Below are 72089 nucleotides of genomic sequence, written 5' to 3' on the forward strand. Positions count from 1 at the left end.
AGTGATGCTCTTGCAGCAATATTGCGTCTCAGGGACCTTGTAAATATTCCCCTTAGTTTCAAAAAGCTGATGGACATCCACCACAAACTAGGGGCAAAAAGGATGCAGGAAGATGCGTTTGATCAAGGTTCTGATTAGCTCGCCCTTCTCTGGACAAGCCAAACATCGGATGGGTCTGGCTGCATTCATGTAAGAGTGCACTCCCATGGTAAGCAGAAGGGCTGCCAAGAGCTGTGAACAGTATCAAAGAGCAGCGCTGACAAGATGAAGCCTGTGGGACACCCCGGCTCAGAAGACAAGCTGATGAGACAAAAAAGAGAAAGCACATTTGAAATCAGCTGCTCTAAGAAGAACTAAGGCCCATTTTTATATTTTTATGGCGCCGCATTTGCGTCGTTTTTTTGACGCAAAATCAGCACAAACTTAGAAAATACAGGGGCATATTTATACTCCGTTTGCGCCGGAATTGAGTCGGTTTTTTTGACGCAATTTTGACGCAAAACTAACTCCATATTTATACTTTAGCGTTAGACGCGTCTAGCGCCAAAGTCCATGGAGTTAGCGTCGTTTTTTAGCGTGGACACCTACTTTGCGTTAATTATATGCAAGGTAGGCGTTCCCGTCTAAAAAAACGACTCCGAGCCATGTGCGTCGGATTAATACTACCGGGCAAAATTCACGCCCGGGAGTGGGCGGGTCAAAAAAAAAATTACGTACGGCCGCTTTTGCGCCGTTTTTTAGCGCCTGCAAAAGGCAGGCGTTAAGGGACCTTTGGGATCTGAAGGAGCCCAGAGGTGCCCTCCCATGCCCCCAGGGACACCCCCTGTCACCCTTGCCCACCCCAGGAGGACACCGAAGGCTGGAGGGACCCATCCCAGGGACATTAAGGTAAGTTCAGGTAAGTATATATATATTTTTTTTTTGGTGGCATAGGGGGGCCTGATTTGTGCCCCCCTACATGCCACTATGCCCAATGACCATGCCCAGGGGACAGAAGTCCCCTGGGCATGGCCATTGGGCAAGGGGGCATGACTCCTGTCTTTGCTAAGACAGGAGTCATTTCTATGGGGGTTGGGAGTGAAAAAAAATGGCGCAAATCGGGTTGAGGCGAAAAAATTGCCTCAACCTGACTTGCCCCATTTCTTGACGCCCAAGCCCCATATCCCCCTACGCCGGCGCTGCCTGGTGTACGTCGTTTTTTTTAACGCACACCAGACGGCGCCGGCGGCTAACGCCGGCTAACGTCATTCAATTAATACGGCGCCCGCATGGCGCTTCAGAATGGCGTTAGCCGGCGCTAATTTTTTTGACGTTAAACTGCGTTATCGCAGTTTAGCATCAAAAAGTATAAATATGGGCCACAATTGTATTTTGTACGTTTGCGCTGCTTTTCCGTCAAAAAACGTTGCAAATGCGGCGCTAAAAAAGTATAAATATGGGCCTAAATCTCCAGTAGGGGGTGGTGGACCACGGTGATGAAGCCAGCTGACAGGTCCATCAAGATCAGTGCCTAATACCACAGCCCCCCCTCCCCCCCATTGCGTGATGTCCAAGGTGCAGAGAAACTCAAGATGAATGCGCCTCGTCTGAAACTGCCACCCTGGCATCCAAAGGTTATAAGGATTAGGCTTCTGCCAGGGTGCAGGCTTCCCAAAGAAAAAATGTTACCGAGGCCTCCCTAGAACCAAGGCACTTTTGCCCATGTCACACCTTATGCAAACATGTACAACTTGCAGGTTTTAAATTCGAACACCTTGCAGCTGGGGCTTACTTTTAAAAGGCAAAATGACCTCCGGCTTACCGAATGTTAAATTTACTATCTAAACTTCCAAAATTGAAATTTAACACCCAGGCCTGGCCTGTAGTGCTACGACTGCTTCTCAGCCCATGTGCTATGTTTCTGCCCCATATGGGGGTGGTGAAAGCCGTGCTGTGGTCCACGTGGAATATTAAACTTTTGCACTGTGAGCATAGTTTGTGGGGGCTAATGAGCGATTTACTGAAAAGCTCTGTCAATCCACTGCAGCCAAAGGGTTGCCTTAGTAGGAGGAAAGCCACATGCAGTGACACGTCATCTAGCAGCCACTCACTGACCGGATCCAGTAGAATCATGTAAGAACTATGGGACTCCATTAAAGGGGGCTTCCTATAGTGCTAACATCCAAGTCATCCCTTACACCAGTCACATGATGGTACAGTATGGTTATGTCTCCAGCAGTGCTCAGTCAGGGCTCCAACACTCCAGCACTTTCTGATTCCTCTCATAAATGCAATGTCAATGCATTTTTTACATAAAGTTTGCAAACTTCAAGAACTCCAAATCTACCTAAGTTTGAAAAACAGAGGGGCAGCTTCAGTGGGCCTTTGTGAGATCAGGAGACCGTTCCTGCCGCTGTGATGTGTACTGAGGTGCAGCGCCTGGATACCCTCACGGGTGACAAGCAGCGCTCTACAAATCCACCTTACATTATACTACATTACATTACTAGGGACAAAGCATTGGCCGCTGCCACTGAGTCCCAACCCCTGGCAAGTACCCGTCCGCACCTCCTTCCCTCGTTTTGTCCCGACAGTTACCCACCTCACCTAATCCTGCTGAGGACCGTGGCCCAGCCTCACGCATCCACACATCACCCTGGAGCTACTGACACTCCACATACGAGCTCTATGGCCCGCCCACGCCGCTGTCCCATCCACCACCTAGTGCTCCCCTAAGCTTTGGTGGTTCTTGCTGTTTTCTAGTCAGAGGGTGCCTGTCTTTTATGGGTGCCTCTTGGAAAAGGATAAGCACCTTTTTTGGGGAAGGCAGCTTCAGCCATGGATTGAAGCTTAGCAACGCCATCCAGCGTTGGTGGTGCAAAGATTTCCTGAACGTACCAGGCTTTGTGGGAAAAGGTAAAACTATTGGCTCTCTCTAGGGTTAGTCTCCCCTCAGAGTGCTCTGTAGGTCCAGTAGACCTGTAGCAGTGTCAGACATCTTGTAACAGTGCCATGGTTGTGCTACAGGACTCTGTGGTTTTGATCCTCACAGTTTAGGACAATCTAAGGGGCATATTTATGACACCCCTAGTTCCTCCCTGCGCCACATTTGCGTAATTTTTTTAATGCAAATGCAGCGTTAAGGTGGCATTTCCCAAGCAGCATATTTACAAAGTGGCACAATGCAAGCATTGCAGAGCTATGTAAACCCTTGCGCCACATTATTCCTGCCCCAGGCATAACGTATGCAAGGGGGCGTTCCCTCGTAGGGAGGAACAGAAAAATGGCGAAGTGAAATGTACTAGATTTCACTGCGCCTTCTTTAGCATCATTATTAATGCCTGCCTACGGCAGGCGTTAAGATGACACTCCCACTGAAAACAATGGGCCTCCCCGTGCTTTGCTGCATTAGCGCCATCATTTTTTGCACTAATCCAGCAAAGCACCACATTAGCACCATAAATTATGATGCTAATATGGGCACGACCGCCACGGTGCACTGTATTATAAATACAGCTCACACATGGTGTCATCAGGGGGCCGCAATGGAGCGCCAGAAGAGTGGTGCATTATGAATGATGCGTCACTTTTCCAGAAATATGCCCCTTAGTCTTCCTTCTTCACTGTTTGACACACAAATTACTATTTTGATTCTTTATCCCTCTGGTTTGCAAGGACTTGCTTTCTTCTGCCCTCCATTCTTCTTGTGGGTAGATAAGCACACATAGACAAGGTTAGGATAACATATTTTGAGATATATATTTGCAAGTCCTAGTTATCTGTTTTTTCCCAAGGGCATGAGCTAATAATCTCTCTTTGTCTCTCAGCACCCCACTTCCTTTCACTCCTTGGGGCTCACCTCAGCTGACCATGGCCAAGGCTTGACACAGCAGAGGTGGCTGTTTGGCACATTGGGGTGGGCCCATCCCAAATTCCACAGCATACCTATGGCTTTGTGATAAGGACCTTAGGACCCCCAGCACATAATCCTCTCATGTCTACAGTGGGGACACTATGGGCCACCCTTTTCGTACAAAGATGAGGACAGAAAATACATGGGAGGAAAAAGGGTAAGCTAGAGGAGAGCACCATATCAACAGCCTACCCAGAAGGAGATGTACAAAGACTAACTAGAATAGTTCTATCTTAACATTATAGAACAGATGTACAGTGACTCTTATCCCATCCCTTGTTTTCTATGTGGGGGTTCAGATGGATGCAACATCTGGTGAGAAGGATGGGGGAAATCACATGTCAATTTATGCTCCGATACACTTCTATACAAGCCTATGCCAATAAAGCCAGGGTTTTCTATGCAGAAAGATATTGAGAGGAAATGGAGGTAGGAGTGCTGTGTCATTAATGTTTCCTCTTAACATTTTGTATGCCATATAGCCTCCTTTCTTTGACTTACAAATTCTTTTGAATAGGTCGTATGGTCTTTTCCACACGCTTTGTCCAAATTGTAGTATTTTCAATGTAGAGGCAAGCGTTTAGCATCCTCTGTAGCTGTTTGAATTTGATAAGTTTCTTACTTGGCGATTCACAGAGATACGTTTGGTAGCACTAATCCATAACTCAGTGGGAACAAGCCTCTCATTGGCTATAGCTTTATTTATGGTCTTCAGCTGTGTGGACTTTGATACTGACATTGGAGAGTGATCATTTACCTCAGTGCTTTATTTTTTTAATACCCTTTAATGAGGTTTCAGATGTAGGTGATTTTTTACTGTGTTAGAATTCTCATGGTATTGCTTGGATTCTCTTTCAAATGTGCTGGAATTGAAAACAAACTTGGAGGAGATGCATCTCTTCTGGTAAGATCCTGCAGCAGCGACACTCTATGCCTGAGGGGAAGAACGTCAGCCTTTTCCATCTGAAATTACAGAGACCAGAGTACAATTGAGATAAGACAGCTGACCCATAACCAAATAAGTCAAGTAACACGCATGCACATGAACCCTGAAAGAACTTACAGTCAATATCACTTGTGGACCACTTCAGATCTAGTCTAGACATCCCAAAACCCTTAAGAACTGGAGCGATTACTGCACACCCAAAACAGACCATTGGAGTAACAGAGACCCAACATATTTAAAACTTTAATCAGATGAAAAAATTGAAGAACCAAAGGATCATTGTTTCTATGTGTACAACTATATGTCAAAATTAAAAAAAGAGGAAATGTTCAAAATAGTTAAATATCTCTCCTCTCCATCGGTCTTGGTCAGGATGATTGCCTTCACCACTGAGCTTTGTGAGAAATTCGAGAATTCTTTGACTATCAAGTATCAAATGCAGTCATCTGACGAGGTATTTGATGACCTGAAAGAGCCCCAGGCATGAAGGAATTGGTGTCTTTTCATATCATATCATTGGACCAACCAGAAGGACTTACATACTCTAGTAAGTGGGGTCACATTTGAAATCCTTTACTATGAAAAGATCCCCCACTACTGGGGACTGTCACCTCTTTTCCAGATTTGGAATAGTGTCAGAAAGCACAAAAAATGTAGTTGTTGCTCCTCGTTTCAGCAAATGGACCCAAAAGTCCGATGGACGGGGAGTTATCAGATGTCTCACAGGCACCTGCCACATGATCTTGAATATTATAACATCTGACCTAAAAGTGTTTGGAACTTTTGGACTGCCTTGACCCTTTTCCGGGTACTCACATCAGTCCTGGATGGCTTGAGAAGGGAGATGGCAGAGAGTGGGGCCTCATCTCTGATACATTTTGATCTATTATGAGCCTTTGAGACTGTCCTCCATGATGTCTTGCTTGCTGTACTTATGGGGTCAGCATCAAAGATGCAGCATTGCTTTCTATTCACTCATCCACAAAACTGCCTTGCTCAGACGATGTTTACACATAATACTGGAATCCAAATATCAAGGGACAAAGTATTTTGTCAAGAATATCAAGGACAAAACTATCATGAAAGTAAGTATCTATAGGTAAGTAAAGTCTTACTATACATAACTCCACATCTATGTTATATATATGTATATATATATATATATATATATATATATATATATATATATATATATATATATATATCTCTTCAAGGTACATAGATAGAGTTAAGAATAAGAAATCTATGCTATTTTGGTTCTCAATATTTTTGGCACAATATTCTATCGGTTACGATATTCTGTCAGTGACCCGCTCATACACATCTTGTCGATCTCATTTGGTGTCCTGCTGGTCCTTTCACCAGTCTCAATGTTTTGCAATCATAGCTGGAAGCATGGAGGATGCAGGATGTCTGAATGTCAGACAGGGTGGCTTGTTTCTTGTCCGTGTGCAGGACCAGCGCAAGGAACCTTGGTTTCGCCTAGTTCATCTCAGCACATATACCTACTGCTACATCAGAGCAACTACATTGCCCTAGCACTGTGTTGACTGGGAAAACGTGCGATGTATTTAGTCACTGAAACAACACTAAACCTATTCCAAATGCTTAATCTGTGCGTGTTGTTTCCGGTGCTGAGCACCGGCACTTATTTTTGAGGGCTTATTCTTCTGCCTCAAGCATTTGCTGTGAGCAAAAGACACATATGGGAAAGACGGAGGGGAAAATTGAAAAAGCGTCACAATGGGAGAAAGAAGAAAGCTGCAAGAGTGAGCTGAAGGGGAAGGGAGTGGCTGTAAATGGATTAAAGAGGCCCGAGATGGCTTCAGGATTACGCCGCCTCAGTATTCCATGTTCACACATTTATTTGCAGCAGCCGCGTGTTTAAGAGGGGGGCTTTGGGCACCGGCAACTTTTTATTTACAAATTAAGCACTGCCTATTCCTTAACCAAACTACAAGCCTAACCTCAACCCTACCTTACCCCCAATTCCAAGAATAAGAATGATCCTAACCATAATTCTAGCCCTAGCTATAAACACACTCTTAATCCACCCTCTGTTTGGGAATCGTTCACCCACACGTGTCGGTCTCTCTAAGACCTGATTTATTATTTATTATGTCTCACTCTCAGTTCCATCGCTCCTCTCAGCTATCACAATTCCCCACCTCTCTCAGGCCCTCTCACATCCCCTTTGCACACATACAGCCCGGCAGTAACAGCTTGGAAACAGCGTGAGCCATTGAGTCAGGCCCCCTAAAGACTGACTGTTCACTGAAGTCTGGTGTATAAAAACATAGACAAATTATTAGGAAATCCTATCGGGCGCCTCCCTAGGCCTGTCTCCTCACTGCCAGAAGTGTTTGGAACCACTCTAAAGTGCAAAGGTCTTGGGCAGTTCATACCGGAGAGAAAACTGTGTCTGCCCTTCAGAGAACTGACACTGACGCTGACACTGACGCCAGCAGAGAGCTAACACTGGTCCTGCTGGGAGCTACATTGTGACATGAAGGGGGTAAATATTCAGGCCTGCATAGGGCTAGTACTGGAGCCCAATTGGAGCTAACAGCTGGACCTGAATGGAGATCTCGGCAGGACCCAACACGAAGACCTGCCTGGAGCTAACAATGGGCTTGGACGGAGTGTACAGTCGGGTCTGCAGATAGCTAACAGTGAGGCTTCAACAGAACTAACACCAGACCCTTCATAAAGCTAACAATGGGACCCGAAGAGACCTAAGAGCTGGACCTGCAGAGAGATACATTGGAACCGGCAGAATGCTAACACTGGTGCCTGCAGAGTTTTATCTGTATGACCTGAATGGAGCTAACACTGGGGCCTACAGAGAGCTAAAAGTGGAACCTGAAGAGAGTTAGCAAAGAGACAAGAAGAGAGCTACATTGGGGGTCTGCAGAGAGCTAATACGGGTGCCCGGAGAGTGCTAACACTAGGTTCCTCAGCGATCATACAGTGAGACCCGCAAAGCGCTCACTCTGTGGCCTGTTAAAAGCTAACAATGGGACCTGAAAGTAGCTGACATTACGGCTTGAAGGTGAAATTTTCATGAAAATTACACATATTGTATGTTGTTTACATAAAGAGATTTGGATCCCGAGTGAAAAGCCATGCAAGACAAGGCTTGATCTGCCTTTGCACCTTGCTGCAACCTTAAATTGGGTTTCATTCCACACAAGCACAGCATAGTTTACGTCTGTGGGCTCGATTACACCATTGGTGCACAATACATCACCGACACGGGGGCGCACAAAGGGGCATATTTATAGTCTGTTTGCGCCGAATGTGCGTCAAAATTTTTGACGCACATTCGGCGCAAACACTGCCCCATATTTATACTTTGACGTCCGACCCCGCGGGCGTCAAAGTTCCACCATTTGCGTCATTGTTTAGAAGGGTGAACCAGCCTTGCGTTAATTATATGCAAGGTAGGCGTTCCCTTCCAAAAAATGACTTTAAGGCCTGTGCCCCATATTTATACAGTGACGTCATTTTGACGCACAGGAGGGGGCAGGCCTTAAAAAATGGCGCCCAGCCTGATGGGCGCTGTTTTTTAACGCCTGGGTCAGGGCAGGTGTTAAGGGACCTGTGGGCTCAGAAGGAGCACAGAGGTGCCCTCCCATGCCCCCAGGGACACCCCTGCCACCCTTGCCCACCCCAGGAGGACACCAAAGGATGGAGGGACCCATCCCAGGGAAGTTACGGTAAGTTCAGGTAAGTATATTTTTTCGATTTTTTTTTGTGGCATAGGAGGGCCTGATTTGTGCCCCCTACATGCCACTATGCCCAATGACCATGCCCAGGGGACATATGTCCCCTGGGCATGGCCATTGGGCAAGGGGGCATGACTCCTGTCTTTGCTAAGACAGGAGTCATTTCAATGGGGGTTGGGCGTCAAAAAAAATTGCGCAAATCGGGTTGAGGCCAAAATTTTGCCTCAGACCTGACTTGCCCCATTTTTTGACGCCCAAGCTCCATTTTCCCCTACGCCGGCGCTGCCTGGTGTGAGTCATTTTTTTTGACGCACACCAGTCCGCAGCGCCGGCTAACGTCATCCAATAAATAAGGCGCCCGCATGGCGCTTTGGAATGGCGTTAGCCGGCGTTAACATTTTTGACGCACAACTGCGTTGGCGCAATTGTGTGCCAAAAAGTATAAATATGGGCCAAAGTTTGGTTGTGTGCGCAATGAAGCACCGAAAATTTTCATGGAGCAAAACTTGATATATCTTCCCCTTGCGGTTTCATCGCCTTCACAATAATCCCTGATAGATCTTTACTTTCAGCCCCTTGGCCTTCCCTGGGTACAAATCTGTGAGAACAAGAGGTATTTCTCCTAGAGACGGGTGCTAACCTGTGGACATCTCTTCTCTTGCACGATTCATTCATAACCACGTCTGAGGAACTTCCGAAAGGAACTGAAGACCTCGCTTCACATAAATAGTCCAGAGAAATCTACACATTTCAGCTGTTGTGAAGTTGGACAAAGTTTCCATATGTCAGCCGATTCAGAGGGGGGGTTTATTAAAACTACGGACCGTCTTCCCCCGACAATCCTGAATTCCATTATATCCTATGGGATTTAGATTTTGGAGGACGGGATATCCGTCACCATTGTGTTGAGTAACTAGTCTGCCAACATCTAAATCAGACCCTCTGTGTTTTGCACCTCGGAATGGGGGCATACATGATACTAGTGACTTATTGCCGATTGCTCAGCATGGTGATATAACACCCTAAGCAGTAAATATGGCACCGCAAGGGGGCGGTAACTCCCTTGCAGAGTATGAGGAGCAATGGACTGAGGCTTTTGTGTGGACATAGCAATGAGCCATTTTTGGAGACCTGACCCCATTTGCAGATCCCCATGTCCAGCAAAGAAGCATTGAGTTTCAGCTCTGCTGTGTACTGACACCGTGCACACGCGTGGCACATTCACCAGGATCTCCCTTTCACTGGCCCTGGGAGTGATTATAATTAAGACTCTCAGCTTACCATTTTTACTGATTTCTACAAATAAATACAGACAGAAAACAATGTGTTTCATGACTGCATTTATTTATTTTTTAAATGTAAAAATGCAGAAAATTAAGCTTCCTTTGAGTGACTAGTATAATGCTGATATTACCTGTGGCTATATTGTTGGGTTATATTTGACTCCCTAAATTGCTAAAACCCAACAGGCATCAAAGTGGGAGTACATGTTTATTAGTTAAATAAATGTGGAAATACACGATTTTACTCATGTATGTAATTACAGAACACAACATAAATATGGATAAATACTGATAAGATGGCCAAAAAATAAATATGAATAAAACAAATTGAAATGTTAAAAAAATATTTACCATAAAACTGGGAGTCCTAATTATCATCCATGTTCTATGGATGACGCATGGAACGTCTGTGAACTCTACACCAAACTCATTGGTTTTCTGTTCATAATCACTGTTTTTAACATGGTCAAGGATTGAGTCATTTCTCACAAGACGTGGATGGGAAAGGGGAGGACGGTTGCAGAAGACTTCAGAGGCGAATTGGATGGGTGGAGGGATGCATGGATGTATAGATGTGCACAAATAGTAGATAGACATATAGGTAGGTAGGTAGGTAGGTAGGTAGGTAGGTAGGTAGATAGATAGATAGATAGATAGATAGATAGATAGATAGATAGATAGATAGATAGATAGATAGATAGATAGATAGATAGCTGGATGGATAGATAGATAGATAGATAGATAGATAGATAGATAGATAGATAGATAGATAGATAGATAGATAGATAGATAGATAGATAGATAGATAGATAGATAGATAGATAGATAGATAGATAGATAGATAGATAGATAGATTTATTTCTGCTTTTGGTTCCAATAAATAGCAGAGAGTGTTTTCATGTTCCTGCATCTGACTGAGAGTCCACAAGAGACAGGCAAAGGGTGATTTGGAAAGATACAAAAGCATCTACAGTGAAAGCCATGTGTTTATTTAGGCAAACATTCCATAATCCCAGTATTTTACCTGAAACCACTTTGTTGAGCCCTGTGAAGAGAGGGAAAAAACAAACAAGCAGAGCAACAAAACGTGTCTTTTTGGTTTCGGTTGCATTGCTTTCGTGGGCTGCAATTAAACAGGTACAGGCTCATCCAGTGTGACTCAGGGCTGTCCTGAAGCTGCAGGGTTGGCAGCGGCAATCATTCCTTATTCCTGAGATGTGCCTTCACAGCACTCTTCTCTTTTAACTTCATTGCTCTCCCTGGGGCCATAGTACATACAGTTCTGAAAAGTGGCAAACAATGGAGCAGGCACCCTTTGCACCATACATGATGATTATGGATGGAATAGAGTGAACAGGTTTCGTCTCAAACTAATATTAGAAGGCCTGCACCAGGTGAAAATGTTGCAAACCTTTCTTGTGCTAGATGAACTGTTTCTGATTCCATAACTACAAATAAACCAAATGTTGTGTGCAAAGGTATTAATATATTTACTGGGGTAATAAGGATGACACAGTTTTTCCAGACACCAAAGTTTTGGAAAGCCCAGTGAACCCACAACCAAACTAAGGGGCAGATTTATGGAAAGTGGCGCTGCACTGAGTGCCGTGCCACATTCCCTGCACTCCTTAGCGCCCCCTTACCACCACCTTATGACGCTATTGATGTACTCTGCAGGAGTAGCACCAAAATATTGGCGCTACTCCTGCAGAGTACATAGGGCCCCATTCTAAAGAATGGAAGCCCCCTTTTAACGCCAGCTCGGAGCAGGTGTTAAAAGTGCTGTAAAAAATGGCGCTATGAGATTTCCTTACGACATTTTTCCGGCTCCTTAACGGGGGAATGCCTTCTTTGCATACATTATGCCTGGCGCGGGCATAATGTAGCGCAAAGGGTTACAGAGTGGCGCAATGCTGACATTGCGCCACTCTGTAAATATGGGGCAGGGATTTCGGCCTCGTTGGGCCACATTAATTAAAAAAATTATTACGTTAATGTGGCGCAAGGAAGCACTATGGATTATAAATATGCCCCCAAATCTAAAACAAACCAACTCAATCCAGTTTGATAGATTGTACACCCACCTATGATATGGCTTCTACCTAGCTCTAGTCGTAATGACATTATGGGATCTCACATATGTTTTCTGTAGGTCCTCAAGCACCTGAAAAATAATACAGCAATACTCTTTTTATAAGAGGGATGATACTATCTGAAGTGTGTGTACCTCTTTTCTATCCTAAATTAATATTCCTAGTGTTTGTTTTGTGTAAAGCAGTCAGGTAATTGTTAGAGAGCTTTCCAGGCCCAGGATATCCTCTAACATCAACCTACTAAGTTCTGTATGTGGATGAACCATACAGATACCAATCAAAGGGAAAGGGTGCTTATTACTGTGCCCTCTAAATAGCAATCAGGCCCATCTTCTGATGTAAAGCAGAGGACAGGTAGAATTGGGTTAGGCTCAAGGTTGCCACAAAATCTGTTTCCTTCTATTTGGAGTGGATGCAAGTTGGCATAGCTCCAAACTCCCACCCAAAATATTTATAGCAATGTGCTTTCTTGCATAAATACTCAGCTTAGAGGGAATATGACCATACTCCTTGTTTCTGGGGAAACTAATGAGGACACCTTTAATTCATTTTAGCTAATTTTTAAAACTTATTAGACAAGTGAGGCACCCAATTCATATTTGAGTCAACGGTGATACCAAAATAAAAAAGAAGTGACCCTTTCTAGCACCAAATCACCAATCTTAATGAGTGATTTCATATGGCCGATAGCCAGGATCTTAGATTTAGCTACATATGTTTTGAGGCCCCGACCGGTTCATAAAATCAACATACTTATTTATCAAGTATTCAAGCCCAATCTACATTCTGGAAATTAGGACAGCATCCTTAGCGTATTATTGGATCAGAAGGCTTGCTTTAATACTTTTGGGGCTGTCTGATACAACATCACGTAAAGCAGATTCCAAAAACAAAGGGAGCCATCACATATTCTAGCAGCACCCCTTTTTCAGAGCTGAAAGGTGCTGTACACCCCACTTTCTCAATTGCATAATTTTGCTTTTACAGAAAAATGCATTGTGTGTAACAAGGCTGTGAACCCCACCTCAACTACCATGTCTAACAAAACCTGCCACAATAGAGACCTTCCAAACAAATAAAATGTCATTTATAGGTCCATGGAAGCTAGATGTACGGCTCCTCCTGTCATCTTAACATACTTACAATCAGTCACTTCAAGTTCTGATACATCTGTTATGTTCCCAGGTCCTCCCAGAAGCCTAAATGGACTTTAGAGACATCTCAGTAGCCCTATTCTGCAACCTCCCGAAAACAATCCTACCCAGGATCAGTGCTTAATTTGTGCCTGTTGTTTCCGGTGCTGAGCACCGGCACTTATTTTTGAGGGCCGGTGCTTATTCTTCTGCCTCAAACATTTGCTGCGAGCAAAAGAAACACATGGGAAAGACAGAGGAAGGAAAAAACGAAACAGGGTCACAAAGGGAGAAATGAGAAAGCTGCAAGAGTGAGCTGAAGGGGCAGGGAGTGGCTTTATATGGATTGAAGAGGCCCTAGATGGCTTCAGGATTTCGCCGCCTCAGCATTCCGTGTTCACACATTTAATTGCAGCAGTGTTTAAGAGGAGGACTTTGGGCGCCAGCACCTTTTTATTTACAAATTAAGCACTGCCCAGGATCTTAATGAAAGATTCAATATGTGCAATCTGTCTGTATCTTTATAGAGTTGCTTTTTCACCCTTTTCACATTAGGGATTATCATGGACAGTCCCCATGATTTTGGGAGTTTACCAGTACTATAAATATCAATCAACACCTTAGATAAGGTGGGGTGGGGTGGAAGTTGTGCTTGTGCCAGTCTACTGGAACCAGATCCGTCACAGAGATTTGATTTGCAGGACTGTCTGTAATCAATTTGGTGACTTCCCATAAATAGGTCTAGATAGAATTAGATCCACCAATAGTTAATAATTTAAATGTGACATTCCCTCACAATAACCAGAGTTTTCTAAAATTCTCAAACCATGTGTAATCTGCTATAACCATGTGTAATGCCTGATTACGTCCACAGGCAGCCACAAATGCCACCAGTCTTTACCTCCATAGGCCATTTCTAAATCTTTCCAGGCCTCTCATTTAGAATCCGGCGTGGCCTCCCAAGCCACCCAATGAAACCTAACTTGCTTTCATTTCCCATCTTCACCATCTCTTGCACATGACATGAGGGTATGCTATAGACGTTGCCTCCCTTTCCTGCAGTTAGCCTTATCCCAACCACCTCCCAGAAGCAGATTTTCCACTCTCAAGGTAACTATAAGGAAATTAGCTGCCATCCTGTAAAATCTTTGAACTGTATTGATTATATCTAAACAGTCGAAGTATTCATCTAGGCAGGTCATTAATGCTGGAAGAGGTTTTTCTGCTATCCATCTGGTCTACCTGGTCAAGCTCATCCCAAAATAATCTCCTTTGATCATTCGTTAGGGTATCTACCATGTGGCATATTTAGATACTTTGAGACAGCCCTTATTTGCCATGTCTGAAATGTACTCAAGGTCCAGTTTATCGCTCTTTTACTTGCAAGTCGAATGTATCACAGACCCTCATTTGCATACTCATCTACCAACCACCTAAAAGTACACTGCTGCCACTGTAATGACTTCCTTGACTTTACACAACACATGCTTTCAATCCCTAAACAGGGTGTACTTTTGAGTGACCTGAACATCTAGGCAGATGATAACTCCAAAACATATTGCCAAGGAGTTATGAAGTACATGGATACCCCAGATCTAATATAAATTAGTATGAACCCATTGCATTCCAGAGGTCACGGCCTTGATGTGCCATTCTCACTGATCTCTGTACATGAAATCACAAACTCTGTGCCTGTCTTCTTCTCAGACCATGTCTTTGCAAAGTTCGACATCACAAAAAGGCCTGCACCAATCCTAGATGGACACAAACCAGGGCTCCAGCCCTCTCCTACAAGATTTGAATAGCACCAGCAAAGATATGCTCATACAAACCCTCAAAGCTATAAAGGACCTACCTATATGAACCATGTCAGAAAATGTAGCTAATCTACAACAGAATGTTTCCTTGACATTCAACCAGCTTGCTCCCTTCAATATTTGTAGTACCACACCCAAACGTAGGAAGGTATCATGGTAGAACCCTCAAGAGACAGTCGATCAAATCTCAGTCTCCCCCTGAGTGTGCCGGTACATTTACTGTTCTGGAGCAAGAATTCAAAAAACACATTTTCAATCCTGCAAAGAATGTTTCAAAATCTATAATACACTAATCTCTACTTTGTGCTTCCTAGACAAGTCCCTTCCACCTCATGCTATAGCCTAATGCCCTACTTTTGCAATAAGATAGCAGGCATTGGAGACAGCATTGCAGTATCTCACAACCCCTCAGATAGCTCAATATGGCCAAGCATCTTTTCTACTCTCTCTTCCGCGAAAGTAACTTCCTCCAAGAACTACATGTCACAAATTCTCTCACCCCTCAAGATTCATTGCCACCTGCTGATATATGCGATGCTAACCTCATCAGCTGGACAACTTTGATCATGCTATGCCAGATAGTTATCACCCCACCACATTGCTGCCAGTCCTTAGCAAAGTACTTGAGAAGATCACGTGTAAAGAAGTGTCTTCTTTTGTTCAAAAGGAAGTCTTGCTGGACCCTTGACAGGGAGGCTTTCACCTGGGAAGAGGAACCAAAATGACCTTGGATTTTTTTAGAGGACAGCCTTCGTGCTCACCTTGATGAAGGTGTATTTCACCATTCACTATTGTTAGAGTTATTTTCCTAGACCTCTCTCTCATATTTAATATGGTTGACCACTTGGTTGTTCTAAGAGGCTCACAGAAGTGGGTATGTCCAGCAGTGTTTAATGTTATCTGACCTCTTTCCTCAAAGACCTTCATATCTCTTTGTCTGCCACACTGCAGTATAACCACTTCAGTCTGGGGTTTGGAGTCCGACATTACTTTGCCTTATCCCCCTTGCTTTCAATATATAACTCAGACCTCTTGCTTGTCTCAGCTGCTCCTTTGGCTACAAAGCTATCTGCCACACTGATGACATTCAATTGTCTGGCTCAATCAATGGGTTTCAATACTCACACCTTCCCAGCCCAAGTGTCTGCTGGGTATCTAAGACTTGATAAGCTTGAAATTTGTTAAACTAAACCCCCAAAAAACAGAACTCATGATTGTTGCTAACCAACCTAATTCTTAGAGGGATTCTGTGGGGGTTGTGGTATTACACCTGCCCTCCATACCTCCAACGGTTTCAACTCCATAGACACATATATTTCATCTCTGCTTGTTTCTTTGTGATACAAATTCTATGCAAAGTGCCCTGATATCAGCCACTCATCATACGCACTTGGTCTTTCCAAACATTTTGTCATGATTACGCTATTGTAACATTCTTTACACTGGTTGCCTGTTGCTGAACCATACAAGTTGCAAAATAATGTTGGAGAGGAAATGAAATGTGAAGAAATTGTGCTACATCAGACACTAGTAGAAAACAATATAAAATAATATGTGGTGAAAGAGCAGTGTAGGCCTAAACTGTGTGCTGACCCAGAGAGCTGAAGAGTTCACTTGAAAACAGAATGCATGACCAGCAAGGTCGTGGTTAAAGGAAAACCCGTGTCTGTGAGCATGAAGAAATCATGGTAGAACCCTCAAGAGACAGTGGATCAAATCTCAGTCCCCCCCTGAGTGTGCTGGTACATTTACTGCTCTGGAGCAAGAATTCAAAAAACACATTTTCAAGCCTGAAAAGAATGTTTCAAAATCTATAATACACTAATCTCTACTTTGTGCTTCCTAGACAAGTCCCTTCCACCTCATGCTATAGCCTAATGCCCTACTTTTGCAATAAGATAGCAGGCATTGGAGACAGCATTGCAGTATCTCACAACCCCTCAGATAGCTCAATATGGCCAAGCATCTTTTCTACTCTCTCTTCCGCGAAAGTAACTTCCTTCAAGAACTACATGTCACAAATTCTCTCACCCCTCAAGATTCATTGCCACCTGCTGATATCTGCGATGTTAACCTCATCAGCTGGACAACTTTGATCATGCTATGCCAGATAGTTATCACCCCACCACATTGCTGCCAGTCCTTAGCAAAGTACTTGAGAAGATCACGTGTAAAGAATTGTCTTCTTTTGTTCAAAAGGAAGTCTTGCTGGACCCTTGACAGGGAGGCTTTCACCTGGGAAGAGGAACCAAAATGACCTTGGATTTTTTTAGAGGACAGCCTTCATGCTCACCTTGATGAAGGTGTATTTCACTATTCACTATTGTTAGAGTTATTTTCCTAGACCTCTCTCTCATATTTAATATGGTTGACCACTTGGTTGTTCTAAGAGGCTCACAGAAGTGGGTATGTCCAGCAGTGTTTAATGTTATCTGACCTCTTTCCTCAAAGACCTTCATATCTCTTTGTCTGCCACACTGCAGTATAACCACTTCAGTCTGGGGTTTGGAGTATGACATTACTTTGCCTTATCCCCCTTGCTTTTCAATATATAACTCAGACCTCTTGCTTGTCTCAGCTGCTCCTTTGGCTACAAAGCTATCTGCCACACTGATGACACTCAATTGTCTGGCTCAATCAATGGGTTTCAATACTCACACCTTCCCAGCCCAAGTGTCTGCTGGGTATCTAAGACTTGATAAGCTTGAAATTTGTTAAACTAAACCCCCAAAAAACAGAACTCATGATTGTTGCTAACCAACCTAATTCTTAGAGGGATTCTGTGGGGGTTGTGGTATTACACCTGCCCTCCATACCTCCAACGGTTTCAACTCCATAGACACATATATTTCATCTCTGCTTGTTTCTTTGTGATACAAATTCTATGCAAAGTGCCCTGATATCAGCCACTCATCATACGCACTTGGTCTTTCCAAACATTTTGTCATGATTACGCTATTGTAACATTCTTTACACTGGTTGCCTGTTGCTGAACCATACAAGTTGCAAAAAAATGTTGGAGAGGAAATGAAATGTGAAGAGATTGTGCTACATCAGACACTAGTAGAAAACAATATAAAATAATATGTGGTGAAGGAGCAGTGTAGGCCTAAACTTTGTGCTGACCCAGAGAGCTGAAGAGTTCACTTGAAAACAGAATGCATGACCAGCAAGGTCGTGGTTAAAGGAAAACCCGTGTCTGTGAGCATGAAGAAATTTATGATCTTAAGCACACAGGCACGTATTCTGTTGTCTCAGTAAATTACAAACGTGATTAAAGAATGGGAGCAGGAGATTAAATTAGTTTAGGGTACGCAAAAAAGATAAGAAATTTCGGGAGCAGAGCGATAAGGCACACACACAAATCCACATGCATTCAAGAGTAATAAGTTAGTTTGTTAAGCATTGTTAGAATTGCAATAAGGAATGTGTAAGAAATAGGTTAAAAGTTTAAAAGGTCACTGGTGATGTGATTTTGCAACAAGAATGTAATTGCTAAACTTGATGATTAACATTTTGAAATGTTGGTGCTGGTATATAAGTGGCTGCCTGTGAAGCAGCAGATTGAGACCAGCTGTTTTTCTGTGTGGGGATAGGTACTGTCCCTGCAACAACAGTAAAAAGATGTTTTTACCTTGCCAAGCGTAGTCATGTCTTTTTTATCTTAAGTTTCCCCACAACATTTGGCGAGTTTGGCCGGGAGTCCCTTTTTGCCCTCAAACCGGCTGCTGTCACTGGAATGCAGCCTACCCCGCTGCATAGATCTTTGCCCATCTCTGATGGGGTAAGCAGACAATGTGTTCTCTCTAAAGCTCTGCCTACTCACAGGGCCAGGTAAGGAACCAGTGATTGCCATTTTTAAGGTGAGGACAGAGGTGGACTTTGTTCCATGTTTTTACATATTGTATGACTTGTCTCTCTGCCAATAGTAAACAGAGATGTAACATGGATATAAGGAAATAAGGGCATTGCACGCAAATTCATGTACACGTATTACGCAATATCAAGTTAAGGTGCTCCGTAGTCGGTAGAGTGTTTATCCCAATTTAATTAAGTGGAAGTGGTCCATGCGGGTGATTCAAAGTTGGGTTTCCAGTATGCGTTCCAATATTTGACAAATAGGGATGGCTGAAAAGCTGATGTCGCTAAACCTTACCACCAGATATAATCTGAACACTCGAATTACCGTCTTGGAACTAATGTCCAGAAGTCACTCTGTGGTCTATAAGATGCATGGTTTGAGGGTTTTCCTCTCTTGGAGCGTGGAGGGAAGTGACCAGTTGCTACTGACCGTATTTACAGTTTAGAGTTAGAACAATTGTGATTCACATTTAGCAGTAACTGAAGTGTTCATATTTTCAAAATGTTGATGATGAGTGTGTGTCTATGCGTGTAAATAGAAATATAGCCACAGAGTGATTTTGTTAATATTGCATTGTGTTATTATGATGTATAATGTTTAACATTTGACTAAGAAGACAAATTGAATACTTTATTTGTTTGTAAGTACTAGTGTAAAATTTTAAAAGGAAACATATTGAGTAGACAAATAACAGCACAACCCCCAATATTCTGTTACTCCCATAGATCAGATGCCCATTATACGTAAGCGACATGGGGCACCTCATTATGTTCCTTGGCCACATACGGACAAGGGGAATCTTAAAAAGTTGTTACCGTGACTTACAGTGGGAGTAGAGAAATGGATTAGGTCTTTTGAGAAGCAAACTGCAGGCATTACCCTGGCAGTAGGTGAGATAAAGAGTTTAGTTAGGTCTCTTATAGGAGATGAGACAGATACTGTTTTTCAGAAAGCTGGAGACAGAAATGTTACCCTCACTGCAACTAGGTGTGATGGTTCCCCTTTAATTTAGTTCGGACAGTTGTTTGGGATCAGCTGAGGAAAATGTATCCTGACAGGCCAGACATTGGATCCATTATGACTCAATCAATGCAGCCAAATGAGGATCCTGCACAGTAGGGTGAAAAGAAAAGTGGATTCAAGAAGTAGGTCAGGGTTGGGAAGTAACAGGGGGAAATGCTGCGTTTTTCTACAATGTAGTGAAAAGGGTTTACCTTCTGATGCACAAGACAATTATTATACTATAGTGTCACTGGAAACCAAGCCCTGGGCAGAGATACAGGCACATATCTTCCATTTCGGTAAAAAGAAGCAAGAGAAAGAGAGAACCAAGTAGGGGGTGACTGAGAAAGCAACAGCTAAGTTAGTGCATCAAAAGTTGGCAAAGAAAGGAGCAGTGGAAGGAGCTGTAATATCAGCCACCGCTCAGGTGACTCCATGTCTGTGGGCTCAGTCCCAGGAACTACCTAACAACAGTACCCACAATAGCAGACTAATGCAAGGGCACAAGGAAATAGCAGAGGATGAATAGGAAGAGGCAGGATAGGTCTCAAAGAATGGATCAATCAGGCCATTACTGTCACAGATATGGGTGTTTCATTAAGTATCGCAGTATCAAGAGATGGTATTAACAAAATGGAGGGGCAGGTGTTTGCAATCAGCCAGGAAATAGAGTACTGCAGCCATAGGCAAACCCACAAATAATATATGTATCTCATAAACCAACCTATAATGTGCAGCAGCCAGCAATGCCTCAGGTGCAACAAATATCACCACAGCAAAGTTACTGAGCATCCCCAATGGAAACTCCACCTCAAAGTGGACAGGGAGGTGTAATTGTGAGAGGAGGAAACCCTTTCCAGACACATTATGTGGGCGGATACAGGCAATGAAGGTGCTGTGATGGTAGCTACCAATGACAAGAGGTATGCGTTCCTTATAGACACAGGAGCAACCCGATCTTGTACAGAGAGGGCGACCTTCCAATTTTTAATAGATCAACGGACACACAAGGATTCTCTGGGGCAGTAATGAGGGTTATGCTAGATGGCAACGTATGGGTCAAACACTAAATCAACGTAGGCAAAATACATATCACCCCAGGAAGTCTTAATGTCAAGCAGAATGTTGCCCTGCCAAAGAACACCACAGTATATGAACCTGCTAGAAGGGTTGTAAGGAAAGAGAAAATTATACAGAAGGATCTGAACATTCGGCTCCAGGAGTTGGAGGATTAATTAATGTAGTAAAAAATATCGATGCAATACCCGGAGTAATTTCTCTATTCAAATTTAAGGGTTCCTGAAAAAACTTAAACAGTGACCATTATATTAGTTAAATTAGAAACAAAAATTGCAAGACACCAAATTGATTGTGCCAAAATAAAACACTTCTGATGACACTAAACAAAATATTTTTTGGATGTGTTTAATTTTAGGTAGAAGAGACCAGAGCAAATTCTTCCACAGAGAGACATCAGATGCACTAACCATCAGGATCGGATATAGCATTCTATCTAAAGAGAAAACCCTCATCTACAGTGGCATCACTATTAGACACCAACATAACAGAAACATCAACTTGGGTATCAGAATCCCTTAAGGACTGATGAGGAACTTTTGAAAAGATCTCTGTGATATCTTCAGATCTGGTGAAAGTACCATTGTTTTGATTTAGACAAAGTAACTGTAAAGATTGACTGAGCTAGGCAAATGTCAGCAAGTGATCAATCCCTGAATTAATTATCCATCTTTATAATTGTCAGATTGTTGCCCTCTCCAATGGCACTGACCCCAGCAGAGCACCAATACCAGGACCATCTAATAACACAGTAATGAGAGAAATTCTTGAACACCTAGGTATTGACTGTACATTACCTTTAGGTCTCTGGACAACATACATCAACATAACTGCACTCCCTCAGGATTGGGGGTTAGAAGAATTAATACCCCAAAACACACAGATTGAGAAAGGATTATTGGACAGTATAGGCAGGGATATAGATAACTATCTTGAGGGTGATTTTGAGCAGGAGTTTCATACAACTGGGATAGAGGAGTTCTTAAAACGAAACCTAAATGTAACTTTGATACAAATATAATAGAGGAGATTGTTGTAAATTGTGCAAAGCCTGTTGCGGTTGTCCAACCAATGGTGAGGTATCCTCCAGAGGAGCCAACAGATCAGTAATGGTGAAATGGGTAAATATGTGTTCATTGATCCACCCACCCTTGTACCACTTGACCTGGAATATTAGCCATCCTGGCCACTAATATATGGTTAGAAGGGACATTGAAGGGAAAGTTATTGATTATACCATTTCTGAGATGGCTACTCTTCAATAATTGTGTATGGTAACCTCTTATTGAAATGGCAGATATAATTGGATTTACAGCACATGAAAACAATTTACTGGGGTCCCAAATTTCTCTTATTGACAAAAGTATTATTGACTCTTACCTGCAAGGACTCCCCTGAGCTACTGCTGTGGACCTCTGATCATGTAACCAGCTTTCTTGCATTTCGTCAAGCTCTGTGTGAATCTCCCACTGGGGTCTATCTAACTATACCACGGTTCTGCAAAGTCGGTCCTGGAGAGCCGGGTCCATGCCAGATTTTTAGCATATCCACATTTAGAAAAATGTAGATTTCTGAAACATCTTTTTTCTAAATATGGATATGCTAAACATCTGGCATGGACCCGGCTCTCCAGGCCCGACTTTGCAGAACCCTGAACTATACTAACAATTTTCACATCTTTGTTCATGAATCTGAAAGTTATGCTCTTGTAGTCTTGATCCAGCAGGAGGACAGACACAAACAAAACACACACATGCACACACACACACACACACACACACACAGATGCATACAGTACAGCACATTTGTCTGAGCTAACAAAGGCTGGTAAGTTAGTCCCTAAACAAGGTGTTTCCAGAGAAAGGTACCCAACAATGATCAGGAGGTCCATCCTGTGACGACTAACCAACAAGTTTACATTCTTAACTATGTCCTGGAAGAATCCCAATTCCAATTAACTTTTTTTTGTAACAATAACTACTCCCACAAAATCAACTGCAGGAAGCCATTGGATTGAACCCTGCATCATGCAAAAAACCACCAGCAATATGAATGGGCAAGAGGGGGAAGAGGATTGTGATCATAAATATAGCCTCCTCCATCTCTACCTACAAAAGATGGATTCATGTAATAAAAGAAGAGTTGAGTGTCATGTGAATGATGGTAATCCCACATTGTTATGTACTTTATGATGGCCATGGAACAAAATTGGGGCTGTTGTACCTTTGTGCCAGCAAAGATGCAGACAAATAAACTTTGTCAGAGGCCATGCGGACTTTGCATAATCTACAGAAGAAAATGACAGATGAAGGAGGTGCCCCAGACAATTGGCTAAGTGGGTGGTTTTCTGTACTACCATCCTGGATGTTAGGACGGTTGAGACCTCTCTTGTGGCTCTGCTGATTATGTGTTTTGGTATCCGATTAATTTTAGCACATTGTAGAAGAATTAGTACAAAGGCGGGAGGGATGTTTCCAGTTAGGACACCAACACGAGTTGTAGATGCCCAGGGCAATATGTATCACCTAATGCCAAGTGCAGACCAAGGTTTAGCTTCAGTAGTTGAAATTTCAACTAGAGGGGGGAATGTTGGAGGAGGAATTAAATGTGAAGAAATTGTGCTACATCAGACTCTGGTAGAAAACAATATAAAATCATATGTGGTGAACAAGGAGTATAGGCTTAAGCTTTGTGTTGACCCAGAGAGGTGAACAGTTCACTTGTAAACAGAATGCATGACCAGCAAGGTCATGGTAAGAGGAAACGTGTTTGTGAGCCTGAAGGAATTTATAATCTTAATCACACAGGCACCTATTCTGTTGTCTCAGTAAATTACAAACGTGATTGAAGAATGGAAGCAGGAGATTGAATTTGCCTAGGGTATGCAAAAACTGTTAAGAGATCTTGGGAGCAGCGCGATAAGGCACACACACAAATCCACATGCATTCTAGAGTAATAAGTTTGTCTGTTGAGCATCGTTGGAATTGCAATAACTGTAAGAAATAGGTTAAAGTTTATAGGGTCACTGATGATGAGATTTTGCAACAAGAATGTAATTCATAAATGTACTGATTAACCTTTTGTAAATGTTAGTACTACTATATAAGTGGCTGCCTGTAAAATGACAGATTGAGGCCAGCGGTTTACCAGTGTGGGGATAGCTGCTCTCCCTGCTGGAACAGTAAAAAGCTGTGTTTTACCTTCCAAAAGGGAGTCCTGTCTTTTTTATCTTAAGTTTCCCTGCAATAAATTCAAATCATGGGTATTTGCAGGTGGCCTTAAGGTGACTCACTAAGTCAGGTTCAAAGTCTTATACCTGATGCCTTTTGCAACATCAACACATTTAGGGGGTGATTCCAAGCTTGGCGGGCAGCGGGCGGCGGGAGCCGCCCGCCAAGCGGGAACCGCCAGAAGACCGTACCGCGGTCAAAAGACCGCGGCGGTCATTCTGGGTTTCCCACTGGGCTGGCGGGTGACCGCCAAAAGGCCGCCCGTCAGCCCAGCGGGAAACACCCTTCCACGAGGAAGCCGGCTCCGAATGGAGCCGGCGGAGTGGAAGGGGTGCGACGGGTGCAGTAGCACCCGTCGCAAATTTCAGTGTCTGCTAAGCAGACACTGAAATTCTAAGTGGGGCCCTCTTACAGGGGCCCCACGACACCCCATACCGCCATCCTGTTCCTGGCGGCCGAAACCGCCAGGAACAGGATGGCGGTATGGGGGTCGGAATCCCCATGGCGGCGCAGCAAGCTGCGCCGCCATGGAGGATTCCCCTGGGCAGCGGAAAGCCGGCGGTACACCGCCGACTTTCCGCTTCTGGCCGCGGCTGTACCTCCGCGGTCAGAATGCCCAAAGGAGCACCGCCAGCCTGTTGGCGGTGCTCCCGCGGACCACAGCCCTGGCGGTTTTTACCACCAGGGTCAGAATGACCGCCTTAGTCTGCCTTGCCATTTTTCATCTATCACCCCCTTAGATGTCTTCGATCTAACTCTCAACTTCTTCTCAATGTTCTGCTCTTCAAACGGTGCCTCCTTGGGTATTTTCACTTTCTTATTTAGGATGTACAACCTGGAATTACTTGCTTCTTGCTCTATGTACCATCCGAGTTTCAGAATGGTGCTCAAAATGTTCCTTTCTCACTGATTCCTTTGTTGTTGTCCTTTTGGTCCTCTTTCTTTAACACCAAGATTTCCTGTTGGGGAATATTCAAACTCAAGAAATTCTGAAATCCGTCAATGAATTCAAGCCTCCCTGTCCTTGAACCCATAACCACCATCCTCACAAGAGAATTCTGCCACAAAACAAAGCATACTATCATGCCAATTTCAAAAACATTAAACTCTGATCCTGAATTTCTCTCCAGTTTCTGCCCAATCTCAAGCCTTCTGTGTTTCGTTAAACCATTGTCATCACAGCTCCTTTCACACCTGTATCCCAACGAGCACATAAGCGATCCACAGCTAGGATGTCATCCACACAGGGGATCAGAAGCAGCACTCCTAAACATCAGAGAGGTGCTCCTAGCTGTTCAGCACCAGGGCCTGGCTTGTCCTTTGAATCGCTTGATCCTCCCAGCAGTTTTGAACACTATTAACCACAACGACCTACTTAACTGTCGGCACATGCATCAATTAGCGAGAACTGCTCTAGCCTGGTTCACTTCCTTCTTGATCAATCACACCCTTCAATTCAAACTAGGCTCCTTTACTACCATTGAAAGCGGGTACCATAGCAACCCAGAAAAAGATCAGAGACACTCCATTTTAACTGACCATGGTTCGCAATGGAAAATGCTCCCTTGGAGCACAGAGCTAAGATTCATAGAAAATTAAAGTAATGTATGTTTTCTCTCAATACAAGTCAATGAAGTTTAATCATGTGACAGAAACGTGTTACTCTCAGCAAAAAACTGTCCAATGACCAGGTGACAGCATCTTCCCCTAGAGCAAGAGCTTATTGGTCTTGAGATGGTCATTTAATTCATATGTACAATACTTGCCTCATTATTCTCACAGAATCCCGCTTGCACTTGCCAGGTTTGAAAGTCAGGTCATTCTGCCAAGAAATATGCAAGGCAAGACCCTGAGCCCTATAGCTTCTGGGCAACTAGAGTCACAAAAAATAGCAAGTATTTTAGGGTTACAGCCTGGAAGCCTCGAACTATAAAACAACATCCATATTTCATTCGAAGAGTTGATACATTCAGGACTCTATGTGCTGTTTTTAAGCAAGATAGGACGCGTTTTAAGTTTGTTTTCACACTAGTACCCCAATAGCGGCTCAGTAGCAGACAGAGCACCCACATAAGGAGCCTGACTGATGTTGGCACTTCACACTGAGAGTTAGACTTGTACTGGGCACTGGGTTCCTTGCCACATTACTATTATTGCTAGGAGTAGCATGAAAGTAAAATAGTAATCATCAACAGAATAGTTTATATGTGAAATGTGTTGCATTTTATCTAGTTCGTCTAATAAAAATGGTCAATGAACCTAACGACTTAGATCATTTTGCAATGAACCTGGTTTTCCATCTCCTTGACTTTGCATAGGTTGATCATTTAGGAATGTTATATATTGTGGTGTGTAGGACATAAAAGCCTGCGAGAGCTTGTGTGGTTCGACGAATGAGATGTTTCTCATGTGATGGGTAGGAGAGTTGTTCATTAATCAAGACCTGTTCTGCTTTTGATGAGGGAATCACTGAAGAAAGATTTAGATAGAGGTAACTGAGGGTATAAACTCAACTGAACCGTTGGCACCAGTTGAGTTTGCCTCCAAGCCCTGTTGTTATTTACTTATGTCTGAGATCATGGGGAACCTAGTTAGAGATATTTGGGTGGATTGGAATTCTATGCCTCATAAAGAAGAGACATTGTCAACATTGAAGAAGGTGTTCTTTTGTGTAATACAACTATCCTTGGTGTACCTTAAGATAACATTACTTTGCGTGTCCCATTCTTCAGCATTTTTCTGGATAGCATTGGGTTAGCCTCAACAGCTGACAGACATGAGAGAAAATATGTTGGTGTGGACGAGTGACATCTTATTCTTTTGGGGGTGACATTACAGTGCAAGGAAGACTGGCAGAACAGCATGGTCTTTGGGCTAACAACTAAATGAGAAAACAAATCAACTGTGAGAAACACAAGTCTCTTATCTGGGGTACAGCATATTTAAGAATGCCAAACAGTGCTCATAAATTGAAGTTGATGATGTGAAAGGACCAGAACCAAAGGACAAGAATGACTCATTCTAGGGCCCCTTGGGACGCTGTTGAAAGTCTGTAAAAGTGTCTGTGGCGAAAGTTGTAGCATTGGGAACATTTATGACAAAGGGTGTTCAATAGAAATGGTCCAAGAAGGTAAGGGTGCATTTTAGAGTGGAAAGTGACAGATTTATTTTTATAACAGCTGGGTTTTTAATTGTTTTCTGAAGGCTGCTTTAGGTGGAATCAAGAGGTGGCGGAGTGGGAGGATGTTCCAGAGTTTAGGGGCCAATTATTTGAAGAAGTGTCCCCCTTTTCTGTCTCCATTCATTTTTGGAGAGCTAGCCAGGTGGGCATTTTTAGATCGAAGTGTCCTAGAGGGGGCATAAGGGCAGATCTGATGGTGAAGGTAACGAGGGGCTGTGCAAATAAAAGTCTGATAGGCAAAAAAGAGACTCTTGAATTTAATTCTCTTGGCCATTGGCTGCCAATGTAAATCTCCGAGAAGAGTGGAAATGGGATGATGTATGGGGACCTGAAGAAGAAGGCGGACAGCTATGTTATGGATAATTTGAAGGTGCCTGAGTAGGGTCTGAGAGATGCCCAGCTGTAGTGCATTGCCATAGTCATAGGTTGAGAGTATAGCTTTTGTGCGCACCTGGGAGAGTGCATGATGAGATTAATTTTTTATTCTACATAATTGAAGCAACTTGAAATGGTGGAGGGGTTTGTGCAAGGGTGCCCGGTGAGCTCACTCTTTATGCATCCCTCCACCATCAGACATGGTTGAGGTGGCATGGCCTCTTCTCCTTGAAATTGGCCTCCATGTCTCTGGCAGAACACTTGGAGCTTCTTCCCCACTTTCTACCTTATTTGGTTCTGCAAGATATATGGCCATCTGTCTGGGTCCCCAAAAACATTTTTACGTACGTTGTACAGAGCCAGGCCACGTAAGGGTCCTGTTGTCCATTGCCATGGAATGGATTGTCAGTTGCCATACAATGCTTTATTGCAGAAGCCACCTGGAATCTGAACTTTGCAAAAAGGTTAGTTAGTCTTCTCTGGCGATAAATACTGGCAGCTTGACAAGTACTTGGTTCAAAATCCCTTGTGACGAAGGAAGGAGCTGGGTACCAGCATACTTTAGGAGAAATTGGTTTTTTTGGCAAAGAATTTGTGTGACTGCTGCCCTACCAGACTAGGACTAGGTCTGGGACAAAAATGCTACTGGAAGCACTGATGGAACTGTTTTGCAGGGTCGAGAGTCTTGTCTGCTGTAAGAGTGTTAACTGGATTGCTTCTTACGGAGAACAGTGTGTCTGGATTAAGGGGTTCGTCACACCACTGTCTGAGGACCTGTAGGTGTGATATGAGGTCTTTATGATCCAGGACAATAGATCTCTCAGCCGCTGTACAGCATCTGCCTCTATCGCCTGGGGCCCAGGGGAAGGGTTAACATCTTCATCATGATTGACAAAGCTGCTGGGTCCCTGTCTCCCCAATCCCCCCACACTGCAGAGAAACCTATGAGCATCTCCAGTCGCCTCCAGGAACCTCGAGGTCCATCTTGGTTCTATCTTCCGGCCTGAGGAGGTCAGAGAGGTAACTATGTTAGGCTGCTGTGATTCATGGACCACTGTTCACATGAAATGTTCACATGAAATGCAACAAGTGTTTCTCAAGATATCAGCCTTTGAACCCCCTAGACTTCTGTTTCCAGTTTTGTCTTCATCACTGAAGACTGTGCCAACCAGCACCAGTAGTTTGAAAGCAGAAGGTCTTATTAAATATCATGTGGGACCCTGGTGAGTGGACACCAGGACCACCTTTGGTCTCCCAGAGGTAGCCCAGTGGTCTGGTAGACTTCCTTAACTCATGTGCCACATCATCAGGCACTGAACATAGTTCCTGTAATCCCCCTTTGAGTGATTGCTTGCAAAGCTTTTCAGTGGGCCGGCCGTTGAGTGTTTGCAAGGTGGGAAACAATGGTTCTGAAGAGGTTTCATAGGAAGTTTACCCAACCCAAATAAAACTGTTACCCACCTTGAACAGTAGCGTGGACTTTAGTCAGTTCCGAGAAAACAGATTGAAAGGGAACTGTGGTGCCTATATCAAAGATGATTATACAATCCACATATGTTTCAGGAATCAAAAGAGTCTTGCATTTGGTGAAGAATGAGTTTTAATCTTTAAAGTTGGACAAAGTTCCAACGTACGAGAGACATATCATGAACAGCCAACACGTGTTTCGGACCACGCTGGGACCTCTGCGTGACTTTGTCTCTTCTGATTGCACCGAGACCTTGTTTTCCCAGACCACACCAAGACACTTTGGGCCTGATTCTAACTTTGGAGGACGGTGTTAAACCGTCCCAAAAGTGGCGGATATACCACCTACCGTATTACGAGTCCATTATGTCCTATGGAACTCGTAATACGGTAGGTGGTATATCCGCCACTTTTGGGACGGTTTAACACCGTCCTCCAAAGTTAGAATCAGGCCCTTTGTCTCATATTTATACTTTTTTAGCGCCACATTTACTTCATTTTTTGACGCAAAAGCGGCGCAAACTTACAAAATGCAATTGTATTTTCTAAGTTTGTGCCGCTTTTGCATTAAAAAGTGGCGCAAATGCGGCGCTAAAAAAGTATAAATACGGGCCTTTGATTGACCCTTCTGTACGGCTTGAACGTCTCTTGACCGCTGGCGCTCATGCCACTCCACGCTTGTCTCTGTCTTGAGACATATTCCAGATTCTACAACCACAGACCAGGCATCTGACCCTCTCCTACCTTCCTGCTCCATTGCCTTGAGAAAGCCTCAGGTCTGCGCGCCTTTAAGGAGTGAAAAGTGTTGGCTGTTCATGATATGTATCACATATGTTAGAACTTTGCGCAATGTTAAAGATTTAAAAATCATGCTTCACCAAATGCAAGACTTTTTTTTATCTCAGAAACATGTGGATTGTAAAATCATCTTCGATATAGACACTGTGCTCTGTCCTACAATTCTCTTTGGTCTAACGTTTTAATGGGTAGGAGTGACCCATTTTCAAGGACACCTGGGCGCTCAGACTTTTCCCACTAACAAGGACTGGTAACTCCTGGAATTTCCACATCTTCTTTCCTACAAGATACCAGCTACCTCTTAAGTGGAGCGACTAAAGCTAACGACTGCCAGGTGGGTCGAATGGAAAGAATCACATATGTGCTTCTGGCTGTCGAGACTTCCCTAGTCCATCACTGCAAGGACTCCAAGCCTGATCCATTGCTTAAGAAAATTGTGAGATGTCTCCCTTTTTCTGTGCAAAGAACCGTAGTCCAAGATCTAGTCATTTCCAGATTGGGCTACGGAAATTTGCTTTATCTGTGAGTCAAGAAAAGGATACTGCATCCCCCCAAATTTGCTTCGGGAACTCCACTGGCTTCCAATTGACTGGAGAGCTCAATTTAACGCGCTCTGTTATGCTTGTGTGTCTTTCTCACTCAGGGTCATGTTATTTGAACTCTCTGGTGTCACCATACATACCCGACCGGGTCTTGCGGCCTAGTAATCTGGACCCGGGTACTTTGAGCTTGTGGCTCCATCACCTCTTTCGGAGGGAGCTGAAAACATGACTGTTTTGATCTTGTAGTATTGTGTCTTTGGTCCGTATGGTAGCATAGCGCTGGGAAACTCTCTGTGGGTAGCCATGCGCTATACAAATATATCCTAATAATACCAATAATAATTAACACTTTTTGTAAATTCCAGCAGTAAGGTAACTGTATCACTTAGTGCATAGGTGCGTGTATAACTTTTGGGGTCTGATGTCTGACTTGGAAGGAGCTAGAGGGTCCCATTTTGTTTTACTTCGTCCCTGGTTTTATTAATAGTATGTTGCCAAACATGTATTAACGTACTTTTCGTTTTACAAAGTAAAGCACTGAAGAGGTAAGCTTGTTCAGTGATATTACTGTGTTCTGCTGTGCTCTTGTGTCCAACCCACCTCCTTCAGCTCGCCTTGCACTATTCTGCATAATCCAGTCCGGGGACCAACAATATGGTGAGCCCAGGACACCATTGGCAAACAACTCCAGCTGTCATAGTTTGAACCCAGTGACCCCTGACTGACCATGGACCCTCTGGTCCAGATCTCAGAAGCCACTAGGTTTTGTTTTTTTTCACTATCAAGGCTGTGCTCTTTCTTCAATATCAAGAAAAGTAAGAAGGTGACATCTTGAATAGTTACACGAGCTGTAGATGTGGCTTAATCCTTATTTATAGGTAGGGCCACTGGAATTATGCGATTGTGTGGCTGCGGCGATATCTGCATAGTTGGAGATTTTACGCACTTGCCACATAATCTATCATCTGCAGTACAATCTGCAGGTTCTAACAAAAAAATTTTTTCCTAGCTCAAACAGTTCAAAAGTTACTAAAAATGCAGTGACACGTGTTGTTGTGTAGTGGAAGGCCCTTTGCAAAGCTGGACTGGTCAATTTACTGTCACAGTATTATATGTGCCGTTTGGTTTGGTAAAAATAGGTGAAACCAATGCCCAGTGTTACCAAGTTTAAAAGTGACAAAAGCATGAAGTAATACTGTTACAAAACGTGCTGCATTTTGCCTCATAAATTTCCCTATTCTTGCTGCATAATTTACAGAACCGTGTCACCTAATTTAGCCCTCTTTTGCCACATAATTCCAGGGGCCCTGTTTATGCAAAAGGACAATTGAAGGCTTTTTTTTCTTCCATTTCAGTATATATATAAGTGGTTTCCTGTAAAAACGTTTAAAACATAGATATATATTTTATTTGAAGTTAAATGGAGTAAGTTGATTTTGTCTCCCGCCCTAAGCTGAATGGTAATATTGGAGTAAAATTGAGGGAAGGCCAGCCTGAGCCTTTTCGTTAGTAAAAAGCATAAAGCATTGTAAATCTGCTTGGTCTGAGTTTACTATGCTGAATCATGTGGCATTGCCATGTTAGAGAGAAACACACAGGAGGGAGCCAGCAGGAGCAAACAGAGAGAGCTATAGTTGTAAAGTAGCCCTGCGTGCAGTTCAATTCTAGCACTTAAGCAGAGGCGGAAGGATACGCCGAAACAGCCAATCGCATTAGGTGAGACACGTATACTTCACTTGGCTGAGCCAAGAGGTTGGCTAAGTTTCAAACCAATGGCTGAAAAGGGGTGGTCCAAGAAGGCCAGTGTTCGAAAGGGGTGAAGCCAAAGCCCACTCTTCCTGTATTACTAGCAGCAGGTCTGAAACTGTGCGGGCAAACCCAGCCCTAAACCTAGTGATCAATCAATCTGTTCAATACTGCTCAGCTGCCGGGCCCCGGATAATGCTGGACTCTGGGGGATCTTCTGTTCCACTTCATGCAGCTACATCTGTGGCACTGTCCCCCATTAAAATAGGAGCAAAAAATGAGTTCAGTGTAAAACACGTTTGTTCAATTGCACATCAAACGAATGTATTATTGTTATTATTATTATTTGTGTAACTTTTATTATTAGTAGTAGTAGAAGTATTGTTGTTAATGTTGCTGTTGTTATTATTATTATTATTAGTGTTATTATTATTATTATAAGTAGTAGTAATATTGTTAGTGGTGTTGTTGCTATTATTAGTATTATTAGTTGTAGTATTATAGTATCATTAGTAGTAGTACTGTCATCGTTATTATTTATTGTTATTATTAGTATTATCCGTACTATTATTATTATTATTGTTATTATTACTAATATTGCTATTATCTCTATAGGTATCGTTATTCTTATCATCCTTGCTTGGAACTCGTTAAGTGGTGGCCAGAATGAAGCCCAGCAAAGGGCGGTGACGCCGCAGCAGGCGAGGGCCGCGTGAGAGGCGGAAGTGACACCAAAGGCCTCTCGCGCTCCACGCGCACAAGTGCGCACCTCTGCCCGGCGCAGAAGACATTTCAAGCACACACACTACTGCACCGATCTTATGCACACAAACGATTCACTCGGTGTACATAAAATGTGCCTAGAAAAAAACAGATTACTCCTGGATTGTTAAAATAAACTTTAGATTTGTGATTAACTACGGTGGGATTTCGATTTTCTTTAATGCAATAAAATGTATTTTGATAAAGTGCGGAAAAATAAAGGTACCTTAAAACCGCGGTGTAGGGGTGGGGGAGAGGGAGGGCTCACGAGGCGCGACTTCATTTTTCTTGTGGAAATGTTATTTTTGCTAAATTAGTAAGTGTTCGGTGGCTGCTTGCAATGAATAAGGGCTGATGCCGTGAAGGTATGAAATTAATTATGGAGGACAGACACTAAGTAGATTTGTATACAAAAGCCCACCCACTCCGATACAGTCATATATTTCCGCAGAATTTTACTTACAAACAAATTTAACCGTAAAGGCACCGCCCAAAATGATTATTTCCAGCGATGATTTTGCCATTTCATTACCATTTGATCGCGTTCGGTAGTACCCTGCGGGGACCGACACTGCAACTTAGCTAGACTTCGCCACAACAAGTGTTTAAACCGACGAAGCCGTTAGGCGCTATATCCAACATAAAAACGAAGGCGCAAGGGGAAGGTAGTAATTTACTGCAGCTGCGGATAACTTTACTGCTAATACCTACATATCAATGTGTAACCCTGATGGCAAGTTGTGTTTTTTAAACTAACCGTCTCCAGTTGGGGGGGAGGGGGCACTGTCCGCTCCCTTCTTTATTTCTCTGCCCCCCCTCCCAAGTCTCACATTAATCAATCCCACTTCCATTGTCAGACCTGTTTCTGGGCCTCTGATGACCATTTGATCTCCTAATAGCTGCTCTGTTTTATTGCCTGCTTGGCGAGATAAACGTTCCCCCTGTGGTCTTGGTAAACAGCGACGGGGGCTGGAGGCAGGACGGGGGAGTCTGGGGTGCGGCGTGCAGGGAAGAGAAGCTTCCCTCTGTCTGCTGGCCTCGCTGACTCTAATCAGTCTCTTGTCCCATTCAGCGCTTGGGCGCCCCCTCTCGAGCGCCATGCGACAATACAGGCTTTCCCTTCCATGAAAAATGCCCCCACCCCCCCTTTGTGCAGCTGCGATGCACTAAATGTGTGATCTTAGGCCTGTCCATTTGCACAGATCACCCTACAGAAAGAGCTGCTTCTTGGCGCTGTTAATATTAGGCGTGATATTCATTTGATGGACTTTATAAAGGTGACACACTTGGGAGGGGTGGATTTAAGACTAGGATCTCTGCAGCAGGTGTCCAGCCCTCTGAGCTAAAACGCACGCGAGAAGAGCTCTCGGAGTAAAAAGAAACAATTCAATTTGTCATCCGAAATGTGCTAATCTACTATATATGTATATATATATTTTTTTTTAAATGAAGGCGCTTTAAATGCGACCTCGTAAATGAAGAATAGTGAGGCAGGCGCTGGGTTAATGCGGTTGCTGAACTGATCTGTGCCGCAACTCGAAGATTTTAGTCCGACCCAGTGCTTAATTTGTAAATAAAAAGGTGCCGGTGCCCAAAGTCCTCCTCTTAAACACGCGGCTGCTGCAATTAAATGTGTGAACACGGAATACTGAGGTGGCGTAATCCCGAAGCCATCTCGGGCCCCTTCAATCCATATAAAGCCACTCCCTGCCCCTTCAGCTCACTCTTGCAGCTTTCTAATTTCTCCCTTTGTGACCCTTTTTCGTTTTCCCTTCATCCGTCTTTCCCAAATGTGTCTTTTGCTCGCAGCAAATGCTTGAGGCAGAGCGCCGGCCCTCAAAAATAAGTGCCGGTGCTCAGCACCGGAAACAACAAGCACAAATTAAGCACTGGTCCAACCCGAACTTCAAATGACATGTTTAGGAGGATGATGGAAATACAGATTTAGCTTCCCATTTAGCCGGGTCCCTCTCGCTACAACTCCTCGGTGTCTACGTCTCTGAGGGCCGGCTTCGGACCTACCCTCCCACCCCCGGCGGAGGAGGGCAGACACATCCCTGGTGGGTGCCCGGGGTCAAGCCAGCCTTCCCCCCACCAGCTCCATTAGGCGCGCAATGAAAGCATCAATTACATATACTTGCATTACTACCAACTGTAGCAAATTGAGTATTGCCATCCTTATTTAAAAAAAATATCTGATATACACATTATAAAATGAAGTTCCCATCCCTAAGAGAATGAGGCTGTGCATTGCACAGTCCAGGCCAGAGACGGCCATAATTGGCGCCACTGGAATTACGCAACAGTGGAGGACCAAATTATGTGGCAGGTTGGCTAAATTATGTAGCAACAAAATTCAAAGTATGCGGCATAATTGTTACATTCTGGTAGTATTACTTCGTCATTTTGTTAACTCTGTCAGGGGAAATGTTTCACCTCATTAGTGTCAGATTAACACCCAAACACAAAAATAAGCAATTTAAAAGTGGCCGGACAATATGTGCCAAGAGATCTCCTTTGCGCTGCAAGAAGCGTTGCTGCCAGATTTTAAAGTTTATGCAATAGTTGAAATATGCGGCAATTGTAGCTAGTCCATAATCATGCGGAAAACACTGTGGCAGCAGAGTCGCATAATTCAAGGACCCTGGCTGGCCATCCTTCATTGTGCACTCACGTCCTCTCCTACCCTCTCTCTGCAGAGGCATGTATATAACAGTGACTTAAAACATTAGCTAAGGATCGCTGGCACCCTCTAAATAGGGAAAAGACATTCATTGTAAAAGAGTCAATGGAAGGGACAGATATATAACAGTCCAAAACAAACGGGGTGTCTCTGTTTTAGGTACAACCTTAACTTGCCTCATGTCCATGAACTGCTGATGACATCACACAACGTAGAACAGATGAAATCACTGACGACATGTTGACGACCAATCACTTCCGGCCTCTTCCTCATGCTTGTCTTCGGGGGCACACCACGGCATTAAGTCACATCCAGTCGCTGACTCACTTAACTGCACACATGCTCACTGAATACTAGAGGGGACGAGCCCTCAAATTAACAGAGAGAGCTGAGCCAAGGTTCTGGTAGGGCTCTAAGAGCCCGTTCACGAGTCGAGTCCTGACAATAGCATCTAGAATAGTGGTCTCCAAACTTTTTAATGCCACCCCCCAGTTGAAAAATAAAAATCATTAGGCCCCCTCTCAGAATTTTTCACAATTTATTTTATAAAGATGGCAATGTTTAAATATGTCAGAGGTATTTAAACATTGCAGCAAAGTATTGTTGCCTTTTTAAAAATGCAATAACATGTTTTTGCTTAAAACAAAACTCTGTTATCTGTGTAATGCTTCTTTTGGCCAGAGCCTGGCACCCCACCCTAGGATCACTTGAGGCCCCCCAGTTTGAAGACCCCTGCTCTAGAACATGCAGAAAACATCATATGAAAATATTAGTTTCTTTAAAATTAAAAACGGTATTTCTTTAACCTGCAGAAGTGTTTCACCTTAATGCATCTGATTATTTTTTTTACAGTGCGCGCCCTGACCTCAAGTACTGGAAGAAACGCTCATATGTGATAATGAAGAAAAAGGAGACTTTATCAAATAAAATGTTTTCCGAGGATCACACAGTTTGGTCAAGTAGAGAAGCCAGGATTGGCCCCAGATTTTCTGGTTTCCTAATAATCAACCCGCCCACTTGCTGTCTACTTCATTCCCTCCTTTTTAACACCAAAGGTTTATCCTTCGTTTTTAATTCTTGGTGCGTGATCGTAGCACATGGGTGGCAGCCACAAACCACATTAAACATCGGCTCGTTCTGGGCTGCAGGGCCCAAGAGGACCTCGAGCTGAGCCAGGCCCAGGCCTCTGGCTTGAGCCGTAAGTGTTTCACCCACATCTACGAAATACCCAGCAGCTCCCACTCTTACTCCATCACCAAGTCACCCACGCAGGCGGAGGCCTGCCTGCACTGTATACATTGATAGTGTCATGTGATTTCATCAGGGCTGTCACGTGTGATGTCACTGATGATGTAATCTGTGGCTAATGTCATTTGTGGCAACATCAGTGATGCCATTGCTAGTGTCACTTGTGATTTCATCTGTGATGTCATCTGTGTTGTCACTAGTAAAGTCATCTGTGGCAACATAAGTAATGACCTAGTCATCTGTGGCAACATCAGTGATGACCTTCATAACATCACTTGTGATTTGACCAGTGATTTCATCTGTGATGTCACTGATATGTCAACTGTGGTAACATCAGTGTTGCCATTGATAGTGTCATGTGATTTCATCAGGGCTGTCATGTGTGATGTCACTGATGATGTCATCTGTGGCTAATGTAATTTGTGGCAACATCAGTGATGCCATTGCTAGTGTCACTTGTGATTTCATCGGTGATGTCATCTGTGTTGTCACTAGTAAAGTCATCGGTGGCAACATAAGTAATGACCTAGTCATCTGTGGCAACATCAGTGATGACCTTCATAACATCACTTGTGATTTGACCAGTGATTTCATCTGTGATGTCACTGATATGTCAACTGTGGTAACATCAGTGTTGCCATTGATAGTGTCATGTGATTTCATCAGGGCTGTCATGTGTGATGTCACTGATGATGTCATCTGTGGCTAATGTCATTTGTGGCAACATCAGTGATGCCATTGCTAGTGTCACTTGTGATTTCATCGGTGATGTCATCTGTGTTGTCACTAGTAAAGTCATCTGTGGCAACATAAGTAATGACCTAGTCATCTGTGGCAACATCAGTGATGACCTTCATAACATCACTTGTGATTTGACCAGTGATTTCATCTGTGATGTCACTGATATGTCAACCGTGGTAACATCAGTGTTGCCATTGATAGTGTCACTTGGAGTTTTATCATTTATGACATTTGTGATGTCACCAATTATGTCATTTGTGACAGCATCTTAGAAGTCATCACTGATGTCATTGATAATGGCTCTTGTGATGCTACCAGTGATGATATCAGTGATGTCATTGGTCATACAATTTGTGGTGTCATGTGTGTTTGGAGGTTTCTTGAGTGAATGTTATGGATTTTGCAGTGATACACTTTTTTGTCCGCCTTTTCACTTCAGATTAAACCCAGCCATCTGCAAAGCATCCCTGGTTCTGCTCCAGTCATAACAGTCCACCCCAAACTGCTGAGTCGGGTAACCTCTGAAGGAGGACACAGTTAGCCATAGACGGTTAACAAGACCCACGTCTGGGCATGCGCGTCACCCTTGGGTGCCACAGTGAAGAATACAAAAAGGTAGAGGGCAGACTGCTTGAAATAATCTTAGCCACTAGTAACAACTCGGTCTCATTCAGTTCCATTATTTTTTGCCCACTATGCCAGCTCAGAGTAAACCCAGCCATATGCAAATGAGTCTTGACCCTTCTCCAATAGGAACAATTTAGAGGAACTCCCAAGTCAGGTCCTCCCTGAACCAGAACACAAGCAACCCAAGTCTGGGTTTGGCCTATGCAGGCCTCTCCAGTCGGGTGTAGACTGCATAGGACACACTTCCTACAGCGCATACAGAGCTCTGTCTATGTCCTTTAGTATTGCGCAAAGGATGTGGCTTACAAGCATGTTGAGCACAGCATTCCGATGTTTGCACAGAGTCCCCTTCTGCCCGTGCCATGAATGCTCATCCTATGTGCAACATAGCACACGTTATTGCCATAGCCACTGGAATTATGCGGCATTGGTGGGCCAAATTATGCGACAGGGTAAAGTTAAGTATGCAGCAAGAAAAGACAAATTATGCAGCGTAATGCAGCACATTTTGTGATAGTATAACCTCATTACTTTGTCTTTTTTACACCTGTTAACACTGTCTGGGCATAGGTTGCACCTCATTAGTACCATCTTAACACAGAAATGTACCGATAAGCAACAGAAAGGTGGCCAGTCAACCTTTGCAAAGGGCCTTCTACTGCACGGCAAAACATGTTGCGGCATTTTCAGTAATTTTTGAACCATGTGAGCTATAAACATTAAAATTAAAACAAAAAATAAAAAATCAGCAGATTATGCAGCAGATAATGGATTATGTGGCAAATTCTTCAAATCTATCATATGCAAAAGCCACAGCTGCACAATCATAATTCCAGTAGCCCTGGGTATTGCCTGTGTCCATGTACTGTACTCTATAGACACATGGTATGACCTATAACTATTCCGCACAGTCTCTGTGGCAATGCCTTATGCTGGTAACGCCCTGTGTGCGGGATAAGCAATTAACAGCCGAAGTACTATGCAGTCCATGCCATGCAGTTATTACAAGCAGGCTGGGAGGCTACCCACACTGCACAGGGCACAGGAGTCACCCTCCAGCTTGGCACTATACCTGGTACACTCAGACCATCCTGTGAATCCTGTGCTCAGGGCACAGTAGCGGCCATTCCCTGCCCTGTCTGGAGCACACACAGGGCATGACCATCGCCCATGCCAGTGCGTGGCATATCAATTCACGCTGAGAGTGTGCCCACCCTAGCTAAGTGGCACAGCATTTTCGTATGCGCATGCGTAGCTCACCCCAAGCGGCTCTGTCGATCCACAGAACCAGATTCCTGCCACTCTCATTGTCCCAGGACTCTTCAACGTTTCCGTACTTCCTCCTTAAGAGATCCAGCTTCTGGCTGTGAACCCCATAACCGAAGTGAGCTCCCCTTTCACAAAAACTAAAATGCCACTGCCTCTACTTGTGGCGCACACTGGCGATGCAATATGGCAGCCGCGTGAGCTCCAGCCATGCCCAGCCACAGGGAGAAGCAATCAAGATATGGGGCTAAACAGAGAATATTCATTCATGAACCAATCAGAAACCAGGCTCAGAATTCAAATGTGCGGCCTAAATTCTTAAACCAGACAAGGGCCACGATATATTCGTAAAACGCAGACAGCCTGACCGCCGCATGGGTGGCACATCTAATAAAGCAATACTGGAAACGCCACTAGAATGGTTCATTTGGTATTTCTCCGTGTGTAACTTTAGACCCCAGGCTTTCTCAAGCCCTAAACTTGGCCACGCACATTCCTAGGTAAGCAAATATATTTGTGGGTAGATCTTCTGTGTTCAAGTCAAAGGGGCCTGGGGCAGGGTGTTACACGCCGGCAACAGTTTGCCTTTATGAAGGACCTGAACCTTGGCCCTGGACTGCGGAGTCCCCTGGCGCACAATGGGGTCCCTTTGGCACAGGGACATCTTGGCGCGCCGGAGCCCCTTACTTTATATCAGGGTAGATTATAAGGCAGAGGCCTCCACCCCACCAGACCCCCAGCTCCACAGTTCTCAGAAGCGCCAGGACAGCGCGGAGCCGGTCTTGGAAAGCAGCATCATCCCCGTGCGAGGCGTGCGGCCCAGATAAGCTTATCTCTCCAGGACAAAGTGAGCGCGTTCTAACGAATTACCACTCTGGCTATCAGCGTCACGGGGGCGGGGTGGCCCTCCGTACCCAGGACTGTCTGAGCAGACAGGGAGCCCTGGGAGGCTGGGCATCCTGCGTGCCCGGCAGCGCTCTGACACAGGAAGCCTACTGTACCCAGGTCTTCCCATGCATACATGGAACCTCGAGGGGCTGGGCCTGCCCGCCAGTGCCACTGCGCCCTGACACAGGAAGCCCACCCTCCCAGATCTGTCTGACAGTACCTCGGGGCTGAGCCACCTGCCTGCCCGCCAGTGCCACTGCGCCCTGACTCAGGAAGGCCACCGTACCCTGATCTGTCTGAGAGAACCCCGGTGGGGGGGGGGGGGGGAACCCACCTGCCCAGCAGTGCCCCTTCGCCCTGACATAGGAAGCAAACGGTACCCAGGTCTGTCTGAGAGCACCACGGGGGCTGGGCAACCTGCCAGCCCCCAGTGCCCCTGAGCCCTGACACAGGAAGCCCTCCGCACCCAGGTCTCTCTGAGCAGCCCCAGCCACCCCATCCATGCTCCTGCACCCAGACACAGGAAGCCCTCCGTACCCAGGTGTACCCATGCAGACAAGGAGCCTCGAGGGGCTGAGCAAAACAGCCTGCCAACCAGTCTGTGTGTGCCCTGACAGAAGCAGCCCTCTCCACAGAGTGTGCGTGAGCAGGCAGGGATGTGCGTGGAGCACCCGGGGGCGGTGCGGTGCAACCACCGTGCCCGGCAGGGTCCCTGGCCCTGACGCAGGCAGCCCGCCCCCCAAAGGATATGAGCAGATCGGGGCAGGAGCAGACAGGGAGCCTCGGTGCTAGTGATCACACACCCTTAACACCAATGTCTGTGCCACAGGCCGACCCAGGACTGGGGAATGCAAAAAGAACAAGGTGATGGACGGAATGCTTGAATTCATCTCAGCCATTGGCAGACACTCAGAGTGCATCCCAATCCATCACTTGTTTGCCCAACATGCCACCTCAGTTTGCCCATATGCAAATCAGTAAAATCATGCTCCTCATGGGAACAGTCCAGCCCAAGCGGTGAGGCCAGGTCATCCCTGAACTAGAACACAAGCAACCTAAGAGCAGTTTGACCCTAGCTAGGCCTCTTCAGACAAGTATAGCTTGGTTCCAGTAGCACAGGCGTGGTGGGCACTCACCATGACCACCAGACTGTGTGTCATGCTTGGCAGAGAGATGGTCACATGGGTGCGGGGGACTAAACCTGCCAGAGAGGAAGCCTGCAGGGGTGGTGGGTACTGCCCTCTTCGCAGTCTGCTTCCGGAAATGATAGGCATCCAGGAAGATGCCCGCACCCACTGTGGTTACTAGTCTTTGAGTGAATTGTTTCTGTGACTTGACAGGGGCTGCTAAACGGGGGGTGCAGGGGTCCTAAGTGCCCTGTCAAACTGGCGATGGCCTGACAATATTCTTTTGTTACTTCAGAGGCCAACCGATGCCCCCTAAAGGTGATGGGCAGCAACCCGATCAGCAGTATGTGTGGGTGGTGCCACAGACAGAGATTCAGCCACAGAGATGCAAGGGCCTTCCCTAGCCCACCAGTGGCTGTATTACCTAAAGAGGCCGCCCCCTGGAGTGCCAGGCACCCACCTTGCCCACCCATCTGTGTACCCTGAAAGAGGCAGCCCCTGGGGCGTTGGGCTCCCACCCTGCCCACCTGCCTGTATTCCCTGAAAGAGGCAGCCCCTGGTGTGCTGGGCACCCACCCTGCCCAGCCCCATGTGTACCCAGAAAGAGGAAGCTGAGTACCCGCCCTTCCCACCCGTCTGCGTGCCGTGAAAGAGGAAGCCCATGTGATGGTAGGCATGTGTGTTTCCTGGAGAGGCACATCGAATAGTGCTTGGCACCAACTTTGATGTCGATGGCCAAAATGAGTTAGCATGGGTACACAGTCTGCACACGAGTGTTAGATCTCCCCTGGCACACTTGTGGTTATGTGTGGCTCAGACTTGCGGATCAGGAGCATGGCTTATTCCCTGGGTCCCACACGACTGTGTTACCCACACCTGCATATGTTGTTATTTTTAAACACACATAGGGCTGGGGCACGTGCAGTTGGACAGAGGCCCAAGATGGATGGGCTGGTCTGTCCTACCGAGGATACAGCATGCACCTGTAAAGCGCATGTTCACCCCTTGAGGCTGAATATCACGTGTTTATTACTAATTTCCAGGGCGCTCATTTATAGACCTTGGAAGGATGGAAGGCTGAATGGAGCAGGCGGGACTCGAACATTTGGTCATTAGGGCAAGCAAAGGTTCCTGCATCAGATGCTTTAGTTCACCAGACCAGGTATGCACAGATACCTACTGAGAGGAGGTGAGAGATTTACGAGAGTCCCACAGTGACGATCACCCTGATTTCACACTGCCCACTGGTGCCTACATGTGTCATTTATTCCGCCACGGGCATCGCTTGCCCTTTTTTAGGTTTCATAGAATGGCATCGTTTCGATATGTTATGGATACCTGTTACAAATTACCTAAACTCTTTGGCCTATTCTTCACGTAATCATTTTCCAATAAATTAAGAGGTTTTTAAACCTCCATGAATTGTTTTCCATTACACTTATTGTACTTATTTATATTTTTTATATAATTTCTTATGTATATATATATCTAATAATGCATATGTATTCACCTTTCAAGGCATTAATAGGTCTATTGTGTTTCTCGAAGAGTATTTTCTCGTGTAATTGAAATGTAATTGTACTATGTACTCATACCATCAAATGTACTTATATATATTGACTACTGTATTAATTATTAATAAACTTTCTCTTAAAACTTAAAAAAATACATAGGCCCAGATTCTGAAAGGTGTCACGCAGCGCAGTGCAGCATCCAAAAAAGCTGCGCTGCACGACAAGGAGAGAGCAGGAGAGCGGCATATTCACCTACACATGGCACTCCCCTCCCATCTCCCTAGCACTGATTTTAGCTGCCGTGCCCAGGCACACACCTTAGTGCCATAGAGGTAATGTGTGTGTGTGTCTTGCATAAGTTCTATACAGAAAGGGTATCCTTTATGTACAAAATACTGTGCCTAGACAAATGGAAATGCTTTTCCTACTTTGTTTGTGTGCTGTACAGTGCACAACGCATGCAAAGTCCGAAAAGCAGAGAGAAATGATTTTTTTTTTCCGTTTTGCGTCTGCTTTTAAAAGGCGTTAATTTTTGGCACTAAACCCTTTCTTTCAGAATAGGGTTTAGCGTTCAAAAACATGGGTGGTAGCACGGGTACGTCCATGTACCACCCATGTAACGCACCCTTGATGCAAAGTAACGCAAAGCAGCGTTTCGCACTGCTTTGCGGTACTTTGCCACACAAACCAACACAAATGCATATTTGTGTTGGTGTGTGAATGCCAAAAAAGTTTTAGCATTAAAAAAGCAATGCTAAACCGACACTAAACCTTTGAGACTCTCGGCCGTGGTGTCAATATATACCATTGATGTAGTGCTATGAAAAGGCAGATATGAAGGGGCAGATTTAAGAAAAGTGGTGCTGCATCCAATGCAGCGCCACTTTTGTTGCACACCTTAATGCCCCCCCCTAACGCCACTACGTGTGCACCGGATTTTAGATACAGCGCACCATGGTGGTAGTTAGGGAATTAGCGTCAATATTTTTAATGCTAGTTTGCCACTTTGCTGGTTTAGCGTCAATAATTTTGACGCTAGTTCTGTAAAGTACATAGAGGCCCATTTTATTGGTGTGTCTCCTCAGGTGTTAAAAAATGCAGCTAAAAATGGCGCAAAGAAATCTTTTAGATTTCATTGCACCATTTTTTCAGCCTTCCTAACAAGGGAAGGCCCCCACTTGCATACATTACGCCTGGCGCTGGCATAATATGGCGCAAGGGGTTACGAAGTGGCACAAAGCATGCATTGCACTGCTTTGTAAATCGGGCGCAGCGATTTTTGAAGCCTAATACCACATTAGCGTCAAAAAATGACCCAAATGTGGCGCTAGAGATTCACAAATCTGGGTTGAAGTATGCTGGTGTTCTACAAAATAAACATAGCATATGAAAGAGGGGGAGTGAGGCAGAAATGGAAAGCGAAGGAGATGGTGACAGAAACAGGGAGATGCTGACAGAAAAGAACGAGATACTGAGGGAGTGTCTGTGTGTGGGGGAGTAAGGGAAGGACAAAAAAAGAAAAAGAAACAGAGGAGGAGAGGAGAGACGAGGAGAGGGGGATGGGGTAGGTGAAGAGAGCGATGTCAAGTGAGGGCGACAGGGGGGGTGACAGAGAGAAAGAGAGCCAGGAGGGTGGTCCCAGCATCTGAAGCGGTACACGCCGCGTGCGTGCAGGGCAGCGTTCCCCTTCCCCTCCCCAGAGCTTGCCAGGAGCGCACTGCACCGCCGGCCACTGCTTCCAAACTCCAGCCAACGACTTGTTTTGGGTAAAACAGCATCTCTTCGTGTCTTGTCGGCTCATCTGTAAATCAAAGCCTGCCCACCTCCACCCCCACCCCTCCCCGGAACCCTGGAGTGCCCTGGTGCCAGCATGGGCACGGTGTCCCCCTTAACAGTCTCTCACTACCCGTCCTGCCCGCGGGAGCTGTGCGTACATTGCACGTGCGGACTGAGTAACGTGGTCAGGGGGTGTGATCTGTGCAGAGGCGAGGGTCCCTGTGCGTACACTGCACGTGCGGACTGAGTAACGTGGTCAGGGGGTGTGATCCGTGCAGAGGCGAGGGTCCCTGTGCGTACATTGCACGTGCGGACTGAGTAACGTGGTCAGGGGGTGTGATCTGTGCAGAGGCGAGGGTCTCTGTGCGTACACTGCACGTGCGGACTGAGTAACGTGGTCAGGGGGTGTGATCCGTGCAGAGGCGTGGGTCCCTGTGCGTGCAGTGGGTGCGCGGCCTCAGTAACATGGTCAGGCGATGTGATCGGTACGCTGGTGTATGACCCTGTGCGTGCAGTGCACGTACGGACTGAGTAACATGGTCATGGGTTGTGATGCGTGCAGTGATGTGTGTCCCTGTGCGCGCAGTGCACGTACGGACTGAGTAACATGGTCGTGGGATGTGATCTGTGCAGTGGCGTGTGTCCTTGTGCGTGCAGTGGGCGCGCGGACTGAGAGACATGCTCATGGGATATAATCCATACGGCTATGTATGTCCCTGTGCGTGCAGTGCGGGTGCGGACTGAATGACATGGTCATGGGATGTGATCCGTACGGCGGTGTGTGTCCTTGTGCGTGCAGTGGGCGTGCGGACTGAGTAACATGGTCAGAGGATTTGATCCGTATAGTGGTGTATGTCTCGTGCGGACTGAGTGACATGGTCATGTGATGTGATCCGTACGGTGGTGTGTCCCCGTGTACGTGCAGTGCGGGTACGGACTGAGTGACATGGTCATGTGATGTGATCCGTACGGTGGTGTGTCCCCGTGTACGTGCAGTGCGGGTACGGACTGAGTGACATGGTCATGTGATGTGATCCGTACGGTGGTGTGTCCCCGTGTACGTGCAGTGCGGGTACGGACTGAGTGACATGGTCATGTGATGTGATCCGTACGGTGGTGTGTCCCCCTGTACGTGCAGTGCGGGTACGGACTGAGTGACATGGTCATGGGATGTGATCCACACAGTGGTGCGCGACCGTGTTCGTGCAGTGGACGTGCGGACTGAGTAACATGAGCAGTGCTGTGCGCCCTGGTCATAAAGAGTTATCAATAGCGTTTATGTGTGTGTGTGTGGGGGGGGGGGTGTAAGTGTGTGCGATTGAATGACATGAGCGGTGCAGTGCGCCTTGGCCATCGGGTGTCATCTATAGTGTGCGTGTGTTAGGGTGACTTCAGTGTGCGCGACAGCCTCTCCATACAGTGGTGTGTCCCATGTGGCACATGTGCGTGCGTGTGTGCGTTTCCGTGAGTGTGTGATACATGCTTGGAAATATAATACACGCCGGTAAAAGTGCGAAATCACGTGCATTTCACTACACAGTGAGAGGGGCCGTCACCCCAAAATTCAGCGAAGCCGAGAGCCAGTCAGTGTGTGAGTGATGGTGAGCGTAATAGTGCACTGTGTACACGGACGCAGAGGAGAAGGGGACTGAATGAATTACAGTACTCTGTCACACTAGCGAGTACTGGCGCGCATTACTCATTCTTTCTGCCTCACTATCTCTCTCACTCTGTCTCCCGTGTGTGTCTCTTGCTTCTATCTATCTATCTATCTATCTATCTATCTATCTATCTATCTATCTATCTATCTATCTATCTATCTATCTATCTATCTAGTGCCTATCTCAGTCCCTCGATAGATAGATAGATCTTTTGTCCTCTCTATAGATGCATCTCTTCCTCTCTACCTGTTGCTCTCCCACTTTATCTTACAGCCTTGTTTCTCCCTCACACTATCCTCCCTTGCCATTTCCATTTCTCGCTTTGAAGTTCCGCTCCTGTTGCTCTCCCTGTCTCTCCTCACTTTCCTTATACTAACTATCTCCTATCACTTCTTCCCATTCACACCTTTCCACTTGTCTGGGTCCCTCCCGCACCTCGCCTTCTTTAGCTCCTCCACCTCTTTCTATTCTGCCTGGAATTTATTGCCCCCTTGCACACTCTGTTGCAAGAACACCGCATTTCTTCCCCGTACAGGAGGGCATAATCCGTCCTGGGGTGCGTGTTTCAGGCGCGTATGTTTCACGAAGTGGAGGCCGGCCTCCAAGGCCCAGGCAGCCAATCCGTGCCACCCTATTTGAATATGCACAGATCCCCGGACCAATCAGGGCCCGGGGAAGACATTAACAGGCTCTGCCGTCTGCTCACGCCTCATTAGTTGAAGCCAAAAAAGTTGTCGAAGAAAGTTTGTTCGCGGAGTTGCAGCTGCTGCTCTGGAAGGAGGTTTTGTGGGTTTCTGAGGCGGTGGCTCGGAGCCTCAACAGTGGAGTCAGGAGTCCCCGAGGATGACTGCGGCCGAGACTGAGGCCAGCCTGCCCTCCATCTCGTCCTTTGCCAGCCTCCTGCCCCTGCAGGTGAAGCAGGCCGAGCTGCTGAATGTAAGTGCACCCGGAGAAGGGCATCTGAGCCTGGCGTCTCTAGGGACGAGGGGCTGCAGCGCCTGGCACCGCTGGGTAACAGGAGCAGCCCCATCTAGCGCTTCTCAGGAGAGGGGTGGAGGGGCAGCAGAATCTGGGGAAGCGGGACATCTGAGTTTGGCATGTTTGAGAAAGGAGGGTGGCAGAGCCTGGCACATCTGAGGGAGAAGAGCAGTAGACGTTGGCACATTTGAGAGAGAAGGGCAGCACATCATGGCGCATCTAAGCTGAAGAGCACACCTTAACAGAAGGGCTTCAGAGCCTGGCACATCTGAGGGACAAGGGCAGCAGAGCCTGGCACATCGGGAAAAGAGGAACATTTAACCCCGTGGCTCCGGGTCAGAAGGGTAGAAAGCTTGACTCATCTTGGGCAGAAGGGCAACAGACCTTGGCACCTCTGGAGCGTGGGGGCATGAGAGCCTCCACAAATGAGGCAGAGGGTCAGCAAAGGCCGTGACTACCAGTCAGAAGAGCAGCAAAGCCTGGCACATTTTGGGCAGAGGGGCATCAAAGCATGGCACTTCTGAGGTTTAGGGCATCTGAATCTGGCACAACTGAGGGTCATTGACAGGAGAGCCCGTGGCTCCCAGAGAGGTGGCAGAGCCTGGCACCCTCGGGGAAGAGGTACAGCGAGGGCCCTAGCTAGCGTCCAGAGGGGCAGAAGCTCCTGACACATCTGGGAGAGAAGGTCAGGAGAGACTGGGCTCCCTGGGTGAGGGGCATTGGAGACGTGCACCTCTAAGGTGATGACACAGCTGGAATCGGCTGGCCAGAGTGTCAATAGTGACTGGGACTTCCAGGAGAGGAAAGCGCCTGACACCTATGCTTCGAGGAGCAGCATGGCTCTACTGTGTCTCTCGTGCCTGTCTGCCAGAAGGGCAATAGAGCCTGTCACTCGGGATTAGCGGTGCAAGAAGCACGGGGAATGTAGTTTTGGAAAGATCAGATAACGTGTGAAAAATGTGTTTACCATCTCTGTATAGTACAACGATTTTATTGGTAGCTTTCAGAAAAATAGATTTTACATTGTTTTTGCTCGTACAGTATACCAAATCTCGGCATGTAATTTTTCAAATCCAGATGTGGGCGTGTGTATAATGAACCCCAAAATAAATTTCACAATGTATAAACATATCTGTGCGTGCGCTGGAGTGTGTACACGTATTCTAGGCGCTACAAGGAAAATGTGCATATGCGTTTGTAGCTTCATAACATACATGCATATGGCATGCGTCATCTACGGCTTTCTATATAATATGTGTGTAAATGTATAAACATGCACCGGACTCTGTGCACATAGAAGTACCCATGCCCTAACCCAAGGAGCTCCCGATCTGGGCAGCTCATGCCGGGTACAGCTCGGGGGGTTCGGTGCCTGCTGCAGGCGGCCGGTGCGGACATAAACATCCCCGAGAGGACGCTCCCCGAGCCGCCCGGGCGCGCAGATCCGTGTGTCAGCCTCGCTGTTTGTCTTTACAACCTGTTATACTGGTTCCGTTAGGGTAATCCGCCCGAGTCAATGTTTGGCTACAAATGAGCCCTCTGCGGAGCTTGAGGGGTTGGAGGGGGTCGGTTTGGGCCCCACTGAGCCCCCGCCACTGGTAGGATTGGTGGCTTTAAGTCCAGAGGAGAGTTATCACATAACACCACCCTGCAGCCCCTCACGATCCTTTTACACATAGGATCCGAAAAATAACGCGTTTGCCCAGGAGCACGCAATTTGGTTAAGCAGTAAAGCCGGGATTAGAAGGTGGGTCGCCTGTTTCCACTGTCATTTACCAACCACAGCGCAATGCTGAGGTCTAGCGAGCGCCCTGCATGGGTGACAGTTGTGTATTTTTTGATGGTTTGCTTTTGCTGGTATTATGGCATCTTGTAAAGGTCTTATGAATTCTTTAAAATGTCTTTATATGTTCGGTTCTTTTCCAATCGAAGGTTATTGATGAACATTAGCGTTCGTGATACACTGGCAACCACGACATAAAGGGATTTACCAATGTCACACAATTTGTTAAAGGGCGTGCACCAGGATTAGAACCCTTCCACACATTGATGGTTTTGTAGGGTTCAGTGAATGTTCTCCGCGTGAGTGGTCTGCTCCCTTTGAGTGCTGAACGTCACTGGACACTCGGGCCCATATTTATACTTTTTGACGCTAAACTGCGCTAACGCAGTTTAGCGTCAAAAAGTTTTGCGCCGTCTAACGCCATTCTGAAGCGCCATGCGGGCGCCGTATTTATGGAATGGCGTTAGACGGCGCAATCAGACCGGCGCTGCCTGGTTTGCGTGGGAAAAAACCACGTAGACCAGACAGCGCCGGCGTAGGGGGAAAATGGCGCATGGGCGTCTTAAAATGGGGCAAGTCAGGTTACGTCGAAAAAATCGTCTTAACCCGACTTGCGCCATTTATTTTCGACGCCCATCCCCCATCAACATGACTCCTATCATTGTAAAGATAGGAGTCATGCCCCCTTGCCCAATGGCCATGCCCAGGGGACTTCTGTCCCCTGGGCATGGTCATTGGGCATAGTGGCATGTAGGGGGGCACAAATAAGGCCCCCCTATGCCACCAAAAAAAAATATAAAAAATAAAAAATTATACTTACCTGAACTTACCTGAATGTCCCTGGGGTGGGTCCCTCCATCCTTGGGGGTCCTCCTGGGGTGGGCAAGGGTGGCAGGGGGGGTCCCTGGGGGCATGGGAGGGCACCTGTGGGCTCATTTTGAGCCCACAGGCCCCTTAACGCCTGCCCTGAGCAGGCGTTAAAAAGTGGCGCAAATGCGCCGTTTTTAGCCACGCCAACTCCCGGGCGTCTCTTTTGCCCGGGAGTATAAATACCACGTAAAGGCCTGGGAGTCATTTTTTTAGACGGGAACGCCTCCCTTGCATATCATTAACGCAAGGAAGGGGTTCACGCTAAAAAATGACGCACATTCCGGGAACTTTGGCGCTATTCGCCTCTAACGCCATAGTATAAATATGGCGTTAGTTGGCGTTAGTTTTGCGTCGAAATTGCGTCAAAAAAAACGACGCAATTTCGGCGCAAACGGAGTATAAATATGGCCCTCGGTGTAGTTTATGAAAGCGCGTGAATGTGTCAACCTGTCTGGTCAGTGAAGTTTGTGTGTTTATTGGGCCTGAGGCCGGTTGTAGCATCTGAGTTTGTAAAGGTATTCAGGGATCAAGAGATGTTTTCCATTTCCTGTGGTCTGTTCCTGGTGCTCGCCCTGTACTTGTAAGTTCTGCTCTGACCAGCGAACGCTTTGAGTTTATTAGGTCTGTTTCTGGTTTTGTTCGCTGACTTTTTCGAGGTCTTCACTGACAGGAGAATTGTCGTGTTTAGTATCTATTTCTGGTGCTGCTCACGAAGTTTTACGTGGTCTGCTCAGATCGGGGAAACGTCGTGTTTGTATGTGTGTCTGGGGGCGCGTCTTGAGTTTTGTGAGGTTGGCCTCCAAGCAGTGAAAGTTATACAGTTTATTATTGTGGTTTTGGTCTTTTGTGAAGTTTCTCTTGGGTCAGCAGTGTTGTGTCATTCATCTGTAAGCTGATGGTGAGCTGTGAGCCCCGTTTATCATGCACCTGGAGGGTTCGGTTCACGTTTCCTCTGGTTTGAGGGTGTGCTGCCTGTGGTGATAGGTGACTGCAGTTTTACACAGCTTGGTGACAACCTTCCCATTATTGAGGTGGTCTGCTCCGTTCACTGGCAAGTTGTGGGTCTTGCAAAGCCCAGTGAAAGTTCTTTCTGGTTGACATGTTACAAATAGTGATTTACCAAAGACTGGCACAGATTGTTGAATGTTGGTCTTTTTTTGGTGGTCCACTCACTTTTATGGTGACTTACCAAGGCCTTGCAAAGACTGGTTAATGATTTCTTCTAGTTGTGGTGGTCTGTTATCATGGATAGTCATTTATTAAGGTTCCCCACAGTTTGGAGAATGTTCTCTTGTTTGGGTGGTCTGTTCCTTTGATAGTAAGCTACTGTGGTTCTTTTGTTTGGTGGTCTCTACCCTACTGCCTTTGTAGGTTTGATTGATTTTTAGGGTTCGGCGAATGTTCTCTTGTTTTGTAATTCTGCTCCCAGTCATTCTAAGTTATGATGGTTTTCCAAAGCTCAGTGAATGGATGTCCTCCCCCTGTTTGGGGGGTCTTTTCCTTGCATAGTAGGTTATGACGGTTCTCTTGTTTCACTGTTTAGACCCTTGGTGTTGATTTTGTGAGGTACTGCAAAGCTTGGTTTATGTTCACATCTGTTTTTATGGCCTACTCTTTTTGTAGGCTTTGATGGACGTTCAAAGTCCAGTGCATGTTCTCCTGTTTGAGCGATCTGCTCCCCTTGTTCTAATGGTTTTGCAAGGATTATTGAATGTTCTCCTGTTTAGTCTGCCCTAGCTGAATGTAGGTTTTGATGGTCACACAAGGGTCAGTGAATTCTCTTCTTCTGTTTGAGTGGTCTGCTACTTTAGTTGCAGGCAATGAGGGTTTTGGTTTTGCAAGGTTCTGCGTATGTTCTTCTGTTTGACTGGTCTGCTCCCTTTAATTGTAGGTAGTGATGGTCTCTTAAGAAGTGTCAGTGCTTGTTCTCATGTTTGATTGATTTGCTCCCCTTAATTGTAGATATTGATGGTCTCACAAGGTTCAGTGCATGTTCTCCTGTTTGGTTGGCCTGTATACTTGATTGTTGGTTATAATGGTTTTGCAAGGCTTAGCACATGTTTTCCCGTTTGAGTGGTCTGTTCCCTTGATTTGTAGGCGTTGATGGTCTCATAAGGTTTAGCACATGTTCTCCTGTTTGGGTGGTCTGTGTACTTGATTGTTGGTTATAATGGTTTTTCAAGGCTTGGTTTATGTTGTCCTGTTTGAGTGATCTGCTCCCTTTTATTGTGGTACAGATCGTCTTGTAAGGTTCAGTGACTGTTCTCCCGTTTGAGTGTATTGGTGCCTTTAATTGTAGACATTGATGGTTTCATAGGGTTCAGTGAATGCTCTCCTGTTTGAGTGTTTTGTTCCTTTTGATTGTTGGTTACGATGGCCTTATAAGGTTCAGTGAATGCTTTCCTGATTGAGTGATCTGCTCCCTCCAAAGTAGGCATTGATGGTTCTCATAAGGTTCGGCTCATGTTCTACTCTGAGTGATCTCCTCCCTTTGATTGTAGATGATGTTTTTTCTCATAAGGTTCAGTGCATGTTCTCCTGTTTGATTGGTCTGCTCCCTTTGCCTGTACTTCTTGATGGTGTTTCAGTACTCAGTGAATGCTCTCCTCTTGTTTGGGTGAATGCCGTCTCTGATCTCTCACTCTTCTCTCTTACACCAGGAGATGGCCATGCAACAGGCCCTCAGAAGTGACCCCAGGTGCTCAATGATGGAAGGTTCAGCCATCAAGAAGGAGGACGACGACCTGGGCAAGTTTGTGGACTTGGATTTTATTTTGGCCCACACCACGGCTGCTCAGAACGGGGGCAATGCTTCACATGGTGGCACTTACCCTCTGCCTGAGACGCCAGAGAGCTGCAGCACCACCTACGACAGCGATGGGTCCTCCTACCCTACGCCTAACAAGTATGGGGCCAGCAGCTTTGCAGGAAGCCCCCACCATAGCTATGTGGCAGAACTCCTGACCCCTGACATACCCAACCTGGACATGCCACCAGACTACAGCCTAAAGACTACCATGCAACGGCGAGAATACACAGAGCTCAGGGGAGTGGGCAACATGGGCCACCCAGGGCCGAGGCCCATGTCAATGGAGCACCTGCAACATTTGGGGGGGCACAAGATCAAGAAGGAGCACCCTGAGCAGTCCTGCATGCTGGGCATCACTCCTTCACCCACTTCAGAGTGCATGGTCGACCAGAAACCTGGTTTGATCCACATGCACGGACAGCTACACCCTGGCCACCCGTTTGCCCTCCACCGAGGAGGCCCCACCACCCCAACCGAGGACATGGTGCCTACTGACTGCCATGTGATGAGTGAGCTACACTGCCACCCCCACATGCCTGTGCCCCAGCACTACCAGATGGCCGCCCCCTACCCACCCCACTACGCAGGCCAGCACGCAGCCCAGTTTCATGGACAATTCAGCCTGTACCGGGAGCCCCTCAAAGTCCACCACCAGGGCATTCACGGCATGATGCTTACCCCACCCTCCTCGCCCATGCTGGACTACTTCCCTGCCATGAGTGCCCCTGAAGACTGCAAACCTAAGAGGGGGCGCCGGTCCTGGGCCCGCAAGAGGACGGCTACCCACAACTGCGAGTATCCCGGATGTGGCAAGACCTACACCAAGAGCTCGCACCTGAAGGCCCACATGCGCACCCACACAGGTAAGGGCAGCTCCTTCGCTTGCATCATCACCCCAAGAGATGTGCTAACCTATTTAGAAGCACTTAATGATACAGTGCCCAGTGCGAGTCACCCTTAATTACATGTTAGTGCAGGAGCGCAGTGCAGGATTACCTCTTGCAGCAGGCAGCTATTAGGGACTGTCTGCAACGCAGCCTCCCTCTAGCAGAAACCTGGTGTGCACCGCCATCTCACAACCAGAAGCAGCGCGATCCTGCCACACCACGTACCCACAGTGCAACCCCCCTCACCCTCACCACCAGAAGCAGTGTGAGCCCAGGGGTTGCACACCAGATGCTTGCAGTGGACAAGCATGGCTGCCTGGTGGCAGCACGCGAGGTGTCACCTTCAGCCGGGTCTGCCTTCTAGCAAATAGCAGTTTGCACTCTGGGATCTGGAGGCCCACGTAAAGGGTTTTAGGATTAACGAGAGTCAGGAGAGGGAGGGTCAAAGGGTCTTACATGACATATGTCACTCTGCAGCGCAGGGTTTCTTTGAAACCTAAATACCATCTCACCCTTTTTTTTTAGAACATGACAGCATGTGTTTTGTGTCATCTCACTATTCACAGAAATGCCGTAGCAGTGTTTACAGTAAGGAGCAGCCAAGGTGTTTGAATCCTTAAATTGCCTCTTTGGCAATAACATATGGCTTTCTTGCTATGTGAGAAAGTAATCACTGTTACCTGACTCATCTGAAAAAGAGGCAAGACCTAAGGAACGATTGAAATACGAATGATTCACCGGGCTCATTTTTCATGTCCTGTCCCATGTTCCCTCCTTTCTCTGTTCTGCTCTGTCCTACTCCTCTTTCCATCTTTACTGTCCCCACTCTTGAGTGTTGGGGAGGTCCTTGGGTGAACGGTGAAAGGCTACACTAAAAAAACTACCATAACTGTCAGGCTCGTCCCCAAATGGAGGACATTTAGTGAGGGCCGCGGGGGGGACCGGACATGTTCCAAGATGGCGGCCCAGTTGACACCGATTCCTCTTTGGAACTGTCCCTGCCCTTAGGCATTCGCTCTGTCCAGTTGCTCTCTTGCGCTGTTTTGAGGTTCTTAGGCCCATATTTACACTTTTTTTTGCGCCTCATTTGCGTCATTGTTTTGACGCAAAAGCGGCGCAAACTTACACAATACAATAGTATTTTGTAAGTTTGCGCCGCTTTTGCCTCAAACAATGACGCAAATGCGGTGCAAAAAAAAGTACAAATATGGGCCTTATGTTCTAACCTTTCCCGTTTGATGCGTTTGCGAAGTGTTATTTTCTGCGTAGGTTTTCATGTGCGTGGAAAGTAACCCTGATTCTCTTTTCCCCGCCACAGGCGAGAAGCCCTACCACTGCAACTGGGAAGGCTGCGGCTGGAAATTCGCCCGCTCCGACGAACTCACTCGCCACTACCGCAAGCACACCGGCCACCGGCCCTTCCAGTGCCACCTCTGCGAGCGGGCCTTTTCCCGGTCTGACCACCTGGCCCTGCACATGAAGAGACACATGTGAGCCGGGACACACGAACATGTATAGGACCTGGGCGCGTGCACATGTACAGAGCAAGGGCGCGTGCACTTGTACAGAACCAGGACACGTGGACATGTACAGAACCGAGGCACGTGGACATGTACAGAATAAAATAAAGGACTCGCAAGGGAAGGGGACAGGGCCGATCCCATCGGATGTACAGAGCTAAAAAAATGTTCTCTAAATATGTCACGAAAAAAAGCGACTGAGGATTTTATTTATGAAGATTTGTAATATTTTCTTACTTTTAAGAATGTTTTAAATAATAAACACCTGTAAAAAGATATCTATAACGACTTTAAAAAAGACAGTATTTAAGAGATTTAAGAGGCACATGTCAATTAATAAATCGTTCGTAGCGACAATATATTATTTAAAATTTAAAAGAGCATGTAAATGAAATTGAGGTTCCTCGGGCCCCTTCTAGCCCCGGTCCCTCAAGTTAAATGTTGTTGTCAGGTCTTGCTTGTCACTTGAGTGGAAGTTTGTGAACAAGAACTTGGGAGATGTCTTCAAATGTGTACTTTTTTATCTGCTTGCTGCAGTTTTTTATATAAAGAGGGGGGCGTGCGTGTATACATGCGGAAATGGATAAAAAAAACAAGCATTTATTTGTATTTTTGGACTCAGCGCCCTGCCCATTCAAAACTGCCCATCAACTTTTGTCAGTTTCTATGTGTGAACATTGCCATTTTTGTAATCTTTTGTATGTAAATCACTACATGAATTGTTCTTATTGCTCTACCAAAGGGTTAATTTGTCAGGTACTAGCGAAACTGCCTTTTTTTGTATGAAGTTGTAAAATAAATGCTGTTCAGCCAACGTTATATTTTACCCATCTATCTTTTCTGTGTGTCTATCAAGATAACAACATCCCGCCAATTAAAAATGTGGTCCAAAGGGATACAATGGGTCACAAAGAACTGTAGTATCCAAGAAATAAATGACCTAAACTCAGGAAGAACTAAAGCACAGTTCCACCATGACCTCAGTAAGTTTTCGTTATTTTTTTGTTTTTCTTTTGTTGAATTCATCTGCTGAAAGCACCAAACAAGACTAATAGATTGCTTTATCAGGTTTATCAGAAATCCTACAAATAAGTCACCTGGGTGAGAGTTTCACTGCAGAGCTGATGCTTCATCCTTCAAGCGTGTACTTCTCAGAAGGAAGAGAAAGGAGTTGGGTCATCCCTGTTGGATTTTAAAAAGCATTTCTCTCGGCATCACCTTGTGCACTCTGCGTGGCCGATTTCTTGTGTTCTTCAGGAAACACTGGGTAGTATTATGTGGAGAGCAGCTCCTTTATACGGAACACTCTACAACACCACGGCCCTCTAAATCCGTTGGCCCAAAATGTCTGTTTTTCTAGTGCTCTACATGAAAATCGTGTGAACTACCCGTGGTAACATTCCCTTTTTTGAAAAAAATTTATATATATATCTATACTTTTTTTCCTGGATTGTAGATGCTGACGGACAGCTAAATATTCTTAAACTAAATGGGACGTGTCATGTTTCAACGATGCACACTGGGGAAAATGATTCTCAAATAGTGATGTCTGTAAATTAAATTGAATAAATGTGCAAGCTCCAGTGAGGCAGAACTGTCGCCCGGTCGTGTAATACCCGCTGATGTACAAAGAATAAATAAGTCTAATTGGAAAGAACGTGTGTCAGTCAGAAGTCTTCCTGGGCGGGGCTTGTCTTCATGGTCTGGTAATGGGCGCACTTGCCCCCTCCCTCCACCTGAGCCCACCCCCACCTGTTTTCTTCTGCGTGGCTCATTATTAAAAGCTGCTGCAGCGCTGAGCCCAGGAGCTGGACAGCAGATGCTGCTTGGCACAGTGGGGGCCGGGAGGTCTCGGTCCCAGCCTGGTAGGCCTCTTGCCGGGATTGTGGGTGGGGGGAGAAGGAGGCGGGGACTGGGTGGCGCATTATGGTGTCCCTTGGAAGTAGCTGAGAGTAATAACTTACAGTTACCAGCTCACAGTTACAGTAACCAGCAGGATCTCCCTCCCGGGGGGAGGGAATCTTAGCCCACAAGCATGTCTCTGGAAGGCCATTGGCTTCCTGCACGCTTGTCCCCTCCTCTTCCGGCAGTGGTGGACCCACTTGCGTCGCAGTGCCTTAGAATAGCAGCTTTAGCCAATATTCAGATGGCACCAGCTCACCGCCAGCTTCTCGCTACCCCTTCCTCTCAGGGGCTGCTACTGGTCAGTGTGCCAGCCAGCCCCACGACAGGCCAGCTGCACCTTGGTGTCACCAGAATTGGGTTCCTCCCAGATCACGGCGTGTTTCTCGAGTCTAACATGCATCTGAACTGGGACCAACATTATCCGGTGGGTCTCACCAGCAGCCCTGGGTGACGTTAAGCATCGACCCTACTCTCAAATACCGTCCTAAAGAGCAGTGCCCCAGACTCCGGCTGCGAGCTCCCCTTCTGTGCATGGCGATGCAAGGGGCTGAGCACTAGTAGCTCTGTTAATGGATGTGGGACAAGAAGGCACGAGGTGTGGGCTTCTCCAGTATTCCACACTGTGTGATCTTATGTCAGTTTGTCATTATTTTGCCCACCATGCCACCTCATTTTGGACCAAGCCACAACCAACTCATTCTTGGTTCTGCTTCAGTAGTCCAGCCTGAAGTGCCAGGTCAGGTCTTCCCTGAAGCAGAACACAAACAACCTCAGACACTTTTGCTAAAAACAAGGGCTCACCAACGAGGTCTAACTTAGTGTGCACAAGACCAACGCCTGGGCATACATGACCCACTTAAGGTGCCACGGTAAAGCATACAAAAAGTGGTGGAGGGAATGCTTGAATTAATCACAGCCACCGGTAATCACTTGGGGCTGCATCCCAACCCATCCTTATTTTGCTCACCAGCTACCTCAGTTTGGACCTAGTTACATGCAAATGAGTCCTGCTCCAATGGGAGTAGCCCAGCCTGAGCTGCCAGCCAGGACCTCCCCGAACAGAACACAAGCAATCCAGGTCCAGTTTTATGCTACTTTTTTGTATACTTCAGTGTGTTTTTTCAGGATTTTTTTCTTCTAAAAGGTTTCACGTGATGGCCTTTATCCAGGGAAATCTTGCGCGCGTGACAACGATCATACATTTCATAATTCTGATCGAAAGTTAGCCTGAACTTGGAATGGTATTTACCCAATATTTTTAAAGTAAAGAGTACCCCCTCTATTCCGCCCGAATGGTAATGAGTACCTACGTGTTCAAAGAAAAAGGGTTCCACAAACCTATTAGCAGAGGGTGGATTTGGTCAGTTTTGCTGGCGGTATTCGGGTGAGGGTGGTGTGTTTCTGTACAACTTTCCGTAAGATTGTCTCCAAATCCCAACTACAAAAACTTCCATATGTCTGGCAGGTGAATTGAATTAAAATCGCATTTATTTAGTACTTATTACCCCGGACAAGGCGAAATTAATTTCGTAATTAATCGATCTAGTACTTAAAGCTCCTTTCGCCTTCTGCAGTATTGTTACTTGGGATTTACATAATCTTCACCACAGGCCAATCACCTTTTGGCCGTCGCTATTAAGTTTCTAATAAAAATCACTGGTACACTTTATCCACCCAGGAAGGGTGAAGTCTGGGTGAGCAATGACGTCAACTTATGGGCAGCAGGTTGCGCACAAATTAGTGCTTTATAGGGGTATATAGAAGTGCAGGTACTCACCATTAAGAGTACCTGTTTGCTCTTGAGAAGTGTTGGTACTCTCTCATTAAATGTACTGCAGCATTGCAGAGAAGTGCAGGTTCTCGCCCTTTTAAATTAGGGAAGTGCAGTTACTGAGTACCTGCCAATTTAAAGCACTGACACAAATCGACAAAGCAGGCGCTCAACCCACTGAGATATCTTTCTGGTTAACTAGGTGCGCGTTTGTCCGGCGCAGGACTGTCTGCGCTTTGCAGTGCTGACCAAGCCCTGGGCCGCCCTCAGGCCCGGCACGTAGGACGCCGTCCTCGTCCAACTGCGAGGCGATTCTCCATGGAGAAGAAACGGACGGGTGTTCGCCCTGGTGCTCTCCGTGCAGCGCTCAGTGCCGCGTACTGTTCGCCACCAGTACGACGAGGTGCTTAAAGGAGGGAGGCTGCGGACGTGTCGGCAGGACCAGAAGTCAGTGTTATTTATTACACGGGCGGAAAAACAAGATTCGCACTTTTTTGATCCCAAACACAACAGAAATGTAAAATGATCAGAAAAGGAGGGGCGTTTTATCTTGACACAATAACGTCAGTGCATTCTCCAGACGTGCAGCCACGCCCCAAGGTTGTCAATAAAATCATGCCGAACGCGTACTGTCTGGTACCAGCACCGGTCACTATTGCCAACACAACCGTGTCCATCAGTATCACACAGGACTGCTCATAGTGAAAGTGCTGGAGCCCTGCCTCTCGCAGACACACAAACACACTCTCTGCCTGCAGGTGCTGTGTTACATACACATAAACGGACGTACACACATACACACACACTCTGCAGGCGTCATATTGCACACACGCACGTTCACACACGCACAAATGCACTCTTGGCAGGTCTCACGTTGCAGTCATGTACACTGGCGCACACAGGCACACTCTCTGCAGGTGTATTCAGGGCCGGCTTTAGGACTGGTGGCGCCCTGGGCGACAGTTTACTGTGGCGCTCCCCCACCCCATGACCTCCTCCTCGGTTTCACTCACTCCAACCCGGCAAATGTGCCCCTCATCTCTCCATCGCTCCCCTTTCACCTACATTCATATGTTTTAAAGCACTTGTAAAGGCTGGCTTTACTAATCCACTCAGCTAGCCACTTAAAATATAGGGGCATATTTAAGAGCCCCTAGCGCCATTCTAACATCACATTAGTGTAATTTTTTTACACTAATGTGGTGTTAGAAGGCCAAAAACGCTACACCATATTTACAAAGAGGCACAATGCATGCATTGCGCCACTTTGTATCCCTTTGCGCTACATTAGGCCTGCACCAGGCATAATGTATGCAAAGGGGGCATCCCCCCCATTAGGGGGGACCCAAAAATTACACCAGTCAAGCATAAAAAATTCTGACGATAGTCCCCTAACTACCGCCATGGTGCGCTGTATTTTAAATATGACGCACAAATAGTGGTGTTAGGGGGGCACTAAGGGGTGCAAGCCACTTCTCTTAAATATGCCCCATAGTTCTGTTTTTTGCAGCAGGCATATTAACCCTCTGTGCTACTTTATGTTGAGTCAAAGCTCCCACTAGGCAAAACTCCCATCTCTCTCTCTAGCAGGAACATTAATCACAAGGGGTAGCTTGACATTTTAATTGTTTCTTGAAGGCTAAACGCACAAGGAACTTTTCAGAAGGTGCTTTTAACTTGCAGGTTTCTGAAGTCATTGCTAAACACAGCGCCCCCCTGAGGTCAGCGCCCGGTGCAGTCGCACTGCTCCTACCGCCCTAAAGCCGGACCTGGGTGTATTGTTACCCAGACATGTGTCAGCGTACACACGCAGACACACACACGCTATCTCCTGGTGTCGACCTATACCCACGTGCGCACACTTTTTTATCTTCTTCCCCCAGGCACGTTCCCTTCTTCCAGCACGAACAGTAGAACAGTACTACAGCGCCCTCCTGTGGTTAGAATGAAAATTCCAGGCCACCCACACTACCACGGAATACACAGTACTCCCAAAGGCCGGAATCTACCGCCTTGGCCTGGCCTTGTCACGTCACACTAGACATGTGGCCGTCTAGCTCGCCATGGTCTGTTCGGAGCACGGTAATAAATTACAGCCGAATCACCAGACACTTTCCCGACCTTGGAAAGACAAAGGGCAGAACCTGCACTCCCTCTCTCTCACACTGCGCAGAGCTCTCCAGTGAGTGAGTAACCAACTGAGGTATCTCTCCAGCTTAGATGTCCACCTTGCCGGTTCTTCATGAAGGTTAACAAGGCCGGCCACAACTGTCCTTGGCTCGCCAGACACACAGGGCATAACACAGAAGTAGGAGAGAAAAATACAATTTCCATAGCACAGCTTGCCTCGCTTCTCAGCAGTTCCCGCGTAATTCAGCACAGGCAGTTCCTATTCCTCTTTCTTTTCAGCAGTTTCTGCATCCATATCTTCTTACCAGCTCCTGCTTACCTCCCTGCTCCTCAGTTCCTTCTTCCCTCTCCTATGAGCAGTTCCTGTTCTTTGCTCTCTGTAGCAGTTCCCACGTACACCCTCACTTCTCAGCAGTTCCTGCTCTTTTTATACCAGACATTTCTCGTCCGTTCCTGTTTCTTCTCAGCAGTTCCTGCTCCCATATCTTCTTAGCAGTTCTGGCTCCCCCCACATGCCTCAGTTCCTGCTTCCCTCTCTTCTGAGCAGTACTGCTTCCTTCTTTTCTGAGCAGTTCCTGTTGTTTGCTCTCTGTAGCAGTTCCTACGTACACCCTCACCTTGGGGCTGTTCCTGCCTCCCAGACATTCCTGTTCCTCTCTCTTCTCAGCATTTCCTACTTCCATCCTTTCTGAGCAGTTCCTGCTTCCCACCATACGCCTCATTTGCAGAGCATCAGAATTCTGAGTGACATAATAGACAACCCGGGCTTAGCACTCATTGTCTATTTTATGTCACTCAGTACCCCTCAGTGAAAAATATACCTGTAATCCACTGTTACCAATCTATAATTGAATATATTTACCTTTACAGTGATTCACAAAATGAACGTGTCAAACCTTTCACTGAACGAGGCCTCATTTTTTAGGTCGAGCGCGCAAGCGCTCTGGGCTGCTGTAATCTATCTGTGGGCTTTTAACCACGGCAACCGCACGCCCATCACTACGCCTGGGCCGTGGGCTTGCCTTTCTAAAATTCTTTGTCATCATTGATAAATGCTTTACGTTTGTCCTTCCTTGGGGGTAGTTTTGTTACTGCCTTCGCCCCTTTTATATGGATTATTGCACTTTTGCCGTTAAGTTTGACTGCGAGCAAACTTCTTTTTCCTTTTGTGCCTCTCTTTCATGCTCATGCCGGCCATGGTGCTTTGAATAGGCTCGCTTATGTCAACTGTTTTACTTTTCATTTTCAATTTATGTGGCAAGAAAAATCCAGTTAGGAATTTACAGCGCTAATAGCTCTAACTCGAACAAACGTGAGACCCATTGCATTGCAAATGCTTGTTCTATAAAGTAAGCTGGACAGCGAAGAGACTAAAAACAGACCAAGGGCTAGGAGAACAGGGTGCTCTGTTTGTGACTGAGTACCTTATCTGCCAAACTCTAAATCAGGCCCTTAGTTTTAGGAGGGGGTAATGTTGGAAGAAGCGTTTAATTATTTTGAAATTCAAAAGGACCTGATTTAGAGACTGGGGCCAAGTTACAATGTTATAACAGATATCTCAGGTGTTTTATTGCAAGTACCATACGGCATAATGCACTTGTAACAAAGTGAACAGGATATCTTTCACATTTGTGACACAGTAAACTTTCCGCCACGCTTTGAATCATGCCCTAAAAGATTAAAAGAATAGGGGGCATATTTATACTCCGTCGTTTTTTTCGACGCAAATTCGACGCAAAACTAACTCCATATTTATACTTTGGCATTAGACGCGTCTAGCGCCAAAGTTCATGGAGTTAGCGTCATTTTTTGCGTGAACACCTTCCTTGCGTTAATGAGATGCAAGGTAGGCGTTCCCGTCTTAAAAAATGACTCCCAGGCATGTGCGTGGTATTTATACTCCCGGGCAAAAATCACGCCCGGGAGTGGGCGGGGCAAAAAACCCCGCATTTGCGCCTCTTTTTAACGCCTGGGTCAGGGCAGGCGTTAAGGGACCTGTGGGCTCAGAATGAGCCCAGAGGTGCCCTCCCCTGCCCCCAGGGACACCCCCTGCCACCCTTGCCCACCCCAGGAGGACACCCAAGGATGGAGGGACCCATCCCAGGGAAGAAAAGGTAAGTTGTGGTAAGTATTTTTTTTTTTTTTTTTTTGTGGCATAGGGGGGCCTGATTTGTGCACCCCTACATGCCACTATGCCCAATGATCATGCCCAGGGGACAGAAGTCACCTGGGCATGGCCATTGGGCAAGGGGGCATGACTCCTGTCTTTGCTAAGACAGGAGTCATGTTAATGGCGTCTGGGCGCCCCAAAAAAATGGCGCAAATCGGGTTAAGACGATTTTTTTGCCTCAGCCTGACTTGCCCCATTTTGGGACGCCCAAACGCCATTTTTCCCTACGCCGGCGCTGCCTGGTGTACGTCGTTTTTTTTCACGCACACCTGGCAGCGCCGGTCGGCTAACGCCATTCAATAAATACGGCGCCCGCATGGCGCTTCAGAATGGCGTTAGCCGGCGCTATTTTTTTTGGCGCACAACTGCGTTAGCGCAGTTTTGCGTCAAAAAGTATAAATATGGGCCTAGATGTCACATCACAAATTATTAAGGGCCTGATTTATGGTGTGACCTATAGTACTCCATCCATCACGGTGGCGGGGGACATTACCTCCACCATCCTGACAAACACTGTCTGCCAAATTTTGAGATGATTGCTTGTCCAGCAGTCATCTCTGTACATTGGAACGAGCCACCTTTTCAATGTACTAAAAGTTTGGTGGATGGCCATAGTCATTTTTGATATCCGTTCACCACATTTTTTCAATGGTTTTTGTGTTTCAGAAAGAAACTTCCAAAGCAGGAGCGTGTTTCTGAAAAAAAATCAGAAAACTAATGCCTCCAGACCCCGGGACATTGTTTTGTTTTTCTGTCTGTTAATGCAAGGCTCTTCCTGGCAGTGATGGACCAAAAAAAAGACATTGCATCGTCCACCCTTACAGTCCACATTATTAAACATACTTCAGTTATCAAGAAGTTGGTTTATGGGGAGCAAGGTGATGACTCCAATCTCAATTCAAAGTTCACCTGAAGATTTGAAAGCATCCTAATTGGAAATCCAGTGCCAGAGGCATAGTTATTGTAACAATACAAAAGGGTGGCAGGGAAGAAGTGTCTGGAGAAGGGCAGGCACAGTACTGTCCTTCCTCGGACAGTCCTTACTCCATCATGGCACCGGAGGAGGTTTCCATTGCTAGAGCCCCGCTTGGGTGTAAATGAGTTGGGTGTACCTCGGCTTTGATGGACAGGGTACTCTTCCACCTTTGTGATGGAGAGTACTCTGCCTGCCAAACCCCAAGCAGGTCCTAACACTCCTGGCCTTAGATCACCTCTGCTGCAGGCCTTAGCATTTCTCACTGCTTTTAGTGGCAGGAGGGAAGGTGATGGTAGGGGACAGGTTCTGTGTTTGCAGAGTGAATAATACCACACAAAACAATTACGTTTTTCAGAACAATACCCACCACTCAACTGTTTTACTCAGAGACAGCATCCGGAAGACAGATACACGTCTCTAGAGCAGACCCTGCCCATTTTCTTTGAGAAACGAGCACCCTTGCAATACAACAATGAAGACAATTTGTTTTCCTTGGGTGAAAGGACATTGCCTCCCTGTATCTACCAGGTCTGCTGGGAAAATGTCTGGGCGTACCGGGGGGCATATTTATACCCCATTTGCACCGCATTTGTGACTTTTTTTTTTCACGCAAATTCATGCAAAACTAACTCCAAATTTATATTTTGATGTTAGACCCGTCTAATGTAAAAATATTGGAGTTTGCACTATTTTTTAGATGCTTGAACCTACCTTGCGTCAATGAGATGCAAGGTAGGCGTTCCCATCTAAAAAATGGTGCTAATCTCATAGCCCCATATTTATCCCCCCATGCTAAAATGACGCACGGGTGGGAGGAGGGGCTAAATAATGGTGCAAAGCTTGCTTTGCACTATTATTTAATGCCTGGGTCAGACCAGGGGTTAAGGGACATGTGAACCCATTTCCATGGCTAAACACCATGGAATGGGTCCACAGGTGCCCTCCTCAAGCCCCAGGAACAGTCCCACCCACACCAGAGGGACACCAGAGGATGGGGGACCCCATCCCAGGTAAGTAGGGCAAGTATAGGTAAGTCTTTTTTTTTAATTAAAGTGCCATTGGGGGCCCAACTTGGGGGCCCCTGCATGGCACAGGGTGCAATGGCCATGCCCAGGGGACACTGGTCCCCTGTGCTGGCCACTGGGATGGTGGGCATGACTCCTGTCTTTCATAAGACAGGAGTCATGTGATTTGGATGGTTTTGCGTCAGAAAATAACGCTAGGCTGGTTAGAGTAATCTTTTTTGGTGCAAAACCCCCTTCTCCCATACCGCCAGCCCCACCCGGCTAACGTCATTTTTTTTCCACGATAGCCCACGCTTTGCACCGGCTTGCGCCATTCCCTAAACATGGCGCCCAGCTGGTGCTCAGGAATGGCGCAAGCTGGTGCTAAAGTTTTTGGTGCAAAACTGCGTTAGTGCCGTTTTGCACCAAAAAGTATAAATATGCCCTCAGGTTCTACTGGGGTCCAGCCACCCACAGAAAGAGATCCTCTGTGTTTGTGAGGCGTGAAGAGATCTCTGCCTCGGCAGATGAAACAAACCGAGGTTAGGGTATGAAGACAGAGACAAATTAGGGTATCCGAGTGTGGATGTAGGTCGAGTAATGCCAGACTGGAAGAGCCAGGGATTTTTTTGAATCCTGTACCTTTGTGAAGGTCCAGGTATCAAGATTCCATGTGTCAGCGCCTCATCGTGTGGATTAAAAGCGCCTAAATGAGGGGCCCTACAGCCCTATGCTGAACCCTGTGTGACTTATCTAGTCAATGTTGTGTTGTTGGAGCCACTCAATGCCCTACATACCTCCATGGGGCAGGGTTGTACACTCAGCCGAAGGGAACTGAAGATGTGCAGCGCTCTGTGCGTGATATATGGAAGCAGAGTTCGTCATATGTCCACAGTCTGTGTGATGACACAACGCCCCGTCTAAGTGCACAGGTGATTTACAGCCCGTGAAGACATGAGAGTGGCGGGGCCAGTTCTGTCTGAGCCCCAGACAGGCAGGCCTAGGGCTCCCAGGACCCGGACACTCGAGGGGGTGCAGGTGGGAAGGTTTTACTGCGCCCTCTGGTAGTGCTCAGGTCAAAGGCCACAGTTCAAGTCCCACCGACACCCGGCAAGTGTCACAGAAGCGTTTAGTCCACACCCTGGGGGAAATCTTGCACCTGCCACCGATAGAAACGATAACTCTAAAGGTGTGGTCGGAGAGCTGAGGGGGTCAAGGCACTGCTGATGAAGAATGCCTGTAAATGTCCTTTGGCAAGATGTAAATACTTTGTATTAGTTCAAGGTGTAACTTATGGGTTTTTGGCCACCGTGAAATACACGTGCACCGGAAAAAAAACACATGCAGTGCAGTTCTACAAGTGGATACAATACAAAATGAGGACAAAAATGTATTTTTTCTGTAGCATTTCTTCATATGCCGAAAACCACGCACTAGCAACTCGAATCCGTATAAACAATGTGTAACTGAACAAGTGAAAGCACTGCCGACGCCGGTGGTCACACACTTGAATCAGCGCACAGCACTTCTTTTATCCTTCCAAGGTTCATAAAACGAACACCACAGAATTGTGTAATAGAAACACTGGTTTGCACAGCGCTACGAAAACACATGTATCGGATAGCAAGCGCTATATGGCAGGCAATTTTTTGCGCATATGACGTGTTTTTAAAACAGATTTTGAGTTTGAAACAAATAAACATTCCCAAATATAAGGAAGTTTGAGTTTTTCCCGTGTCAGCTTAAAAAACATAATCACTCACTTGTGTTCTAAATAGAGCTCAATCCGAGCCCCCTTTTATCCTCAGCACCCGTTAGTCCATAATCAGGCCAGGGGCTACCAAAGGTCCCCTAAGTCCCGGCGGTGCGTGGGGGGGGGGGGCTCCAGGGGCCCCCTCAGCACAGCTGCTGGGCTGAGTGAGTCCGGATGGGGCTCCTGCATGTTCTGTGCAGGGGGCTGGGGGGCTTTCCAGTTTCGTTACGCCAGTGAATCAGGTACATGCACATCCTTTGGCTGTAGTGAAAAAAGTAGCACAAGTCTCACACCCACCAGGGAATTTCATTATTTTTTCCACCTGCACTTTCGCCCCTTCCTCCTGAAATGTCCACCGCACGCTTCACTCCACGGTCTCTAATCCCAAAGACCTCTAAGGCGCCATCTCTGGACAAAAACGCCAGGTTGTACTTGGTCTAGGAAAATTAAAACTCCTCCTCCTTTCATCCCCAGACAGTAAGATGCCTGTTCTTGAGTTGGGCGTCACTGCCTGGTGGTTGGCAGTTTACATTGTCAGGGGTACTGCCTTTTTACCGGCCTGCTGGGGTGGGGTCTGACAGTAACATCAACACGACCCTTTCTTGCATTCTTGGGTATGTGCTGAGAAAACAGCAACACATGATGGAGATTCCTGTTCGAAGGATGCCTGAATCTCCTAAACCGTTTTCCACTGTGGACCTGCCCATGTTCACAACAACAGCAGCAGAACCCACTGAGCTGCCTGCCACACAACAACATATTGTCGTGCTGGATATATGTGTTACTGCTGGACTGATAAGGTAAACTAACTGTGGTTCTTGGAGGCCAGAAGCCAAGGGCTTCACATAGGAGGTGGCCTGGATGCATGTAATTGACCACAAAGCTCCCGTCTCCTCCTCCTAGAGTAACACAGGCCCATCCAAAGTACAGGATGCAGCAGCCATTTTGTTTTATGCCCATACTATGTGAAACTCCCTCTTTGGGTCGCATCCCTGTAACAGCAATGCCAGACCTCGCTTGAGTCTTACTGTTGTTTAATACAGTAAGTGCCGTTCATTTCTTACTGAATATTGGCGTACTGAAGACCTATTTCTGGGTTTTAAGATGTATGAGCAGCTAGGGATTAAACTTCAAGTGTGATAACCTGTGTGCTTTATTGGACTTTGACTTCTTGAGAGAGTTAAAAGTGAAGAGTCAAGGAAACCATGTACTGGTTGTCTCGCATTGGTAAGTAATACTATCAGGTATTCTGGGATGATGGCAGAACATGCAATCTCACTCTCAATATCGGTAGGTGCAACCTACCCTACATACGCCCAACCTAGCCTGAAAACAACAGCCAATGATAAACATCCGTATAAATCCAAACAACGGAAATCATAATGTAAATAAAACATAGCACACAAATCAATGGGCATGGGAGAATGTTGAGTGATGCGCATGAGGTCTGAGGCTCACAGTGATTGGCTTACATGGGGTGCCTGGGACAGAGGCCCAGATCTTGGTCCTTTCCAGGCCTTAAGGGGACCACACAGAAATCATGAGAGATGATTCCCTTGTCAATGTTGCTCTGCAGGCCCTGTAGATGAAAGGATGAGAGGGGAGATGAATGGCGGACAGACTAGTGAGGGCTCAGGAGGGGTAAGTGGTGGTCTTTATGAAGGTTGGTAAGTTGCCCCCTTGGAGGGAGCTGAGGGACCACGGTGTGGACACGCATCCTTTTTGGGAGTCGAGGTTATGACAACATAGGGTGGGTGGGTTGTCAAGCCGGCGCATACCACTGCCATCTTCTGCACATCTGTGACAGAGAGGAAGGGACAGGGCTGTCCAAGTAAAACAGACTCCCTGCGTGACGGGGAGCATCAAGGCGGGGTGTGCTCTGAGTGAGAACAGGGTCTAGAGAGGAGAGTACATGAAGAGGAACAGTAAGAGAAGGCCCATGTGGTTGAGAGGGAGAGAAGCTAGAGATTAGAAACTGACAGGGAGAATGAAGGACGATACAGAGGTGGAGAACAGAGATTTAAGTGAAAGGAAATGGACTGGAACGGGGTCCCTCTACCTTTACAGCTACTTCTGTTCTTCTTCCACGTGCAGACCTCTTTCCCTTTGCTGCTAACCGCTCTGTCATAACCATAAATACATGCCCCACTGGTCCCCCACTGTCCTCCCCTCTTACCGTCTTCTTACCCCGTGATGCAAGCAGTTACTCATTTTGCGGTGCGTTTTTGCATTGGTGACGGGCGTAAGAAAATTAGTCCCTCTTTATGATTGCAACAGAAATTGTCAATGAGATAGTCCCTCAGTCCACTGAATGGACTACAGCAGAAACCACATGGATCACTGGGGCTGCTGCTTCATCACCAGTTATCATAGCAGCAAAAACAGCTGCCTACCTAGGGGAGCAACCTGCACCCAAAGCCCTGAATACCAGGATATTTTTTGCCAGCTGGAGATGAGATCTCTGAGAATGCATGAAGGCCAGCAGAACTGGGGTATAAGTATGCATACATGACAAAATGTATACAAGAACTTTACTTGTGTGAGGAGGAATTGACCGACTTCATTAGGACTCAGCATCTGTTTGTCTGTTTTAAAAAAACACACAGGCAAAATTACTTTTTATAGGAAATAACCCTAATTTGACAAGTGTGCCACATTCCATCTGACATCTTGAGCCAGCCCTGACCTTTACTTTTACTCAAAACCATTTTCAATGCTACAGTTGTAAGTTCTTACTCAGGGTAGAACTGGGACAGAAAATAGGCCCAGGCACTAAAACAAAAGAGACCTCCATTAGGGAATCAGAGAGCTAAATATGTGGCCCACGCTTGCAAATTGGGTTCTTTTTTAACTTGTAAAGACACACTGTAGTGCTGTGTGTTTACAAGGTATCGTAGACTACATGCATTTGTGCTTGCTGCAGGTAATGTTTGTGGTAATATCAGGGAAATCAATAGTTATAACCTGTCCAGCAGACCATAATACAGGCCCACCAGCATACAAACAACTAGCCCACGCACTGACCTGTCAGATCACCCCATCGGGCACTGCCTGATTGCCTTATACGCCAGTCCAACCATGGTCATATGCTTACAATGTTAAAAATGAAATGAAATGTTGTGGAATGGTGCATTTTTGCAGGACTTCCTTAACACCCGCAATATATCAGTTTGGGATTTTGTGGGCTGCTTTGCCATGCTGGTGGGATCTTATCCACTAGCTGACATTAGCTGACATGGTATAACGGGCCCAGGTAGATGCTCGTTTGAAGCAGGTACATCAGTGTTCACTGCATTTTCACTTCCCCTCTGATGCTGATTCATTTGCCGTTCTTATTCTCAGTACTATTTTATTATGTTTTGGTAATGGACAACGTGGCAATGTTACATAATGTCACCTATTAGCTGGATAAAACGAAACAATTCAAGAGGCGACTCTATGCATTTCTGATGCTTTAAGATGCCACATTCATGTCCAGTGCATCCATTAAACGTAGCAAAGATCTTGCACTTTGGTGCCCACAATATGTCACCAAATTCCAAGACAAGCATTGGCAAAGCCAATAGGTCTTGGCAATGAGCGACTTATTGCCTTTGGCAATGGGGTGGGGGTGTGACCAGGAGGGCGGTGAGGGTGGTGAACAGGAAGGTGGTGGGATGGTGAATGGGAGGGTGGGTGGGGGTGTGAGAAACTGACGGCCAACGTCCTTCGCTGCTGCAATGCTGAGGGCAAAGCACGGATGGGGCAGAGCAGCATATATTTTACGCAGTGGTAATTGTTGACATTGTTGTAAAGTTTGAAAGTAAACTGTGCAGGGGGTAGCATGTGCATTTAGGTTTTGCAAAGAAAAAAAACGGAGTCCTTTGCCCTAAAAAAAGACACAGTGCTCTTAGATTAAAACAGAAGGTGACGGAGGACCCGAGGGGTGCATAATCCAACCCCGTCCATTTTGCAAAATTTGCTGCTTAATGAAATGTTAAAAAATTAGGGCTATAGATACCCATTTATTTTTGTCTATCAGCAATAAATATCGGCATCAGTGCAGGTCCAGTGTATAGGAAGCAGCAACTTTACAAAGTGTCTGCAAAGGGAAGTGAAAGTTCTAGAACTGCCACTTTAGCTACAGGAAAGTGTGTGTAAATTAACCAACCATCACAACTTCTCACAATATAACTTGCGCTCCTAACCTGTGGCGGAACTGTCACACATTTGCAAACAAAAAAAGTAGTCCCAAAACAATGCCAGAAAATTGCCACGGCGTATCTTTAGCAGTAGTTGGGCGGTGACCTCAGGGAGGGCTAAACCCGGAAGAGGCATGACGTATGAATGCTTTTCCAAATGGGAACAATGCAAAATGTAGCAATAATGGTGCCAGCAAATAGCAAACCTGTGGGCGAGCTGAAGCCCACAATGTAGATACAGCATGTCTCGGTTTGAGAGGGCGCATGCGTGCTGCCTAGAGCCGAGACCTAAAAACAACCCAAAAATGCTGTTGTCTTAGCAGATGGGAAGCACTCCAGAAGGCAAACATCCCTTTGCTTCAAATACTGAACATCCTTTACGTGCTTCTGGTGAGGTAACTTGACCTGTATATTATAATCTAATCTCTCTCAGAGGTAGGCTTAGATGTGTAAATACAGAATAATCATTTGGAATCAGGTAGCAAGATTATTTTAGAATGCACGTCACCTGTGATGAAGCAGAAAAAGAAAGGCTAACAAATGTTTATATATCATGTAACAAAATCGTATAAGGCAATGTGATTTTAGCAAAGAAAAATTATGTATGTAGAAAATGTGCCCACGGAGTAGTTCGTCATTATTATAAACGAGCTTAATTAATCATGAAGAATCGACAATGTAGTAATCCGTCATAATTACAGATGTATTTTATGATTTTCTTGTTGAAACTGTTATATGCTTAGCTTACATTTAGCAGAGGCTTTGGCTAGTTGCCTGGTCTCAAATTTAACGGCGTGATTTTCACTTGTATTAACAAAGATGTTAAACTTTAAAATCTGTATTTTTCCAGTAGAAATGACTAATACACTTATCTCAAGGTTTTGTG

At 46.0% G+C, this 72089-nt stretch overlaps 1 protein-coding gene and 1 long non-coding RNA gene across 2 annotated transcripts; both read left to right on the plus strand.

The window, feature by feature from the left end:
- The first annotated feature begins 32291 nt into the window (after positions 1 to 32291).
- Positions 32292 to 33090, plus strand: LOC138294235 (uncharacterized). The gene is made up of 2 exons (XR_011203289.1): positions 32292 to 32454; positions 32789 to 33090. It is a non-coding gene; the product is annotated as an uncharacterized lncRNA (long non-coding RNA).
- Positions 33091 to 47177: 14087 nt separating this feature from the next.
- Positions 47178 to 56132, plus strand: KLF17 (KLF transcription factor 17). Its single transcript, XM_069232791.1, has 3 exons — positions 47178 to 47402; positions 52758 to 53769; positions 55112 to 56132. Exons 1-3 carry the CDS (start codon positions 47310 to 47312, stop codon positions 55285 to 55287), a joined length of 1281 nt encoding a protein of 426 aa, XP_069088892.1. The 5' UTR covers positions 47178 to 47309; the 3' UTR covers positions 55288 to 56132.
- The last annotated feature ends 15957 nt before the right edge of the window (positions 56133 to 72089 follow it).

Source organism: Pleurodeles waltl, chromosome 4_2 (genome assembly GCF_031143425.1).
Source record: "Pleurodeles waltl isolate 20211129_DDA chromosome 4_2, aPleWal1.hap1.20221129, whole genome shotgun sequence".
NCBI classification, from domain to species: Eukaryota; Metazoa; Chordata; class Amphibia; order Caudata; family Salamandridae; genus Pleurodeles; species Pleurodeles waltl.

Excerpts from the sequence above, each read along its gene's own strand:
- KLF17 (XM_069232791.1), top strand. The coding sequence starts at position 47,310 with ATGACTGCGGCCGAGACTGAGGCCAGCCTGCCCTCCATCTCGTCCTTT. Across the intron at positions 47,403-52,757 it reads AGCAGGCCGAGCTGCTGAAT|GAGATGGCCATGCAACAGGC; the intron begins GTAAGTGCACCC and ends CTCTTACACCAG. Across the intron at positions 53,770-55,111 it reads CCACATGCGCACCCACACAG|GCGAGAAGCCCTACCACTGC; the intron begins GTAAGGGCAGCT and ends TCCCCGCCACAG.